Below are 51,535 nucleotides of genomic sequence, written 5' to 3' on the forward strand. Positions count from 1 at the left end.
ATGAATTTTTTCCAAGAACTTCAGTAATTATAAATATTGTAAGTATTACGACATTCATTTCAACATACTCAAATCTAAAAAACAAAATACAAAAAACAACAACAACAACAAAAAAACCCTCATTGGCTTATGGTAAAAAAACTACACCCAAGACACCTGCTTAGTTCTGCTGTGTACAGTATCTGATACCCTTTGCAGTTGATCACTTCATGAAAGCACTAGCCTTAAACATATCACAAACCATCTTTTGAACAGTTCAGAAAATAATTCGTGTTAGAGATTGGTCCTAAATACACAAATCTTTTCTGGCTGAAGTTCTTTAAAACATCCTCAGCTAGACTGCTAAAAACAATATTCCAAGAATGTACTTAAAGATTTACAAGATTTTTACCTGTATTGTAAGTATTTATTTCAAATACATGTTAATTAGTGCACAAGCACACAGAGAAATACTTACTTTCAGAGCATTTTATTTATTGCAAATTCCTCGCATCCTACAGACACAGTGATCAATAAAGAAGAGAAGCATGAATCTTCTTTAAGACAGAAAGTGGACTGCCTTGAAAAAAATGAAAGTACCAAATCCAGGCAATCCTTGACCTGTGACTGTTACAGGTGAAAGTGCAAGTTAATTTAAGTTTGCATTTGTGGCAGCCAAGTATACACCTCCCTTCACAACAGGACAATGTCAGGAAAAAAAAAAGGCAATCCTGCTGAAACAACATGTGCTAGAGCTTTCACTGCATGCTGGTAGACACCCCTACCCAAGGGCTTTCTTCTTGGCCATTGGACTCCCACTGTATGATGGGGAAAAGTAAAAAGTTGCCTGCGCCTGCTTTCTTCTATTGGACAAAGCAGTGAAGTTACAAGCATTGCTAACAATATTTTTCTTAAATAACAGAATACATTGGAGTTTGAAATTAAAGCATGGGGAATGTGAGAGCCTCCAAAGGGAAGCAGAGGAGAAATATAGAAGGATCTGGCTTCCCACAACAATTCTCACACTTCTAAAAATACATAAGGCTGCTTCACTCTGTGAGCCCAACACTTAGCATACACTTCAGACGAGATATGCAGCACCTGCCTGCCTTTTGCACCTTTGTCAGCTCGTCACCAGATATCTAATGCATTTTTATTTCACTTTTGCTGCTGTTAAAATTTAGGCCACTTCCAAGACACCTGTGGTTCCTTTTTTCTTCCAAAACCAGCAAGGAGATCAAGACTCATGCAATTTAAAAAATAAATAAATAAATAAATGGTACTAGCAGAGCTAGAGGGTCTTTACCACCTCCCTAAGTCATTTTAACCAATGTAACTCTCCCTACAGATGCACAGATTTAGACTTTTTTTTTTTTTTTTTTTTTTAATTTAAATCTTAAAATGCTGTGAGTAGCAGCCTGAAGAATATACAAGAAATGTATTTTCAACCGCTTAGAAAATACCAGTTCTTCCTGCAAATGATAATCTGATTCCATCTGCTCCCACCTGGGGACAGTCAGTGAGCAGCTGTGTGGGGCTGAGCTCCTTTTTGGGGTTAAACCACAACAATGGCACTGTCAAAAAAAAATCAGGTTTTTTGTTTGTTTTTTTTTAGTTACTACCACAACATCAGAGAGAGATCTTCATGCTCAGGTCTTTTGCTACAGGTTTATATATTCCATGTTAGATGCACTCCTGCATTCTTCAAAAGAACACATAGATCACCAGGTGTTCTTTACACTTTTCACTCTCTAATCCAATAGCACTCACCATAATTTTCTCTTTAGTATTTCCCCAGTTCTCTTCTCTTAAGCTGACAAGCCAGTTTGCATTTTCCAGATTACAAAAACACCTAATTACTTTATAGATTCCAGAGAAATGTTAAGAATTAAGTGACATTTTGCTAGAGGGCAAAACATTTGTAGCCTTACACGAAAACTTCAGAATGAAACAACAGCTTTAACACACTTGACTCAGGATGTAAGTTGTATGAAATCTAATATATCAAATTGCCAGTACAGATACAGGAACTGTGCTCCTTGGTTTTTTTCCCATCACTTTTCAGAATCATTTCTTTACTTCATTAGAGAGCACAGCTCACTGGAGCCTAATGTGAGCGGGCTGCATATATGCCATGTGCCAAAATGCAACACAAATCACAGCATGCACTGCTTCACAGTTTAATTTCTAAGTATATTGTAAGAGCATATAAAAGGGTTTTTTTTGTTATTATTATTACTATTACTAGAAAGTAATGGTTTCTCTACCTGTAGCAATGAGTTCCTTCACTGACAGTGAAGTGCCTCAGTACCGTGCAAAGCCCAGCAAAGTGCCTAGGTTATGCACACATGTAATACAAACATCACATTCATAGCTCCAATTGCTCCACAATTGTAATGTGAATTAACTTTACAATCTCTTCTCTAATGGTATACTGTGAACACATGGAAACAAGACATGATTACAGACTACCTCCCCTTGTGCTTGTGTTAAATGCTCAACATAAAAGCAGAAGTCTTTTTGTTACCTTGATTCTTTAAAGTTACCATACTCATTCCTTTGAAAAGGTTACTGCTGTTTATGTCATCCGTGCAGTGTTCCAGAAAGAATGAATATGTCTATGGCCTGTTCCATGTTCATGCAAAGTTCCTGACCTGTAAAGCAAAGTACTGCTTGCTGCACTAATTTTGGGATGCACATATTAGAGTGTGAGGAACAGCTTGTCTCAAACTAGAAAGTAACATTTATGGAGGCAGCATTAAACTAGATGCCTATAAAACACCTATAATCACGTAAGGGATGGACTGAGCATGCATGCACTATATAACAATAACGATCCCACGCAAGATTTTCCTTTTTAGCATGGAAGCACTCACCTAACTAGGAAGGCAACAGATAAAAGTGGTATTAGGCCTTTAATTAACAGATTTTGCCTTCAATTAACCTGATTTTGCTTTTACCATATTATTTTATACCATTACAACCAAGAAGCAATCATTAAGCTATCAATTTGTGTTTTCCAAAGCATTGGAATAAATATTTACAAGTAAAAGTTTCATCAAATCAACACAGCCAGTACTTAACAATACAGGGCTGCCTTGCACAGACACATTTATTGCGGTTGTGGATATCTCCAACGCTGGATTTGATATACAAACCATAACCTGCAGTTTTCTGCTGTTCTGTGCTCAGTGTACTTTTGTAAACGATGTTTCCATTTGCAATGCATCCACCCATCCGTAACTGAAATAAACATAGAGATATAGACTTTGAGAAAGTTTTGCCTCCCATTAAGACTTCTCAGTTCTTCACCAGGTCTCCCTGACATTTTAGACCAGCAGAGGCACCCATTCAGCCACTGATACACAAGCACAGTATATGAAGGCTCTCAGTACAGAGCCTACAGAGGAAGTTTTTTGGTTTTTTTTGTTTTTTAAATCACAGTAGACAAAGAAAAGAGTTCCTCCAGATAAGCTTATCTTTCTTCCTGATAACAGAAGCCTAGCAAAGCCAGCCAACAAAACTGGATCCTTAGGTTATATAAGTAGTCCCCCAGTTTCTTTTAGCTCATGTACAAGAAGATCCAGCTCTGAAGTGATGTCTGTAGTTACATGTAAGAAAATACTAATGAGCCTTTTGTAAAAGTGTCTGAGGTGCGCGTGTAACCTATCCTCTCTACACAAAAAATCAGTTTACATTCACTTGCGAGAGAAAGCAACTTTATCACACTACAGAGCAAAGTGATAGCTCTTCTCATCTTTTCCCCCTCCTTCTACATGTGAGTAACAAAGCATTAAAGTTTCATAATTCCCTAAAAGACCAGTGGCTCCAATTTAAACCAAAGAGAAAATAATTGCACTGATGTTGGACTTCTAGATGAAGTTTGTGTGATATGAGAACAGAAATGTTCAAGCAGGCTGTTCCAAATTTAAACAAAGTGGTTTTACCGTGATTTTCAATGTGAGTACTGACTTCTCAATCTAAATTATATATCGTGCATTTTGCTTAATAATATGAAACAGCAGACATTTCCTTCAGCTTCTTTAATTAACTACCTAACAAAAAGCAGTTGTGTTACATCACTATGATAAAAAAATAGCAATAAGAAGCACAAATGTTTGTTACTTTTACAGCTGACAGCTTTGACAAAGAAAGACGTCTTAAATCTGCAGAATGTTTGTACAACTGCTTAAATTTGCAGATGATCTGTTTTAATGGGTTAATCTTTATTATTAAGTAACTTCTATCATATAAGTACAACCATCTGTAGTAGCAGACAAGATACTCTGCTTTTCTAGGCAGTGTTGATCAGAGATATAAAACAGCTTTCAAAATGAACACTTGGCCCCAGTCAGTAAATTGGTTTCACTTTACTGAGCTCTGACAGAACTCTTCCCAGTACCTTCTTTTCCTCAGAACTGACAGCATCAGCTTTTGGTTTGCACCAAGTGAATCACACCTCTCTTTGTTCCACTTTGGTGGCTTATCTGCAGCTATATTATTTTCTCTGATCCTATATCAAATGAAGTGAATGAAACACAGCTCTTGATCAGTCTCCTTACTGAGGACCAAATTTCAGTTGCAGAATAAACAATGATTGCATTACATAATGGGGCCTTCATGCATGACACAGCTAAACCAAAAGTGAATCAAAATAAAATACATAATTATTCACCCATAGCTGGAAACAGAGGAAATATTTCTCAGAAAACAAGAACAATGTATTAATCATCCTGAAATCAATGGAAGTTTAAAAAGATACTCTTCTGACTGAAATATTTTTATCTTTAAAATGATTTCTAGTTGATATATATACATTATACAATTACACCTCCTGTCTTGTGCACAAAGTCAGACTACATGAGAGGATCACAAGGGTCCATTTTAAATGGGTCATCCATGAAATACTAAAGATTATCAAAATATGGTTTTATGCAGCATTTAGAGGCTTTTGAAGCAAGAGAATAACTCTTTTCATCCTGGAAGGCTTTACTAAAAGGTCATCAGCTTGAAAGTCAATGGCCATTTTAACTCCTAGATTTATACATGTTAACATATGGAAAGTTTATGTATGTAGCATTTAATTTCAGAATCAGTAGCTTATACCACCTTCATATTTGTAGGTATTCAGAAATTCATTAATAAACAACTACAGTAATGGGTCACAGTAGTTTGCATGAATTGATATAAACAAATCTGATGCATACATAAGCTATACATAACATGCTAACAATTTTAAAATCACCTGGCAGTTCAGAACCCGAAGTATTAAGATCTAACATCACTTCAGTCCCTCATTCATTTGTTTTGGAGAGTTACGAAAAATATAATGATTTTTGTTCCTACTGGTTTCAGTAATGATATTCCACAACTCAATGTTAATCTTTATTTCATTTATAATAGCTGCCTACCAACCTTCACTTCAGTGACCTAACAATCCTATCACAAACAGCTGCTATTAGAGAAAAAACACTAAAACTGGCAGCAATCACAGACTACTGGGGATAAAGAGTATTCTAAGGAGAAGTTCATACAATTCACAGTTAATACCCTCTATTTTATGTCATTTGTTTTTTTTCAAGATCGTACCTTAAAGCCTCCAATTAGGGTTACACCTCTAAAGCCATAGCATCACAAAGTCTGGCTTTTCTCTGGATTTTCCCATGGAGAACTTCCTGTTCTTCTAGACCTAACCACCCTTCTTAAAGCATTTTTTTCCAATGTTTTATTACTGCTGAATGTGATTCAAAAGGGGCCCATCTGCTCTGGCTATATCATCAAGAGAGTTTTGCACTTTCACACAGCTGCTGAGCTTTTTGTCCCCATGCAGAAGCTGGAATTGCTCCACTCACCCCTCCTTGCACAGAAATGACGTAAAGTAACTGACATCCAAAAAACTTTTCCAAGTCTCTTTCTATACTGATGGCATATCTATGCAGCAAATTCTTCTCCCCACCTCCACCCCCACCCAGCCCCCTTTTCATATGGGCTTTGTGTTCCCTTAATAAAAAGGCACCATAAAACTTGAGAGTGGTTTTCCAATGGAAAGAAGAAATCCTATCAAATACATTCACCTTATTTTAAATTCCATTAAACTGTTCAGAAAGCCTGAAGGGGTGATTAATTCTATTAAAATCTGATGACTGCTGAAGCAGTTTTTTTTAGGACTCAACATTTCATGAAATTTAAAGTGATTTAACCTCCATTTGATTTTGTAAATACTAAAAGGTAATTATCTGCAAGTATGGTTTTGAAGATCCCATGTACCATATAAGTCAAACCAAATATACTTAGAAGCTACATTCAGTGATACGCATGCCACCATTAGTCTGTAACACGCTCTGGAAATGATAATGATAACTGAGATAAACCAGTGTGATCTGAATGCAAGTATACTATGTCCCAAGGAAGCTTTGACCTTACTCCTGCGACTGACTCAAAGCCTTTTTCAGGACACAGAAACTTACCTCTGCTCTGCCAGGAAGTCTTGTTCATAAAGCAGGAAAAACAACATAGTTCTGAGCCATATAAACCATTCCAAGAAGTTTGCTTTGGTTTATGATTTTTTTTTTCTTCTAAATGAGCTTACATAAAATTACACCAATTTGAACTGAGTAAAAAAAAAAAAATAATCAAGAATTTGGATTCTCTTACTAAGATACACAGAATACCAAACTTAAGTTCAAATGGCACAACTTTCTAGCCACGTATAAACACTGACTATAGGAATCAGTTGAACTTGCTAGCATCTCCTAAATTCAATTTCTGGGCAGAAGATAATGAGGTATTTACAGGGGACCATGGAATGTGTTTTAGATTGCAAGGGCAAGTTGCATCTCATCTCTTCATGCAGCATTAAGGACAAGCCTTTTCTTTGCATACAGTGCTTCTTCCAATTATCTGTGAAAGGTAAAAGTGAGTAATTTATTTTTATTGATAAAAGTCTGAAATTTTCACACAGACACAGACATAGAACAGTTGTCAGTGATTATAACTGAACAGCACTCATCAGTTTCCTTATCAAATTTAATGCATGCTTTTCAGTTCATCTGACCTTATTCAACAAAGCTCAGAAAGTAATAATTTGTTATTGTCAATAAATTATAAAAATAAAAATAAAGCTTAAATACAATATCCCCCATTTCATATTTTACCTATAATAATTCACACAAACTAACATAAATTAATGAAAAAATAACTTGAAGTCCAGTTTGGGCCACTTGTTCAGTTAAGAATTAGGTTAATTAAATATGTCAAGAACTGTCATGGACTTGATCTGAAAATATGTCATATAACCTGACAAATCAAACAATATAAACCGTTCATCAACCTTAGAGTGTACAAGCAACAATTTACTAGCTTTTGATTATTAAAAAAATTGCTAATATTCCTATTTTATTTTTTTTTAAGACAGCAGGAAATAGTCAAAAAGTTGACAATCGAAAAGCATTTAACAAAAATAAATAAATAAATAAGCAGTTTGTAAACTTGTTCCTTAACATCAATGCTATAGCACTACCAAAGCAAGGATAGCAGAAAAAAAAATGAACAAGAACGTAGTGAAACATGGCATAATCACCAAGTTACTCCTATGCCATCTCTTCAATTTAGCCAAGGAATCACTGTTAATGCTTTATGCAAGTAAATTTGTGATTTGAAACTATCAAGAAAGCTATGAAAACAGAGATAATTAAGATTTAAAGGTAAACTTTGTTTGGGGAGAGCAAGGGAGTAGTAAGGATGTGTTTCATTGTGATGGTAATTTTACATTCTATTGTTTTAAGTTCGTGAATCGTTATCCAAACCAGAAACCAAAAGCTTGCAAGAAAACAGGTCTTGATTCTACTGTTTTTGATCAGTGATCCGCTGTAAGCTGAGTTTCATGTAGGAATTTTTATTACGTATTTCTATCACTGCATCTCTGACAAGTTCAATGAACATTTGAGGCCAGAGCTTCTGCAAGGACTCATTTTTCATGTGGATGTCAGCAGCTTCTTTCACTAAATTCTTGACATATGTTTGGCAAAATGTTTTTCTTTCCTTGATTTCCTGCAGGGGAGAAATCATTACACATTGCATAAGACAAGGAAGAAAAGGTTAAACAACAACAACAGAAAAATCAAACTCAAAACAAATAAAAACAAGCCCCAAACCACAGAAATTTAATAAGTTTTAAAAGTGATTAACAGGAGAAGAGGCAGAATTTCCTGATTGTTTTAATCTACACAACCTAGTGTCTATTTAAGTTTTCTGGAGTACAGCCACACAGTTATTGTACTTGTAATATTCATAGCACATGAATAAATTAATTTAGCTGAAATCCAGTTAAGTAGTCATATAAGTATCTTTTACCAGCATAACAATTTATTTATTTTTGTCTTCTGAGAGCAGCAGTGCGAAGCCTACAGAATTATGAAGCAGCAGCCATTTCTTTCCTTTCAAGCTTTCCACGACTACAGTACAACAGTTGAAAAGCATACATTTATCTACCCGCACTAAGAACAAAGCATATTCTCACCAGAAAAATAAGCCAGTCTGAACCCTCCTTCATAGTCTTCGTGATGGACTCTGGCAAGTGCATAGCTCGTAATATGTACTATAATAAGTACTGAAGTCACCCAAAATTTTAACAGTAATTTCATGATTAAAATGCTAAAATTAAAATTCATGATTAAAATTAATTTCGTGATTAAAAGCTACGATTAAAATTGATTAAACACGCAAATATGGTAAGTAGTTGATAACTTTAAAACAACCATTCACAACAGCACAGCAGAAACTTGGTAGTAGTCAAAGGTTACATAACAGAGGACAAAAGGTATTTTATAATGATACACTTACTTCAAGCTTTTCCATATGAAAGTCCTTTGTGACATAATTCAATGTTGCTCGAGCAGAGCTTTCTCTCCCAGCTCTTCTACTATCACTACTTTCCTCATTTCCAGTCCCAGATTTCTTCCCCTTTCCCTCCAGAAGATAACTAAATTGCTTCATCCTTCAGAAAAAAATGGAGATTTACAGTTTTGATTGATTTTAGTATTTTCTTTAAGTGCATGTTCCTAACGATCGTGAGATTTTTTTTTTCCTCTACTCCCTTTGAACATGCCATTGTGAGCCTTTAATTTTATTACATCCTCAAGTTACTCACAATACACAGATGATTCTAAATAGTTTGCAGTTACTTTACTCCTATATAACTGACATTTTGACATGTATCCCATTTCATCACCTAAATGGGAAGCCCTGCAACTTAAATTTAAAAGTAACCATCTGTAGAAGACTAAGACTAAATATTTTTAGTCTTCTTCAACGACTTTTTTCTTACAGCACCAACCCTTAAATATGTGAACTGTTACAGTCTTCTATTACGAAATAGCCACAAAAAAAGTCTGCATCTGCACTGTGAAAGCACACAAATCCTCACAATACCAGCACAATTGGAGAATTAAACAAGCAGGGCATTTGTGTTCATGTGCCTCTCATCTTACTCAGCAGACCTCATACAGCCTCTGTGAAAACATCTGTCTTCATCAATCAGGAAGTGTAATACCGCAGTATGCAAAGAACCTATCTTCCGTAAGATGTTACTTGTGACATTTTTATCTCTTTACCTAGAAAGAATTTATCATGAATGACATCGTGGAAAATCAAAACAATACATTCCAGACAAATTCCACTTCAGTTCATTGTATTTTTTTTCTATGTACAGTTTCTCTGAAGTGTCAATGCAATATGGTAATTTCATTGTTCTAACTGCCACAATGATATACCATTAAAGTGACAGTACATTCCATTCAGACAAATCTCATTTCAGTTTTAAGGAATTTATGTTCTAACGTACACAGTTATTCAAGGTTCATTAACAGTACCAATATGTATCTTTTACAAAAAAGGAACTCAAGGATGTTCCATAATAGTAACAGAGAAACAAAACAAGCTAAACAAGAAAACTTCATTCGCTCAGAAACAAGTGTTGCCATTTCAGACAGTGACTGTATTATTTAAAGAACAACACAGCCTCTGCATTCCTTCTTGAATCTTAACAACAAATTTACCTAGATTCTCCAAATGACGAAAGCAAGCGATAACGGGGCAGCTCAGAAGATGCTACGTATGCCAGAATGCCAAAGAGCCTTTCTGCCATTACAATATCATCTTGAGTAACCTGTGAGGAAAAACAAAAAGTGAGAGAGAAGTTTCAAAACTGGCACATTCATAATTAATTCCATACATGGATGGAATGGGCTAACTGACATTTATTACGCAAAACACTGCAGATCTGCTCCAGGCATACCTTCAAAACGTAGATTTGATTTCAATAGCATTTTTAGTATACCCTAAAAGAGACCAAATTAGATACTTGTGCTTGTTTTATTTCCTATAATTCTGGGAAGTTTAATGTATGCATATAGTACTCTATGCTCTTGAAATGAGGAATTTTATAATGATTTATTAAGTACATGAATGTCAGACATTAATTCTGTTCCACACTACACATGCTTAAAGAAGGTCTGCTGGAAATACTGGATCGAGTTACACCAAAGGAACCAGAAGACAATGTCATCCACATGTTAAAAGATAAGTTAAAGTCTCTCTGATTTTGGTAGAATCATATAAAAGTTTTCTCATACATACATATATATACATATATATAATACATACATATACATATATACACACACACGTACACATATGCACATAATTTATTAAGAGAAGTGGCTGCATTTCTGAAGTCAAGAGTATACAGTTTGCTCATTATGTATTTCTGCACATGCAATCTACACTGTCACAATTAATTCAATTAAGATATTCCTAACTTACTTCCAATGGTTAAAAACTTTTCGTGATGATTCTTATACTTCAGTTTACTATAAGGCAGGTAGAATATTTCCATCGTTTGGTTGATTTTTGTTATTTTTGTTTGTCTTAACTAGTAAACTTAGGGCAAAAGAAACTGAGACCATCATTGCCAGAGGACCAAACTATGAACTGATCTGAACTGCCAAAAGTTTGTTGGCACAGCTTCTAGACCCTTGGTTTTCCAAGGAAGGAATCTTTATGACCATTTAAATCTTACCTGCACAACGCAGTACAATGAAACTCAGTCAGCAACTTCTTAACTTCTGGATCAAATTTAATTTCTGTCAAGATTTACATATTTCTGGCAAGCAACCCATTTTTAAATAAACTACGGTTACTTACTTACAGTAATTTTATCAGATACTTTCACATAACTTTTTTCTTCTGTATTGTGCAAGTGTGTGAATGAAATGAAATTTCAGTCAAAATTCATATTTCTATTTGACATTTATAGACTATACAACATGTCCTTGCGTGGCATATACTGCAACAGCATAATGCAGAGAGAAACTCCCCACAGAAAAACAATACAGGAAATTAGAAACATAATTTCTAGTTACATTTCTTAATTAAATTAAACACTGTTTTCATGATGTTTACTTTTTGTTCACTTTCATTTAAAATGAAATAAATCTTTAGTGGTCTAAAAGTAAAGGACCTCACTAAACAGTCTATTAACAGAAGCAAGGTCTGAAACAAAGCGTACAGAAGGCAGCGAAGGAAACAAAGGGCACTGTAGCCAGAAAAGATCTGCCAGAGAAAGAAGGGATTTTAATTAATTTATTTATGTTAAGAGAAGCATAAGGACAAGGTCAACAGAGACACCAGCGCTAAATACACACTATAGTTCATAGAAACTCATGTTCTCCATCTTATGCCAATACATTCTTTGCTCCATTAATCACAAAAGGATTATAACAGTAATACCACATCAATGCAAGTCCATTACACAGCCTTCTTGCCAAGTGCAGTACGTTAGGAAAACAGGCACCAACTCAATAACTGTAGTGCATTTGTTATCCTGTATGCCATACCAGTTGGCATAGAGCATTTTGTCAAGTTTAATAACTTCAAACCTTGACAGCTATTTTAATTAATCTGAGATTCCTATCACTGGGAAATTTTAAATAACATATCTAAAAGAAAAGAATTTGCTTCTTAAACAATAATGATATTGTACATGGCAAACATTAATAAAATAGTCTGTTTGACAGACTGTTCAATCACAGAATTGTTAAGGTTGGGAAAGACCTCTAAGATGATCTAGTCCAAACACCCACCTACCACCAATATTGTCCACTTAATACACTTGAAGGAAAGTCAATATGAGCTATATTATCTAACACTGATGAGCTATATTATCTAACACTGGAATATATCGTATACAGTAAGCTACGAGGCAGTCTGTCAAATGCACATTTCCGCACAAATATCCAGCACTGAGAATTTTGATGCTTTTGAACATACCAGAGTCACGGCCAGAATCAAGAGTAACAGACCTCTACCTTTTTAAAAACATATTCCAGAATTATAACTAAAAGGCTTCCCTTCCGGTATTTTCCTACCTCTCAGGTTTGGACTACCATTTGCAATTCCAAACATCTGCTAATTTATCAAGTAAGATTACTCGTAAGAAAGAAGCAACAACATCTTACCTCAATTCCATTTATCTTCTGTAGATTAAAATGGTTCAATCTAAAGAGAACATAGTATTTCCACAGAGTAAAGTTAACAACTGGATTTCCCTGCGGATCAACTGTTAACTGTTCCATGCGATGCAGCTGGGCTAATGCATTGAACTGCTGCAGCGTCACAAGATTCGTCTCCTTGAACTTCAGGTGCTTAAAAATGAAAACAGTAACAATAAACTGCTCACTTTATTTATAGACTTTAGGGAGAAAAACATCAATGTACAAATTAATTGTGTATATATTCTAAAGAGGTCCACATTACATATATAAGTTCCTAAATAAATTATAAACCCCTTAGTAATAGCATTCTCATTTTCATATCACAAAAGAACTGTGAAACTGCTTGAGGAAGGTTTATTTCAATTCTGCCAACAAAGGCAAGATTCGCACATAAAAATCAGTACAACGTTTTTAAACATTATTGTACCAGACTAGCACTCAAGTAAGACATTTCTTTGAACTCTGTCTTACACTAATGTTCCCATGAGTGCAGTAAATGCAGCTACACAGCAGCACTACAGAAAGGCAGAGGGGGAAAAATGGATGGCTAAGATTGCTGAGATCTTGCCATGCTCAACAAGTTTATCTCACTGAAACAATTAATTTCCCCACAAATTCATTGCTCAATGGAACCATTAAATAGTATTATATCTACAACTGTAGAAAGCAGCAGCAAGCTAAGTAAGCATATAATCTGAGTGACAAGTTCATTTAAGTATGTCATCATTACTTTATTACTTGCTTAAGAACTGTGGAATTATGGGTCCAAGAAAGTACTGAACTGATTTCTCATTATGTTGTTTTGCTTCAACAGGAACTGAAGAATTGCAAGAGCTGCAATGATTAAATCAGCTACTCCCTTTGAATTTTACCTCTCTTTTCTATCCTACCAGATAGATGGTCTTAGAGCTCACAATACAAATGAAGGACTCCTGGTACAGTCGATCTGTAATACTATAGAATAACAATACTGTGTTTCCACAGTTCTGCAACTTAAAGACAATTAGGCAGGTCAAGTGAACTATGGGAAATAACTACTAGAATGAGAAGAAAATAACCATCCTGTTAAAGAATCTGAATTGAATTAAAATCCTGTTTTTTCAGAACTGCCAAAATGAAACGAACATTAAAGGATGAAACCAACACAATTCAAAAATATATCTATTTACATAGAACAATTAACAGTGACTGCCAAACTAAACTTCCATTACAGAATAAATATTCTCAAGCTGCTCACATTTTGAGACATTCTTACCACAGAATTAGGAAATTTTATCTTCAGTTTTGTTAACACTTGCACAATTTCATCATATTCTATGAACACAAAGGAGACTGTGACAACAGTTCCAGCTGTTTGAACACTCCAGTTCCGATCCAAGCACTCCAGTGCTCCAGAACCATACAAGTAAAGAGTGTCTCCTTCCAGTTCCACCAGATGAGACTCAAGGACAGACAAGCCTTGAACTGCACTGTTCAATATTGTATCAAGAGACCTGTGGAGGAAACACAAATTCAGTAATAAAAATTATTTCATAGTAGTAAAATTGTGCTAGTGAATGACAATCCTCTCATTCACCAAAACCTGAATTCAAATATGACTGCAATTCTCAGTTTTCATCTATTTTTACCCAGTGTGGTTCAGAAGTGTTACAAGATGGAAAATTCTCTTTCCATCAAGTAACATTTAAAAAGTTCTACTGCTTTGGCAGGAAGGCTCTGTTAGTTTTAGAGTTGGACAACACAAAAAGCCATCACTTATATTTAATAACCTGCTTAAGAATTTTACATCAGAATGTAAATCAACAGATTTTAGTTACCTAAAAGGAACTTCAACCAACATTCTTATCTGAGCTATGACCCCTTCAGATTCTGTTCTCTGTATGAACTGCAGAAGTTTCGACAGGAGTAAGTGTTGTACAATCCATCCCATTAAAATCAGACAGTTAATACTGTCAGATAATTAATCAGACAGTTAAAATCAGACAATACTAGCCAAGGACAAAGCTATTGACATTGCTGAACAATCAGTTCCACACTTAAAAGCAGTATCACTACTCAACTAAAATCCTTATGTCACATTGTCTGATCAGGATTCATTATTCTACTTAGAGATGAACTAATCTCATTATTGTTCTTTAATTCTTAAGTAATAAGGATTATTAAGCACATTTTTAAAATAGCGTGAACTTCCACACCTGTAATATCAATTTTAAAATTAAACAATAGATCCTGCTATTTTCAACTCTCCTCTCTATGCATCTTACTTACCACACAATATGCAGCTGAGCTGACCTGAAGCACACAAAGAATTCAAGATGAACACAACCCACAGACCCACAGGCTCAGAAAGTTGTGCAACTGTTACTGTTTTGTTCTTTATAACTATCCTAGAATATTTAATGCTTTTGTTTTTCCACTATTAAGATCACTCAGCTGATGTTTTCTTGACAGTATCTATCAAACGTTTACGATTTCACTTTTGACTGGAAATAGTTACCTGAGAGGCCATTACTCGCCCGTGCTGACTTTCACTTGCCATTTTGTTCTTAATTACTCATGTTGAAAACTTCATTATTATATAACACGTTAATAGACTCTTGTCAACTTTAAGCTATCAGGAGTAAAAATGCAACAGGCAGCTACATGATAAAAGATGGCAGTATTATTTAAGGCTTATTTATTCTAGGACACAGCCATATCTCCATTGATTTAAAATAATCTAAATTAGTGATAAACATTATTAGCACACCTTCATTTCTTTACCCATTCCTGAAAAAGTTCCAAACATAAATCTCCAATTCAGACAATAGAATGTAAAGTGAATTACCTAAGAGCATTATAACAACTGCAAAAAAAAACAAACAATGCTGTTTATTAAAACCTTGGGGTTTTTGAATATTTTTATTTTGAAAATAATTCCTTTCATTTCCCCAATGCAGACTCCAGGATTTGTATTTAACACTTCTTCGAACATTAAGTTCTTCGTTTAGCAAAAAATCACAAAAATTTACAATATGCTTTAGCCAACTAGTTGCTGTTATGTTACTTATTAAGCATATATTACTTACAATCAACAGCTAATATTGCTTAACAGTGAAGTAAAACATCTCTTCAGAATAAATTTGGATATATTACATTTGATAACAAAATACAGTGAGATCTCCAAGTTGAGAATAAGAATGTAAGACAAGAATGGGAAGAAATACTCCTGAACGTAATACCTGCTTTCTTCAGGAAATACATATGCAGCACTGCCATTGATCGGACAAGGCTGGTTATCTTTATCTTGGTTTAAAGAAGCCACAAGATCTATTCGATTCTGCTGTATCTCCCACTGGCGAGCAATATGACAAATTGTTAACCGTTTCTTTTCCTGAAACGAAAGTTGGAATAAATTATGACAGTGTAGTATCAACATAATTCCTTGATACAAAATAAATATATTGCTTAATCAAAAAATTGTCACATTTTAAATTGAAGAAACAGAAGCACTGGTTTACAAGCACACAATAAATTCAGTGCATCACTCAAGCACTGTTTTGCACAGCCCCGCAGGTGACAATGGTTTCACAAAACTGATGATAATAGAAACAAGTGACTTAATGTAGACAAGCTGTAGAAAATTAAGTTTAAACTAGCTGATCTGGGTAACCACACAAGTCTGTACCTTGAGCTAACGTTCAGACACAACAGGGAAAATCAACACAAAGCACAACGTTCTGTTAGTCTTTTTTCAAATGGAAAAATGAATACTAATTTCATTTGCCCACAGAGAAAAGCAGAGTTAACCCAGTTTTATGGTTTGAAATTAACACTGTGATATATTAGCTTTAACCTATACTCTCTTCGTGCTTAAGTTTTATCTATAAAAGCAACACAGATCTGTTAATCTTATGCTTTTACATAATTCGTTCACATTGAGCAAATTGCAGACATCACTGTAACAAAGTCCACAAAGAACATTCCTCACAGTGCTCCATGTTGGAGATGTAAGGCATTATACTTCCCAAACGAACACTGTTTTTTTGAAAAATTTCACAAGCTGTCACTATACAGCCTAGGTATTTCCTTAAAGTTAGTATTCAGACTGACAAAGCGTATAAACAATTCACAATAAAACACTTTATAGCACCAGGATAAAGAACTTCACTGTCAAGGCCAAGAAGTATCTGCAAGGAGCAGAGGGAGGCAGCACTGCCAACATCAACTTTTTCAGTGCTGCAGATACAGGAAAGCAGCAGCTACTTGCTATCAAATGAATGCCTATGATTTCCCTTACACAGCATATTTTACAAAGGTTTGTAGGAAAGTGACAACAACAGAATTCCAGAAAATCATTCTCTAAGTATTTTCTTCAAAAGTAACTCTCATTAAAATCTTGTGCTTGGAGATTTTATTTCCCCCACTGGATATTTTATCTACTAGCAAATTTGTTCCATTCAATTCAAACAGAAGCTGGGGAGGGAACAACACAATACACAGAGAATCCAAGCTCACAAGAACCCATTTTTACAAAGGAAAGAGATACAAATCATCTCACTGAATCAAGCAGGATATATTGCCACTTGACATTTATTCCACTTAGCTATTTGAAGATGAGCAAGAAGTCTCAATTAAGTGACAAAACCTTCAACTTAACGTTGAAATCTAAGTGGTGAGGGCATTATATTTAAACATGTTTTTTCCTCTATGGGAAGTTTTCACCGGCAAGATGCATTGAGAAATCTGTGCCACCAAAGCAAACAATCTCTCAACTACAAGAAAACATTACATCAGTGGTTAAGAACATGCACTACAAATAAACACAAACTTCCTTCCAATTAGCTTGTCAACAGCATAAAGCATTATGTATAATTATTATTTCCTAATTTCCCATTTCTTTCTCTTACTGAGACCAGGAATCAAAATGTCAAACTAGAATAGATTTCAGATAAGCCATTATTTCCCAATACAAAGCTCTATTCAAAAAAAAAAATAAACAAAAACCACTGCCTAACAATTACTAACAAAAAAACAACCAACAAAATAACCACTAAGACTACTTTGTTGATCTGGCACAGCTCTAGACGCAATTCTTTTTTTCCCCACTCAGTTTATGCTTAAACATCTTCTAATCTGTTGATAACAATGTTTTTATTTTCAGAGTTATGTAAATTTGCTACACTTCTTACAGACTCATGCAACTCACGTAGTTTAATTCCCTTCATAAGGGACAATTTTAGACAACTTCACAGTATGGATGCATGATTTCCCCACCTTGTCCTCCCACCCCCCTCCCCACTTGCTACATCAGGAGAGCAATTTGTATAACCATTACTAAACAAAGAAGGTTTTAAGGCACCTCTATTAATAGGAAACAATTTGGGAACAAATTAATGCAACGAAAGGAATGCTGACAGTCTTCTACCCTTGAACTTCGGTTTCCTGCTAGCAGTCAGTCATTTAGTCACCAGCCTGCACAAGTGTTCTGGAGTGTGCCCTTGTCTCCCCTGTGGGATCTATCTATTCCATCTCATGTGAACAAGCACTAACCATGTTAGTACGGTACATAAGTGCTCCTCTGAAAAAGACAACTGGAGCCTAGCTGCTGCTCTGCTAACTGCTTAGCTCCCTCTACAAAGAGGAATCACCTCAACAGGAAAGAACAAAGGAAAACCACTATGTGGCATCAGAGCACTCATGACTGTATTCCAGGCACCTGAAATCATCAAAAAGTCCTTCACTCTTGGTTTTACTTTACTTCTGTATTTGGGAAAATGAAGTTTGCTATCTTTTTACATGGAGCACCATCCTCACATATTCAACTGTTTTTTTTGTTTGGTTGGTTGGTTGGTTTGTGTTTTGGTTATTAGGTAATTTGAATAGCTGAATGAAGAACTTCAACTATAGGGTAAAGTGTTTAAGCTGTAAAAAATTTTAATAGAGGTATGCTGGGATAATTAAGAACTAGATTAAAAATATTAGGTAACACTGTAAATAATTTATGGTGGATTTATCTCATTTTAGTTAGAACAGCCACATTAAATACCTTAAGCAAGCTCTGTTTATGACTTTCACGCTTCCTTTCTTCTTCTTTCCTAGCTGCAACAGATGCCATGCGTCTTTCCTCTTCCTAGAAGACAAAAAAAGATAACAATTTTACAAAGCTATGAATTACAGTTTCAGAAATGAATTAATATTATGAATAAGTTTCATTATGTTGGCATTTAAAATTAAAAACTATGTATGTATGTATAAGAATTAAATATTGTAACGGTAAAACAAAAAATGTTTCTACAAATAAATCAAGAAATACAAAAAATTATCTACTAGATGGAACTACTGAAGATGAATCTATTTATAATTGTATTTGTTTGGCTCTTCAAAAAAAAGCATTAAGTATATGATCAGTAAAACACTAACAAACATTCTCAAATAGGACAGTATTTTTTTATGATTAGCATGTTTCTTGGTAAGAAGATGCACAGGATGAGTGGACATTTCTCAATTTATGCCAAAACAATAATTTTATCATTATGTATGTCTTAGAAAGGTTAGTTATTCCTCATTCAACATCAGAACTTCAGAAGAATATTTTCAAAATTAACTGTACTACATGAATATTATTTCTTGTCAGTATTACTGCCTGTTCACATTCAAGAAGAATGTCATTTCCTCCTGAATAATGGAAGTCATATGATTGAAGATATTAAATTCTCCTGGTCCAGGAGATATTTAATTCAATACTGCAATACAACCATATTAGGTTGAATGTTCTCTGTTTACAGAAGTCTAAACATTCTCACAGCACAGTATTTTTAGAACACGCATTTTCCAAGTAACAAAAGAAATGTTCCCTATGAAGTAAAAAGTGTAGAGTTCTTCCAACAAAAATATTTAGTAAGCATACTTAAATTTATTTTCATTTACTTCATATGCCATTTGGGTGTTTCTATTAATGTATCTTCCAAGAACATGAAGTGATTTGGTTTCCATCAAAATAGAGAGCTCCTGTCCTAGGCTTTTCACTTCCACCTTCCAAAAAGTTATAAGTGATACATCAATAAACAGAGATGAACAGGAAGATACTGATATGACAAAGTTCTGATACAACTCAAATGTACTATGGTTACAGCACTATAAGAACCCCTAAGCACATGGATCAATGTCCTACTGGAAGACAAACTAGAGAAGTAACTTGACACTTGACATCATTAATACATGCTTAAGAAAATAATTTCCATTTATTATAACAGTATATACATAAATAAACTAGTAAGCATACCTGGTATGTGAACCTACCTGCACACTAGCCCTGAAGACTAATGACACATCACACATTTTTACATCAGTCTGTAAGGCTGCTGAACTTCAGAACTGTCCTATGACTTCAGCCTATCATACATACATTAACAAGAGGCCTACCTTAATTCAAATTAAGGAAAGGGGCTTTGGGTAAAGTACACTTTTCTTACTCAGCCTCAGGCAACAACCTCCCTAGAACACAAATTGAAAACCCTAATTTATTATTTTCTTTCTATTTATTTTACACTCTTCCACCCTAGAAGGCCTCTGGCTTTCTGAAGGATAGTTCTGTTGGCAGACTCATCTGCTCCTGGACTTTTCAGTTCTTCCTGAATAGGGGATTACTATAAAGTTCAATTAAAAGGGGATTAAAATTTGATTTTTAGCTTTCAGTTTTCTTGATTCTGATCTCATCTTTTCTAACAACTTCTGAACACATCGAACACATTAAGTAACTTTAAGTATGTTTAGAACTCTGAAATGAAAGTTGTTCTTTTTTTCCTCCAACTTTTTTTTATATAAAATGCAGTAAGAAGAAAAATGTAAACCAGTTTTCCCACCAAGGGATTGGGAGCAGGAATCATCCATCCTATTTGGCAGGAAGCAGCTGGCCAGTCACCATATGCTCAGCTTCAAACTACCCGAGTCACTGTTACCTTTAGCACAGAAGAAGGTGAAAGCTGAACAACAAAGTGACACTAATCTGTAAAAAAATGTGCCTTACCATTTCACCTTCTGTCAGAACGAGTTCAGGTTAAGGCAAACATCCACAAACTTTCCTAATGCAATTCTTGCAGCTTCCACAAGTGTCCCTTTCCACCCTATCTTCTACTCCAAAGCCTTCACTTAATTCAGCATCAAATCCACATTTTATGACACCATCTGCCAGCCATGAAGGTCTGCCGCCCACATTCAAGTCTGCCCAGTGCTTTCCCAAGTCTTATTCTTTGTACTGAGATGAACTAATGCAAATGCTGCTCAGATTTTTTTCTTTATCAAAAGTTTATCATAATTTGAGACATTTAAAAAGCACTACATCTTTTGTATAGTTGTACAAAAGAAGTGAGCTCAAAGAAATAAAACAAACAACAACAAATAACACAGAAAAAAAACACAAACCAACCTCCCCAAACAACTAGTTCTTTCTCAGTATTTGAAAAGGTAGAATGATGGAAAAAACATCTGAATGAAGTTCAAAGGCCAAATCTACTTTTTATACAAGTCGAGTCTATATATGTTTCTTGATTAATCTTACAGAACACATGCAATCAATCTTGAAGAAAAAACACACTGAAGAACAAACAAAACTCAGGCAGCTATAAAACAAAGCCTTTAATAAGCCTGCTACAATTCAGTTTCATTATCACCCACTCTTCCCTTTTAGCTCCACATCTTTGGAAATTCTTTCCTTCTCCACTTCCCTTTGTTTCCCCTCATTATTCAGCTGCTTTCATCCACAACTTTGTGTCTTTTTGATAGTTGCCAGATGAACTAAAGCTATTTTAAATCCTATCTTCTCCATCTTCTCTTTTTATGTGTTCAAAATAAATTGTTAGGCTAACAATAATGAATCTTTAAGTAGTTAACGAGCTGCTGACAGCTGTCATCCTCCAAAACTTGCCAAGTATCCTTTTGCACTCTTTCCTAAATTCTAATTCCAGACTGTCAGGACCCACTACTGATAAAGGATTTCCGAAGGATTTTCTAAGGTACACCTTAGAAAAACTTAAAAGCCTGCTGAAGGGTTCAGACAAGCATGCTGGGTATCTGTGGAAGAAGTCAAGGTTCCTACCGCAGTAGCCTGCCAGGAAAGAAAGTGTCATCACACTAAGAAGCCTGTTAATCCTATGACCACAGAAGAAACCAAATCTCTAAGCTCCATGCTGGGGGGGATGTTCTTCTAGAAGGTGAAGGTGCCAGATCATTACAGAGTTGGATGTTCCTTTTTCCAGCGCAATCACCTCCATTTATTAGTTCTCCACTTACTAAATGGCTAGGGAGTCATCTTCAAGCACCCACCCAGCACAAGTCTTGCTTCCTGCAATCCATAAGCCATTAATGAGATTTTGAGGACACAGATTTACGTTTTCAGCATGAAGTTGCAGCAGTGACAGAATGCCAAAAAAATAAAACATATTAAAACTATTACCCTGCAACGCAATTGCCTGCAGCTTGGTCATGGCGATAGCTCCCCCTGCCGCCCATCAGCTCTACCCTAACAATAACACTGACTCGGGCCAAACTTCTCATTACCAGCCAGCATCCATTCAAGGGATAACTCACAGCAAATGCTGTCAAGGATCCTGAACACAGTACACTTCAAATGCACATGTTCTTCTTCACTGCTGCACTATTACTACTCACACAAGTTCGTTCCACTGAGACTTGCAGAAGGAAGACTATTGTGTTGCTGTTATTACATCTTCCACACAGCAAAATATTCCCATAAGTTGGTACTTTAGATGCATAATATGAAGTGGATAGGTTTATCAAGCTGGGATTTATCTTCTAGTGTAGACAACAAATAAATGTATACATACATACATATATACATATATATACACGCACACATACACACTTTTTTTTTTCAGATATGCAAAGCCCTGACTCGTCAGTGGAGCTTAGCTACCTGTGCAATGATTTCTTCAGTCGGTGCCTTACTGGTTTAAGAGCTTAAAATTTGTTTTCAAAACTGCTTAGTAATGAGATAGCTCAAGCAAACACCAGTTTCCTCATGGGAAAATGATTCATAAATTGTAACAGTATGACAGAATTCCCTGAATTAAAGAAATTCTCCAATTTAAGAAATACTAGAACAATTAGCTGCAATTCCAGAGTATCTGATACTTGCAGCAGCTGTGTTTCCCAACAGTCTCCCAAGGCTGTTGCCCCCAGAATTCTTCCTCAGATGTCCACTTTTAGCAGAGGATTCTATGGAAAATGCCTGGCACTAAAGAGAATGTTCTCTTAAAAGCCAGCTCCAAAGCCTCCTAACAAGCTTTTGAAAATATCATTTATGTTTTATTCTTTCTTAGAATTATTTTCTTGTCCCAGTGAAGCCAGCAAGCAAAAGGAAAGATAAAAGAATAAGAATTGTGTAATTCCCATTTGTCGAGTAGAAGAACTTCTGAAACAGTTAGGGAAGAATACTTTGACAGAACACCCAGCTCTCAGTTCTGTGCAAGACAAAGCAATATTTAAGTCCAAAACAGTCTGGATGCACTTCAGGCAAATGAATGAAAGATCCTACGAATGTATTACCTTAGGTATACTAACCAAGTGAGAAAAACCATGCACCCAATACTGCATGCCCACTACCCACCAGCTTCCATTTAATGTAGTGCATAGCAACAGCATGCTGCATTACTAGGCAGAATAACTGGGTTCAGCATTGTCAATTGCCTAATTTAATCACAAACCTCATGCTACTTGTTATTTTTCTTTAAAAATAGTAATAACAGAAAGATTCCTAAGTCCTATGATTATCTGGGCAACACAGTTTTTATGGGAAAAAGCTTACAACACCATCTATATTGATAAAAGATTTAAAAACATTTTCTTCAGGCTCAAAAACCAGAAGGCAAATAAAAAGGATGCAAACCACACTTTTTTTACAAGTAGTTTTATGAGCAGCACAACTGCTGAAGCCTGGTTTTCTATGGCTTTTTTGTCTTATGGGTTGATCCTCTTATGTTTAACAAGGTGTGAACTCAGATTAAGTTTTTCCCAAGGTTGTGCATTTCTAATAGCCTTTTCCCACATGGATCCTATAGAGTCTACAAAGGGATTAGAGCTTTTCCTACAGGTTTGCCATCACCGACTTCTACAGGATCTGTCTCTTCTCAAGTAGGAGAAGAAGAAAAAAGGCATTTTCTTTATTTGACTCATGTTTCTGAAATAATACTGAGAAAGCATTCTTTTGAAAAGCAAAGCAATTAGCTAATATACAGCATAAAAAAGAAACCTACTTCATGAATTCCTGGGGGGGAAGTAGTAGTTTAGATACTGTTGGTGAAACTCAAATGTCCAAAGCAGTTCATTTTTAGAATTCATGTTTTCCACGTACTTGTATTACCTTACATCATAATCAGCTCTATTTCATATTTGCAGTGTATTGGCTACAAGTCAAGTGGATATATGGTAAAACAATAGCCACATTTTTTAATGCAGCCGTACAAAGCAAATGAGCATTTAAAATAAGGCATATGTATCAGCACCTGGTCAGAAAAGGTAATGCCAATACCACTGCTTGTTAAGCAGGTTACATTTGTTACAGAATTATAAACTCATTTGGGTTGGAAAAGACCAGCAAGATCATCATGTCCAACCATCAACCTGACATCCCAAGGTCAGTGAATTAAATCATGTCCCTTAGTGCCACTGTCTTGCTGTTGGGTTTATGTTATAAAAAGGTTGTGATTGCATTTCTCTTCTAAGCAGACAAAGAAGAATTAGCATGAGTATTCTTACACTAGGAAAGAAAATGGATGTCTTAATGGTGAGCCCCCTGCAGTGTTTGCCCTTCACCCTCTACCTCACTGTGTATTTTCAAGAAGTCTGAAGGAACCTAGATGTCTTCATGTCCTCTCTTTCTTTATCAAGGTTAGTTGAACTTTACCAATAGATTCAAAAATGAAAGGGGAGAGAAGGTTAGGCACGGAAAGGAGAAAAGCAGGTACAGTGTGATCACCAGGTTTCCTTGCAATGGCAGACAAAGTAGAATTTTTTGATGAAAGAATATAGGTAATGCCAGTTTCAGTGTAAATGGAATACTGTTTTCATTGGAAGGAATATTTTTCAGGTATACATCAAACCAGTAAAGATGACACAGAGTTCTAACAAAATGCTTTGCAGTTTCTCATGTTACTTGGCAATTGGTCACACAGTATCTACTAATGACAAGTTTAAATGTTTATTTTAAACATGTTATAAATGAAATAAAGAAGCAGACCCTTACATAGTACTGCACAAAATGAAAGAAGTTTTAAATATCAGAATGTCTACGGACCATTCAATTAAATTGAACAGTGAATTAGTGAAACCACTAAGTTACTGTTTTTTCCCTATATATACACACACAAAGCCCTACATTTCACTCCTAAATTTAAGAAACTAGTAAATTTGATGAAAACATAAATTTCTTACTGTGATTCTCTTCATATCTAGCTGTCGGAGCTGCATCATATGATGGAGAACAGTGTGTTTGTACCATGTCTCCTGAGCTATTGGATTGCCATCAAGGGTGATATCTGACAAAGATGAGGAATCAGCAAGGCACAGAATATCCTCAAAACTGTAACCAAAAAAGTTTAAAGTTTTAATGCCACAGAATATGAATAATTAAGAGATGGAAGATTTTATTTCTTAAGGATAGAATCAATATTAATGTTTACCTTTACTCAGAAAGAAAAAAGCACCAGTAAAATAAGATGCCTATGAAAAGTAACACATATATTAGCCATTAAAACCAGCATGAAGACAACACGAAACGCCAGAAAAAAAGACAAGTACAAAAACCCCAAGAATGATCCTGGGTGTTTGCAACGTCATTAAACGCTGAAAGAAAAGCTGTGAAAGCATCATATCTTTAAAATATTGTTCAGAGTTCTACCGAACTCTACAGTCCACAGACACCAGCAAGTTGGCTTTTTAAGACACTAGACAGTTTCCTGGCAAAAATAACTGGCCTATGTAAAATGTATTTAGACACGTATAGCCGCTATCTTGTTCCTTTTACTAAAGATGAAAGGTGCAAAGAGAGCAGCTGACCCAAATAAACAGTGATACTAAGCAGAGAATTACTTAAATTTGAAAAGAAAGTTGGAAGTTTGTTATTGTTTTTTAAACCTTCCACTCAAAAACCTGCTGTGCTTTGAATTTCTCAGCACATCAGAACATTCATTCAACAGCTAAGGCGTGCCTGCTACATCATGCTTTTAACTCCCTTAATTAGCAGCTTGATTTTAGTGCAAAACAGTTGTGCAAAAGATCTACCTTTTTATATATTTGCAAGCACACATAACAAAACTAGAGCTTCAGGAATTCAACTTCAAAAACTTGATATGCTATACTTATTGCACTGGAAGCCCAATCCAAAAGCATATGAAGCTTTAATTCCAAGTGAGTTACTCACTTCACTACTGAACATCTGCCTGCTTCCCAGCATGCAGACAGTGTGAAGTGGTGACCACTCTGTGGGAATGAGAGGCTGCTGGCAGTGCTCTCTCCAGCCTCTGTTCACAGTAAAGGAGTCTGTGACCTGCTCAAGTAACACAAAACAACTGTGGATGATGCCATTTCAGACCGACTTGGTCAACCATCTCCCTGAGTAGAATGTCTGCTCCTTTTCCCAAAAGTCCTCCTCCTCAAGTCCCTTCCAACCAGCACTTCTGTTTCCTTCTTTCTTCCCAGATGAATTTATCTCTGCTAAAATAGCAGTTTCAGTGCCACCAAAAATAAAAAAAGTGAATTTGGGCTAACTTACCAAAAAATATTTCCTCACAATGTTTTCAGATTCACCAAGTTATCAGTTTGAGTGTGCACAAAAGTTATGAGCACTACATTCAATTCTTCCCTGTCAGAGCTGATACAAATCCACTTTTTCTGCCTTATATAAGAACGTGGCTCAGACTAAGCAGCACAGTATTCTGGAGGTGTATGCTCAATCTGCCCCCAATGGACGCATTCATATTTATACATTTAGTAGGTGCAAACAGGACAAAGCAGCACTGGTCTTCTAATAGAGCCTGCTTATTGGGGAAGACAGCTGCTCCTTCCCTGTATGTTTCCATCAGTAATGCATCAATGATCAAGCACATTCTGCAAAGAGCTCTGGAGAAGGCAGACTTGCTACCCCACACACCTGCTATAGTCTGGCAGAACACCTAAAGATGGAATTGCACATTCAAAAAACATTCAAAATAGAAAACCCGGTTTTTCCACGTTCCTAATCACTACGCTACTGATGAAAACAGAGGTTACCACAGCCAGCCTTTCATTCTTGTTGTATTGCTTTCATTCAAATATTTAACAATGTATTTATAATGTTTTCATTCAACATTCCTCATTTCACTGAGGAAAGTAATTTCTTTCCTGCTTTGGTTAGGTTAAGAACATCCCTTCCCTCAGGTTTCCAACTCAGTAATCAATTGAAGAAAAACAATTATAAGCTCTTTGAGCTGGGATCCTGTTTTCCCATGTGGCCATATAACATACTTCACTAAATTTAAGAACCAACCTGGCACTGACCTGGAGAACACTTTAATGGTGAAAATACATATTTTGTTCCTACAGTTAAAGAATGGTTTCCACCTGGAGGTTCTCCACACATTGGATAAATCAATTAGAATATCTGTGTAACTGATTGTCTACACCAAGAATCAGTTGTATAAGCACAGCTGTTCCTAGAAAATACAATTTTAGAATTACCATATGGCACCTAATAAGCCCAGGTAAATAAGAGAAAAAATACTCAAGCATTTAGAAGGGTTGTAGTAAGGTTCAGAGGCAGCACAGCAATTCACTGCTATTATGGTTGCGTTTACTTCCAATCAATTTAACAGTATTAAGTCAAGTACTATATACACAGATGGGTCATTAATATAATCTTATATTTAACCCTTTTTCCTGTGGGGAGATATATCTACTACATATTTAAAAATGAAGAATTGAAGAGGTTTTTTAGCTTCCAGAACTGCTGAATCCAATGGAATGTCTTTTCTACAAGAAAAAAACCACCCAAAAACAAAAGCTACAAGCAATATATCTAGATCTACACACATAAATATATTTAAGTATTTTGTTAAGACTGTTTAAGAGTTAACCAGATTCATTCAATTCACATAGCTGCCCACAAACATAGATAGATATTACAGTAGTCTGACAGTAAGATTTTTTTTTTTTTATATCTAATGTAACTAAAAGTTAAACCTAAATAGATATTTGCACAAGTATTTGAATTATCTCCAGCTTTCATGAAAGCCAACACTAGATTTATCAACAGTTCAGCTGAAACCCCAATGAATAAGTGAGAAAGTATTAATAAGTAAGCTACCAATTATGTGCAGTTCAAGAAATGTAGTCAAAGAATGCACACAAACAGCAACGTAGGAAAGCTGTGTGAAATGTACCAAGTACATAAAGCATACAGAAATTCCACTGACTGCAGTGATGCTCCCTCGTGGCACAGGAGCCAGCTACTGCAGTCCCCTCATTGTTCTTGCCAGGCTAAGACATTTTTCAGAAAACAGAAACAAAAGGCACGTTCCAAGGCCAGAAATTATATAAGCAAAGCAAAATGCTAACTCCTTATTATGTCAAGCTAAAAAAAAAAAAAAAAAAAAAAAAAAAAAAAAAAAAAAAAAAAAAAAAAAAAAAAAAAAAAAGCAAAAACCGAAACAAGGGGGTCGGTTAAGGGAAGAACATACTAACTGCTCCTGCAAGCTCATCTCTAATTCTGTTTAAATACTTAAACCCCGGGAGTATTTAGGGATATCCACTGCATTGGTACCTTAAAAGCCTAAAGAACACATACAAGTAGGTTGGAACTGTCTACAGAAAACATAATGCGGGTCAAATTAAAATATTCAAGTAGCTCTTATAATAAAAGCTCATATTAAGTATAACATTTTACAGAGAAAACGGGTACCACAAGAATAGCATGCTATTTTCAGTAATTAGAACATGAGGCATCTTTCCCAGTCTAAAATTAAATTATTTGCTTCTAAGCAGCAAAGAAGGCTGGTAATGATTAAAGGGTAAAAGTAAGCACATACCTGACTGGAGATAAAATCAAAACAAGTGTGCCTGTACTGCTATCATTGCTTATTTTAATATTGGCACCAGTACAAAAACACATAAATACAAAATACGTTGTAGACTAACTTTTCTTTATACCAAAATGCACTTAGTTACTTGAAACAATAGACTCTGCTTTGAAAGTTCAGTGATTCTGTTTCTGCCCCCTGATTTGAAATAGAAAGCACCAGGAATATACCCTTCAAACCTGATTCACATGTGAACAAGAAAAATAAAAGCATGATCTTACCTAATCCTCATGAGCAGAATCTGACTCAGCAGTTTGTATAACTCTATAAATACAGTGATGTTGCTTTACCAGATATGTAGTTTAACAGTAAAACAATATAATTACAGAACTACTTCTAATTTTCAGCATCATCAGAAAGAAAATGGTCATATTTAAGTTCAAAATCTAAGTTTTGAAGGAGGATCCCCACTCAAATGCAGATGGTTAAAATAAGTTTAAATATGTTTAAAGTAGAAAATGCACAATGGCTTAATTATACTCATACATAGGAAAAATAAAAACCACAACCTGCATTCATCGAGTTTAAATTTTAATGAAATACAGCTCCAAGAGGATGCTTCAAATTACTTATAGGAAACCAAGTATTAATTCCCCTTACCTAGATATATTGTTGAAGCTGAGGAACAGACGCTGGAGACAGGGCAAAGTATCCACATCTTTCTAGAAGGAAAGACAGAGGCATAAATTCAGTAGCTGAAGGATAACATCTTTTGAACCTTTCTACTTTGCCTGGTGCAATACTTGCATTTCTATATACTATAAACTTGCTGCAACATTGATTTCTGTCGAACGTGCAGATCCATTTCTCCCTAATGCAGACTGCAAGGGAGTGTTTCAGTGCAGATATCTACTCTGCAGAACAAGCTGCATCACTTGCAAAGCAAATGATATTAAAGGAAAGAGGATGAGGCTGCTGCTGGTTCCTGAACAAGCTTTTGGGAAAGAAGCCAAGGTGCTGTCTCAGCATTTAAGCAGGAGGATAAATACGGTGTTTAAAAAAAAATAGACCATGCAGCAATAAGGTTGTTGAAGTGCAATGCTGCAGTGCAATCAGCACTACCTAGCAGCAGTAGCTGCTCTAAACAAGAATAATCTGAAGGACTCTGTCACCTTTACAATTTTATAAAAAGGAACATGTTTTCATGATTACTCATTCTGAATTCAATGTATAATAGAACTTTGTAGAAAACCTTAAAATAGCTCAAAATTTTGCTAAGAGGAAACACATCAAGCACGACTGAAGTTTATTTATGTAATAAAAATCCATAATGGCCAGACAGCACAGTTTGCAGTGATTCATTTACCACTCAGACTGTAGACCAAAAACCATCAGTTAACTATGTGTCTCCTTATCCTACAAAGGAAAATACTCCAGCTTGTGATCAGTGGACATCAAACCATTACCCACAGCACACTGAAGTGGCACAGAGCTCATCACCTTGATTCCAGCTACAAATCAAATCTTCTGCTCTCCCTCCCCCCACCTGATCTGATACATTGCTATATATCATTCCATCCAATTAAAAAGAAAGCAAAAAAACAAAGGAGAGGGAAAAAAAAAAAAAAAAAAAGCCCACAAACCACCACCAAAACTAGAATTAAATCATTTATATTTTACATTATAACCCAAATAAATTACATTCTTAAATAGAACATCATCTTCTGAAACACTGCTTAGCTGAGCCACAGAAATTACAATCTGTTTCAAGAAACAAACCTGTATGGAAGAAGAGTCCTTGAATTTGAATGTTAGAACCAAAAAAGGTCAGAATATTTTTGTCCAGGAGAACCATCAAGATCTACCAAGACTTATCACCACAACTGATCACATTTGCACAAAACTGCAGTAAAAACCAAACTGTTATTTCCTCCTTCAAGTTGTAAAATCAAGCATTGCAAGAAAATACCACAAGCAGAAGAGTATGGGATAATCTAAGCTTTGACAAACTTGAAACGCTGATATACTTTCAATAAGTAATAGTAATAGTGTACTCCTGGAAGAAAGGAAGGAAAGAACGAAGGAAAGGTGAGAGGGGGAGGAAAAGAGAAAGATGCTTTGTTTCTTACTATAGCAGAGACTTGATTATGACGAAGGTTGAGCTCCGTGAGTGAATCCAGTCCGTTGAGATTTTCCACAATGGACAGAAGGTTTCTGGCAAGGTTTAACACTCTCAGTTCACTCAAATGGTTGATGTTTTCTATTTTAGAGATCTATGAAAGAGGTATAAACACACACACCGTGTTTTATCTAAATACACGTAGTTTATACTTTTTTTTTTTTAAATACATACAGCAACTTAATAGCATGCTTATGTACGTTACTAACCACAAATAGTTGAACATGAGCTAATGTCTGCTGGAAATTGAGTACTAGTATTCACATCAGTAACATCTTTCTAGTCAGGCAGCAGTAAGATCAGTCAACACTCCCTTCTTACCATCTGAAGTTAGGTTATTTCAGCTGCATTGTTTTAAGGCAGCAATCTTTAAGACATGCAGTTGAGACACCACTGTTAGGATCATACAATGCCAAAACGGGGAGATCATGTGCACAGCTGATCCTTAATTTAAGGCACTCAAGACACACATCTGAATCTGGTAGCACTTTTACTGCAAGACTTACATGGCATTGTACCTCCATATTATCACAAATCTGTACTAATTTTGCTCCACGACTTAAAAAGCCAGCAGCAGCCACACAGCTATGCACAAGCTCTACAGGCAGGCTTTCCAGCAGGTCATGAGGACAAGAACATGCTGCGAGTCGGGAGCAAGTAACTCCTGGACAACAACCCTCTGGAGAAGAACAAAGTTATCCTCACACTGGAACTTGTAAGGCAGTTTTGCAAGCAAATAGTTGTTGGACTTGGGGAAATTACTCAAAGAAAAAAATCAGAAAATAGCAGCATCACTCATTTGGATACATGGCACACTTGCTCAAAAGCCCCCAGCAATTCCTTGCCAACTCACAGCTACCTGTGATCAGAAAATGGAAGGTTCAAACATGACTAAACTATGGAGAGAAGTCAGCTGCTCTACATCTCTATGTTTAAAATAAGGCATTAGGAATTAAAACACGTGATATTGAAAGAATAATAATAAGAGAGTAACAAAAGCTACTGCCTCTTAAGTTTAATTGTTACTTCTGGAGATGCAATATCTTTTTAAAAGATATTAATTATTGCTCTTCTGACATAATCTGGCTTTTTTTATTTCCTGCTGTCCATATTTCTCAGTGATGTACTCCATGACCTATCCAGGTACTCATTTCTCAGAATGGTCTGAAAACTGTTCTCCAGAACTTACGCAGACATTTATGTAGGATCAGCATACAGTAAAGTATGTAAAAGTATCACAGAGATGATAAACAGCTGCCATTGCACACAGGGACACTTGTATCACATTCTTACTCTAACCCATGATCTACAGCAGAAAGAAAGCAGTCCTGTGGAAAAGACTGGCTTTCCACACCACATCGCTGTGCATCCAACACTTGGTAGCTTCAAGGACTTTACAACTATGACAAATTCCCTTTCCATACCAACGATGGCCTGTTCTACCTGCAGGACCACTGGAGCCCCCTGCAACACCCATACCCAGCCATGCTGCCCCTCCTCAAAACTGCCAACAGCAATTAGATGGAAGTGAGCAACATAGAGACTGGTGTCATACAGCTCCCCAGTGATACCAAGCTTTCTGTTCATATAGATCAGTACAAATGTGGCTGTGCCAATTTCCAGAAATTGCAACTCTTAGAATGGGAGAAAATGCAAGGCAGCTGGCACTGAACAGTCTGAGAGCACAATGTCATGGATAACAGTCACACAAACAAACCACATGTACATAGGCATCTAACTGTATGATATGACCTGAATATATTGCTGTAAAAAGTATCGCGGCAACTTTTCCCCATAAAAAGTACAGAAAAGTAGATAGCAAGAACAGCAACTAAATGACATTGAGTCCCTTTTTGATTCAACTGCTATTTAAACAAATAGGCTCTGTTTATGCGTATGACATGGCAGAAAAAAAGGGAACAGGACACAAAATATTAAAGCTAAGGAACAGAGACACCATTGTCTGTAACAATATATTTAGACTGAAATATTTGTACAAGCACAGCCAAGAGCAGATGGTGAGCATGAAGAGCACAGACCCCTGCAGATGTCTTTGGAGCCAGGATTACAGCATTTTACAATGCAGAATATCAATCCTGGCATTTTATTGCTATCTCTAGGACTATGATTTCATCAACAGTTACAGAGATGCTGTCTGTTGCTTTGCTCAGCTCTGAGTCTTGACTCTACTGGCCTTTCTCTATTCTCAGTCACACACGCATCCATAAGTCCATCAGTTTTTGTTATGCCCTGTGCAGTAGCTAACAAGCAGTACCAACTCTTTTTAGAAGATCGCAACATTTCTTTCAGCAAAAAAAGAAGTTGCCTTCCACTCCTCACTTCCATGCCCCTCCCCCCCTGCTTAACCTGCATCCTCAAGGTTTAGGCCAGCAAAGTACAAGGCCTGCTCCAAAAGTAACACCTCCTGTTTTGTTATGTTGGCCCGCCATGTCGAAGGCAGACATTGGCATATGGCAGTAGAAGCTGAACTTTCCCACCTGTATTCCATTACATGTTCTTGCCTTGCAATGGATGGCAGCAGAGGGGCAGTCTGACAAAATGACATCTGACATGGAAGTGTATGTCAAGCAGAGGTGGGACTGAATTCCTCCATGAGGAAAAAATGCACTCACTGATGTTAACTGATGCTTCCTGAAGGTTCATGGAGACCAAGCAGTGGATGGGAGCACAGTGAGTGCTGCATTTCAGCAGCACTGACAGTAGGTCACCTCCACAGGTGCAGATATTTACAAGCACAGCGTGCTGGCTCTAATTCATTACTGGCAAAAATGCACAGCTAATGGTGATGCCTATGTTGAAAAAGTGTGCTTTGTAACTAAGAATTTTCTTTACCAAATGGTGTTATTGTGCTCTTTGTATCAGTTGCAGTTTTCATAGAAATAAATAGGAGGCCCTATTTGCCAAGCAACATACATAACTCACAAAATTTAAAACGACAAAAAAAAAAAAAAAAAAAAAAAAAAAAATGTTTTAAAAAGTATTTAGAGAAATAAATTTCATTTTAAATACAGTTAGCCAAGTTCTGCCTTCATTAGAACCTTGTGAAATTCAATCAAGCTACTTCACTGAAGACAGAATAAAGTTCATGTCAACTCTAACCTAAAATAAAGCTGGAAGAAAGGTTTTAAAAGGCATTTATACAGAACATACAACATTTATGCTGTTTATCTTGACAGAAAAGATGGTCATCAAGCACCATTCTTTCCTTTCCAAAGACCATGCAGATTGAGTTTGAAAGTACAGCATTTAGAAAGCAAATGTTTGTTTAAAAATCAAATAGAAATTGCAGTGTGTTAAGTATAAACTGCACACAATGGCACACAGAGTCCCTGAATCACAAAGCTCATGGTGTTCACATCAGTGTGATAGCTGTCGTACAGCTGCAGATTCTACACAGAAATTAAAGCAGATGGCATGAAGTTGCTGTGTCTGCTTACAAGTTTTTACTGTGCAGTCTTAAGAGCCTTGCGAAATCACGAAGGAAAACAAGCAAAGAAAATGACACAGCAGAGGAAATGGCATTTTGTCCCCTTTGTGAAGAGGCGTTATATGAGGTATTACACTGCTTTTTATTTTTTATTTTTTTAAGAACCTCATTTTGGACCTTTATTATAGGAAAGCATTTTCTGCATTTATAGTCTTGAAAGGTTCATCATTAACCACTGAAGAATACTACATTTCAGGGCCTTAAAGCACATCCAGTTCCCATTGAATTTCTCGCTTGGCAGCAGCGAAGTCTCTAAGATCAGACCGAACCATATTAGCCAAAATATTCTGCACCCAAATAAATCAAAGTATTTTCCAAGAAATTTTCCTCTGTTTCTCCTCACCTCCAGTCTCTTGAAAACATTACAGTCTTAGAAGTTTCACAATCTGCATTCCATCTATGGGACTGACTTATACCCAAAAAATGAAGGAAAGAGAGACTAAGAATAAATCAGGAATGCAGCTTTGCTCTTAACTGTTACTACTCCATCAACAAGAAGAAACTGCGTCTATCAATATTAATCATCTGTGTTATGCCTCAAAAAATTAACCAAAAATACTCTTAAAGAAAGAAACCAGCAAAACAAAACACTGAAATGCTGTGAACAAACTTTACTTCCAGATAGTTTCAGAACAGACGAACAGAAGCAATCAGAGCACACTGCCAAGGAAACACCCCAAAAATCAACAGACTCTTGCTGTCTAGTGCCATCAAATGTATGGGATTTATATACATCAAAACCACAGAAACACTTTTATTCTAATCCCAAACACTGAGTGCCTTTCAGTGAGTGCAGTAATAGGATGTTGATACAGTGCTCTGCAGCTTAATCCCACAGCATTTTCCACTCATTCAACAGGGAGGCTTTTTGTGGCTTTACCAGGGACATTTTAGCCATGTATTTGTAACTCCTCTTTACTTTTTTTGCAGTTATTATTATTATTATATATTTTTAATATCAGCTGAGCTCCAAAGGATCTCTGGAGATCCTCTGGTCCAGCCCCTGCCTACAGCCTGCTCAGCCCCATGTGCTGCCAGCTTCTCCTCTTCAACACACCTGTGGCTCTTTGCTAGAGCCACTCTATCTTCCTCCTCTCCCTCCAAGCTATGAGAAAAGATGCCAGCAGTGATCCACTGTAGAAGTGTCATCAGATCTACCTGGAATGAAAACCTTTCTGACAAAGGAGAACTGCTATCCATAACTGGTTTTGATTGTAAAACTGACCATACTTACAATAGATTTACTTTTAACCCTCCTGTGAGAACTGGGCAGAGCGTAACACCACAAGCCATCCAAGGAAACAGATGCATAAATGCCTAGTTAACATAATGCAAATCATACTTCCTATTATTTTCATATAGACAGTAAGCAAGACAGGCTTTTTGCACTGTTGGTTCTCATTACTCTCAACTGAATCCAAGAAAAAAAATCTTGTATGTTGGAGGGAGAACACCGTGTCAACAGAACACTGATCTGAGTCCATTGTTTCAAGCTATGCGTTATACAGCAGATCAGTAGAATCAAAAGTGAAGTTGCTATGTTCTGGAATACATCTTTCCATGTTCTCAAATCCAATTCTGTAGATTAAGTGGGTTCTTCAGAAATCTGATATGGAGAAGTGTAAGAAGCGCCCAAAATCTTAATGAAATAACAAGAGAGACCACCTACTCATTAATAAACAAGCAAACAACAACCAGACTCAAAATCAAGACACTACTACTGTACAGTGTTATGAAATATCAGCTGTACGTATTCATTATACCTTCAAAAATAACTAATAAATCTGTATGGCAGAGTGGTGTCTGAAATTATGATTTCCTCAACCAGAGGAGAAAAGAGTATTGATATCAAAACTTGCCTAACTACAAGCTAGAAAGGAACAGAAAATAATTCATTAATGGAAGCCTTCATTTGGTCTGTTGCTGAAGCCTTCATTTGGTCTGCTGACGAAGAATGCACTAACACTACACTGCGCCTCCAGCACACTGCTTGCACATTATTGGGTTAGTGGTGCAACTCACAGAAGCCACAGTTACTGCATCACACATAACAGTGACTCGTTAAAGTGCTCTTTTTTTTTTTTCCTACAGCATTTTAATTCCTCACTGTGAAGCAATGATATAATAAAGAACACACACAGAAAACATCAGAAGTCAAAACTGTCAGAAGAAGAATCCAGAAAAAAAAAAAATAATGCATAGGTCTTATATAGTCACAATAACCACGTGTTGTTAAACAGCTCAATTATAGAACATTTTGTATCACATGTGTTTCAGATTTATTTTACAGAAGAATACTCTATCTGGCTTGCCCTTACATGCACCCTGTGCTGTTTCTGACAGAATCATTAGTAACCTTTCTCTCATACATTGCAGAGCTGAAGCTTCGAGCATCACAAACAGAAGCAGCTGCACAGTCTCACACTGAATAATCTGAAAGGACACCAAGTCCATTCAGAAGCCTAAACAAGAAGTTTGGACTCCTTCTGCTTTTCTCTCACACAGACTCAAGTCCTCTACAGGTACATATGTGATCTTGATTCGTGAGATCAACAGAAGAAACAATGCAACGACCAATAAGAACTTAAATGCTTTTACGACTTTATGACTGTTTTACTTCTAACCACTCACACGAGATGACTGCTCCATGGGCACAAGTGCTGCCAGGCTTAGCTTACTCAGCATTAGAGCCTGCAACTTTCCAAACGCACAATGCTCCAAGTTTCAGAAAGCTGACACTGCGAATCAAGCTGATATCATTACCTGATTTCCAGGAAGTTGCAAGACTTGCCACCAATTCTCTTTCAAAAAGCAATGGTTTGAAGGACACCAGAAATGCATGATCTATGTAAGATAACTTCTTAATCAAGTTATTGTACTGTACCTGATTTCCATGAAGATCCAAAACATCGAGATTTTTTAGGTTCTCCAGATTTGAGATCTTCTTTATTCTGAAATGTTTCAATAATGACAGAAATTGTTTTTATTAGATTAAAAGTACCTTACATTTTCAAGCTAATACAAAACTTAGCTGTTTGCTCCTGCCTACTGATAGGAACAGAAAAGCAGAGTTCTCAACTCTCTAAAATGAATAAATAAGCCTTAGATTGCCACTTTCCTCTCTGGTCATCCTAGTGGCAATCTGCACTATCGCTCTCTTCCTGGAAGATTCTTTCCAGGGAAAGAATCCTTGCACTACTAGAAAACAAAGTCAACACACAACCTATGCAAAAGATAAGAAATACTATTACTGGCAAAAGGCTCTTCCCAAACCTGTTTAAAGCAAAACTGTAGTGACAGTTTTAAGATTTTGTCACAAGAATTGAGAATAAAACACATTTAACAGCTCTGCTGGCACTTCCTAGACATTACAGGTCTCTACATTTGGCCTAATTTCTTCTCCACCTGTACAGCTTCACCATCTCACCATGACGATGCCCTTCTGTCCTGTCCCATTTTCTCAGACGCCAAGCCCAGGTTACTGAAGCATCAGCAGCACCATCTGCTGGTTGGTTACATTAAACATCACACACATTTTGCATTTGCTTCAAAAATTAAAAACCATGCACAGAAGCAGTAGAAAAGTCTCTTGTAGCAACTGCTTTATGTGACTTACGGCAAGTATATCTCCTCCTGTCTGTCTCCAAACTATACCTCAATGTAAGCAAACTATACAGAACTACTGTAGCTAATTTTGGAAAATAACTCCTTATAGCAACTTAGTTATTGCTCCAACAACCCAAAAATTTGCAATAACCAAAATGAATATCCACAGGTTAGATTTCAGCTATAAAAGCCAAAAACTACAGTAAAATACTGTACTACTAGAAGTTACCAAAATTCTCCAAGTAGCATTTTACTGATAAGGAAAAAGATCACTCTCCATTGGTTTATGTTTTGAAGTGAATGATGCATACACAGCTGAAAGATGAAGGCCAAGAAGTGCTGGTGACAGATTGGCTGCAACTCTCCTACAGCCAATGACCAGGGAGACGCCCAGCACAGCAGCTGCAAATGAACTGGCAAGGCAATGAACTGCAGGTGCTAGCAAGTCTAATTACTACCTTCTTCCTTGCACAGTGAAGTTACAATGTACACAGAGCTAGATGGCTCTTGGAAATGCCCATCTTAATCTATATTTTTTCTTGAGCTTTTTTTTTTTTTTTTTTTTAAACTAGCAAGCTTGCTGTTATTAGACACCATTTAACAGGAGTGCACCCATTGGTCTCACAACCAACATCAAAAGCTGAAAACCCTGTAACAGATGCAATGATAGATTACAGACACTATGCCGTAACAAAGTAGGCTGCTTAAAGCCAGTCATTTTTATTATACCTGTTCTTTCCCAAAAGAAGAACTCTCAGGGATCTCAGGGTTGAAAGCCCGCCTATTTCCTCGATCTGGTTATCATACAAATCTAAGAAAACAAGATGCTGCAGGTTGGAAATATTCTGGATCCGGGTTATAAAGTTGTGCTGGAAATTCAAAAGGCGAAGGTGATCTTCCCCATCGATAACTGGGCACACTGTCAGCTTCTGCCTGGAACAACAACAGAAAGCATCTTATGAAAGTAACTAATTTGTAATCGACCTTTTACTAACCCACGCCAATTGAACTGAGAAAAAGGTATTATCTTGATTAAGAGGCTTGCTCACTAAACAACTATGGAATAGGAAAGTAACTCCTTAATGTAGAAAAATATAAACATATAGCAGAAGTGCTTTCAACATTTTCTTAAAGCCTCTCCTTCAAATTAGAATTTCTTTGTCACATGGAAGTTACTTGAAGAATTCACACTGTGACCACACTACAAATTCAGCAGATACAATTGTGCCAATGTGCCATTCAGACCCCATGTAAGGAGCCTGTTGAGGTCAAATTTCAAAGCACACCAAGTTTATGTGCTTCTTTACGTTACAGAACTTCACATTTGAAGTATAAATGCATGAAATGTTAAGAGTTATTTTGAAAGCTAAAAGATACCGGAAATGATGCTGATAACAGCCATTCTCACAGCAGGATTATCTCCAAAAGACATCCTACTGACCTCACAGAACTTTTTCTGACTACATAAACATCAACAATAAACAAAACTAACTAAATAAAAATGTGCACACGCATTCACACAATTATTTACAATTGAATGTGGTTTTCACATTTAGCTTTTTTTTGTTGTCCTGGTTAAGGAAACAAAGACACCCTACAGTTAACGCATCAGAGTACAATTAATGGAGACACAGGCCTCAACTTTCTATTGATTTCTTGCATGACTTTGAATCCAGCTTTTAGTTTAAAATAAAATCCCTACCTGCCTTAGATGATTATACCTGCCTATATATCCATACCTGCTGTATGGATATATGTGCCATCACTGAATTTTTACCACAAGGAAACTCATACAGAACATCTCAGTGGAACACAGGTCCTCTCTAGAAGAAGAAACAAAGAACAAGAAAAGCAGCCCACCCACCTCACACCTACCAGCACTGCTCAACACTCATCCCCTGAGACCAGCAGACACAAGAGCAGCAAGCCGCTGAGCCCAGACTCCACTCCCTGCTCACCTTTCCAGGGTGAGTCTATCCGAGTTCAGTATTTTTTCCTCAGCAGTACGTTGCAAGACAGGAAATGTTATTGATGAACTGCTCCCCAAATTTGCGCTATCTATCAGAAAATCATCAAAAGAATGCATGAACAACCACAAATTAATTTCATTAACACCACTAATAGTTACTTCTTACTAAAAGAATTACACGGTACATGAAATGCATTTTGCCTGCACTCAGGACTCTGGCCCACCAGTTTTCTGCCATTTTTAGTTTACAGATACATCCCTCTTGCAAACCTACATCCACTGAGCTCACATGTGACAGGGGTTTGGGGTTGTTTTTTTTTGTTTTTTTTTTTTTGTTTTTTTTTGTTTGTTTGTTTGTTTTTGTTTTTTTTAAATAATTTGTGGTAAGCAGACAGTTTGTAGATGCTTTTGTTTTGATCAGAATTACCCAATGCTGTCCTAAGACTGCATACTGGTTTCACAACTCCAATATCTGAACTTAACAAGGATACTATCTGTATTAAGAACAATCATAATGACACAGATCAAATAGATGTTGATCCAATTAAAATCGAAAGCACTGAAACACAGGAGCAGTCCCACTGAGCCAGAAGCAAACGTGGATTCTTTCACACGTGAGTGCATCTGTCACCCAGTTGTAACTGCTTCATGCTTCACACCGTTACCAAGAAAAAAACAGAGAACCTTTTTAAACATGCTTACAAAATAACCAACTCCATTTTGTTAATAGAAGGAGAAAGAGGGAAAATGACCAAAAATACCCAAAAAACAAATAAGCAACCTATATGGCAAGCTTTAGCTTATTTAGAGAACAATCCACTGAAAGATACTGGTCAGAAACAGATCACTGTGCATGTATGCTATCACAAGAACACACAGTCATCATCCATGTTTGCACTTTTTTTAAAGACGTTAATGGGAAAAAAACACAAATTCTTCACTAAGTAATAATTAATTTCTTTACTTCTACAGAGAGCAACTTCCTTCTTATGTAGAACACATGATTAGTAAAAATAGCTAAATAAGTACAAAGGTTTGTTCATGCTTAATTTGATTTAGAAGCTTTTCAGTGCTACCTTCCAATTTTCCTTAGTGGCTGCTCTAACAAACCACTGTATAACAACCAATATTCTCTACATATCTTTCAAAGTGAAATGAATTGCTAAAGAATAAAAAAAAAAAAAATTGAAACTTACAAACAATCAGCATTGTTGCTAAAGTTAAAGACGTGCCTCAGGTTTTAAAGCCAATAAACACAAGGAATTAAAGATGACATTACTTTTTACTTTGTATGTCGTAACAGATCCCTACATTGTCCTTTTGTTACAGAAAGGTATATAAAAAGCCTATGTTTAAATGTCTTCATTAAAACTTGGAAGATATCACTAGCAGTTGCCTGACAACGACCTCTTAATACACCATGGGAACAGGAGACAACGCATGCTATGCAATTATACAGTCCATCAGCCAGTAGAGTCATCTTACAGGCTGTGACTGTTCAAATTAAATGCCTTGTACAAATAATAAGTAAATAAATACAAGGCTGGTGAGAACTTTACACTCTTACCTGAAGCATGTGAACTAATACTGTGACTGCTTTGTCGGGATCTGGGTTTTGTATGTATAGAAGACTCCCCAAATCCAGATAAAGAACCCGTGCTTTGCTTGAACTCCAAACCAGAAAGCTCTGTCAGGGTGGATGGCACTGGAAGATACAGCTGCTTATTGCGCACCAAAGGGCTCAACACTCTTGGCTCTCCTGTGGGGCAAACAAAACAAAACTTCACAATAGAATAAACTGCGTAACAGCCCTAAAAATCAACCCACTCTGAACAGCTGTTGGTCTTTATTATCTACTGGGATGAATAAAGAACTCCCCTACACAGATATTTCATTGCCAACAGAGCCAAACTGCCTCCAATCCCAGCCCACCACTGTTTTTATGACAGGCAAGCAGCAGCAGTGCAGGTACGTGTCAGAGCTTTTCCAGGTTTCACCAGTTAACAGTGATGCCACCAAATACTTCACTTTTCAAAGCCAGAAGCGCTCAAGAGGAAAACCATCTTTTCACAACTTGGAATCGGATTTTGTCTATACACATACACTAGACATCCGACAAGAGGTGATGGTTGAGAACCACATGGCTTCAGGGGGCAGAGGAGTTGAGCGAGGCACTCACAAATATTGTGGCTCTGTAAGTGAGAGAAGGAACGCTCCTCCATGGGCAGAAAGAGCAAAACGAAAAACAACAAGCAAAGCCACCCGCACTAGGGAGAAGAGATAGGAGTTCCAGGATATAATGCGCTCAATTAGGAAAAGCAGTTATATACGAAAGCCAGTAACATTTTTCTACTCATAATAAAGCCTTTCTTTACTGTTTAGCTCCTAAGAAGAAATTTAAAAGCCTCTCCCTCCCACCAAAAAAAAAAAAAGAAAAGAAAAAAGAAGAAAACAAACCAAAAGCCTCCTGAGCATCACCTTGCCTTCCTGAATAGCTTTTTTCCAGGTCGTGCTGCAAAAGTCTGCTGTGGAGAGACGAGGGTTCTTTACTTATCTTGAAGTCAAACTACAACAAAATGCATGAGAGAAACACTGAGGTCTTCAAAGGCAAACAGTGTCCTCAAACAGACAAACACAGCCTCATAAACTAATACAGTTCTCACGAAACAAAGGGGGAAAAAAACCCACACACACACTGCCCTAAAAGACCACTGCAACCATTGAAGGAGGAGGAGGGGTACAGAAGGAAGCATAACAGGTCACACACTGAATTTACGGCAGGTACAGGATAGCCCAGCAGCTTCACTCCACACATCCTCACTAAATACATCACGAGAAGGCTATCAGCTACACGAGGCAGTGAGTCAAAAACCAACACGCCACTGCCGAAAAGGCGATCCCCATCCGAAATCACAGACACGTGGCACAGAAACGTGACACACAACTGCACGAATCCACCTATCTACTGAAGAAAGAAAACAGCAATTACTGGCTTGGTTTTACTGGGTATCGCGGATGTCTGGATCAGCAGCTGGAGCCCGCAGCTACCGGCCTGAGCACGGGAAGAGAAAAAAGACAGCATTACGCTTTCCCAAAAGGTGCATCGATACAGCGGGCTCATTGAACTTCCGAGGACGGCACCTCCAGCCCGGCAGCAGGAGCCCCACCCGGCACCGCGCTGAGGAGCGCCTTTGTGCCACAGCGGGAAACAAACCCGACTCACGCTCACGGGTCCGCGACAGGCGGAGCTCTTCGCTCACGCACTGAGGAGAAACCGCCGCCACCGCGCGCCACCCGCCCCGCGCTGCCGCCGCCGCCGCCCTCACGGTGGCACCTACCGGGCCGGGCGCGGCCCGCGAGCCCCTGCCGGGCCGGCACTTGCTGGGCACCATCGCCACCCGCCTCCCTGGGGCCGGCCGCCGCCCCTGTCGGAAATCGCTCCGCCGTTACCGCGGCAACGGCCGCTTCCGGAGAGGCGGGCTGAGGGAGCCAGCACCCGGCCCTCCGCCCCGCCCGCCCTCAGCTCGGGGCGTTACCGGCTGCCCCGCAGCGCCCTCGGAGCATCACTTAACCGCTGCCGGCCGTCGAGCCTTAGGGGTCTTCGCGGTGTTGTTCTCTTAAAACACGGTAGTCCCAGCGGCGGTCAGATCAGCTCTGTGTGTGCAGCGCTGTCACCTTTCATCTGCGCTAATGGCAGAACCGCAGGAGCAGGCAGGGATCTCCGGGGAACCGCCGCACAGCGTGCGGGCGGCTTGGAGCATCTCCAGAGGAGAGCCAGCGCGTCCCTGCGCAGCCTGCTCGGTGCGAGGAGGCCGCTCCTCCCGTCCGTCGTTACCCCAGCATCAGCACGCCAGGACGATGGCGGCGGGGCTGCGCAGCCATAGCGCCGATCTTTGCCCAGACGTGGCGGCACGCGGAGCCGGTCCGCAGCCCAGCGGAGCGCAGAGCGGAGCTGAGCGCCGCGGACATGGCGGTGATGCCCCACGGAGGGGCTGGGCGCCGTGACGGCAGTGAAAGCCAAATGCTGACAGGGAGATTTGCAGTTTGAGTCCGACCGTGAAAACGCAGCTGTCACTTTAATAGCAGAACCAGCCCTCCGAAATGCAGCGTTGCGCACCGAGCTAACGGAGTTAAGGCGGCTCGGTATCTCCATCACGTCTTGTCGGGGATGCCTTTACTCCATTTGAATTTCACGCGGAACCGCTTTGCAAAGCCGAACGCTGCTCGGTCACACGCGCCTTAGCTTCGTCACTGCCCGCCTCGCTCCCTGCGGCCGCGCTCACCGCGCCGAAGCCCCGCCGCGGCTCAGCGCCGGGCCGTACGTCCCGGGTCGCGCCCCGCCGGGCGGCGCCGATCCGCCCGCCGCCAGCAGAAGGAGGAGCGGCGGGCGGGCGGCGGCTCTACCCGGAGCCGGGGGCAGCGCGGCGGGGAGGGAGCGCCGCGGGCCGGGCCGTGCCCGAGGGGAGCGCCAACGCGGGACGAGCGGAGCGCCATGGCGCAGCGGCAGCGCGGGGCGGAGGAGCGCGGGGCCGCCGGCACGGAGCTCGCGGCGAGCGGCGGCCCGGTGCAGATCTGCGTGGCCGCGGAGGAGGAGGACGAGGAGGAGGAAGGCGCGCAGTGCCCGGCGGCGCGGGGAGGCGGCAGCTGCAGCGAGGAGGACTCGGGGCGGTGCGGGCGCTCCAGGTGAGCCGAGCCGGGCCGCCTGTCCCTGCGGGGCCGCGGCTGACGCAACGGCGGCGGTGCGGGGCGCGGCCCGGAGCGGAGCGGGACTGGATGTGACGCTTCGCAGCGGCCGGTCGTTTCGCTGCCCCGAACCGAAAGGGCCAGAGTGGCTCGGTTTGGGGGTTGTGATGGTTGTTGTTCTCACTGTGCTTGGCAGAGCACCGTACGGATTTTCTGCAGTAGAGTAGATATGATATGCCCCAGCAGATATTTCTGGGGCTTTGGACCCGAGTTGCACAGAGGTGAAATAATGACCGCCTTATAACCTACTCTATGCCTCACTGTTTGATAACGCCAATAGTGCTCTCTGTGCTGAAGCGCTAAAATCAGCACAGCACGACCTGTGGCAACGCACCGTGTGAGCAACCTTCCTTAGCAAGGTCTTCAGAACACACGCCTTGAGTTTGAACGGTAGGAAATTCAGAGCTTGCCCTCAGAAAAGCAGTGCGTGTATAGATGCTCTTGGGTACAACACTGAGGCCAATTTGTGCAAACTCATTAATAGAAGGATTTTTGTTATTTTTAATGATGCATAAGTTGACAAAATGAGGAGAAGTAAGGCTGCTCCTGAAGGAGGCCTGGTTCCACTTCAAAGCTTTCTCAGTTACCCGGTTTTGGAGTGCACACTCTGCTCTGCACTTACTAGGTGGTGTGAGTCCTGCTGGAAGTGGCGCAGAGCACTGTGAGCTGAGCTGGTGTATAGATCACGTGTTTATTATGTTGCCACATAGTGCAATATCATCTTTCTTCTCTAGATTCAGCAAAAGCGTGTCAAAATGGTTCCATTTACATTAATATATTGTTTGTGAGTTTTGTTATTTTAGATCCCAAATTTATGCAGATATGTAACTACTTTTTTTCACAGTGTTGACTGACATTGATTCATAACCTAATTAACCTTCAGAGTCATACCCTCTAGAGGTGGTACCACTTGGTCATTACTAGGAGTTAATGTGCAGCTAATTACAAATTTCTGCATTTGCAGGAAGGGGAACTCCCAATACAATACTTAGTGACAGCTACTATAAGAGCTGTAAAGATTTTGTGAAAGCTGAGCTGTCTGCCAAATACAGAAATGGTTTACAGCTCAAAGTGTGAGCGATGTTTAATGTTTTAGATAGGTGAAATGAGATGTATCACCCTGACTCCATGTGTTAACACCTCAGTAAGAACAGAACTGATGCAGTCCATTTTTTTTTCCAAGCATGATGCTGCATTTTCTTTCCATCTGAAGCTTCAAAATACCTGCAAATTTCTGTACTAGTAAAATCTGTAAAAGTTGTAAGCTCCATCCTGAATTCAAGGTAAGCTCTACTTAGCAAAGTGTGGATATGTTAAAGTGCTGACATACATGATTTCTTCTGCACATACTACTCACAACAGGTAGTGAATGGAAAACGAGAGGCTGTGGGTTGAGACAATGAAAAACAATCACTTTATCTTGTTTTCCTTCCTTCTCAAATCAGCAACAACTGTAGGCCACTGAAGTTTTTTTACTTTCTTAATAACAACTTCATCTGCAATCCTCCACTTCCAACACCTTCTGATGACTGAAATTCGGGTTCTTTTGCTCTCACTCTTCTCACGGAGATTTCTAGGAGTGTGTGACAGACTGCCTGTGCGTAGCTGTTGCGCAGGGGAAGAGCCATAAATAAATAGCTAGCTTCCAAAAGCCTGCAGTAACCGGTCACATCTGGGAGCGCAGTGTGTTCCCTGTGCAGAACCCGCTGACCAGAACAGTGTGGGCTCTGCTGCCAACCCAAAGGCGTGGGCAGCCCAGCAGCACACAGCACATCAGCCTGCAGTAGGACCAAGCTCTCCAGTTTGTGCCCACAAGAAATGGCTGCACGGTGAGGTGAGTCAGTAGCCTCCACCTGCCTACAGAGTTGCCCTCTGGGCACCCTCGTGTGAAGCCTGCTCCCTCTTGTTCAGTGATCTCACAAGCTCTGCAAAAATCACTTTAAGAAAATTTTGAGAAAATGGCTCCTCTTTTTTATCACTGAGGTATATGGGAGATGGTATGAACAATAGCAATTATGTGATTTTTAAGGACTGGGGAACATAGTGGGTTTTTTTGTTTTTTTTGTTTTTTTGTAGGAACTTTTGTGACAGCCCCACAGCAAAACTAGACAGCTAATAGCTTTGGAAAAAAAAACAAATGGCTCTAAGACCGCCACTATAATTCTTATAACAACATCTGTGGCTGCAGCATGTGGGTGAGCTGCTTGCATCAGTGCTGGACGACAGCTTAAAAGGTTGTTTGTATTCCAGCAACAAACACGTGGCTGTAATGGGATGTGGCAACAAGCTGGTGTCAGTTCCACGGCTCCAACATCTTTTTTCAGGACAAAATCCTCGGTAGTGCTCTACTTTGCAGATATGTAGATAGCAGCATGGAAGGGGGAGACAGGAAATTTGTGTGATCTCTTAAGCAGCCTGCCTGTATGTCTACAGCATACAGCTATTCCTGAGGGATACCACGTGAGCTGCTACCACAGCACAGTCCTTAATCTGACACCTACAGAGAGCTCCAATCCCTCAGTAAACTGCCAGTGAAGTTAGCCGTCACTGTACAACTGACCTGTAAAAAGTTCAGCAGTCCTGAGTCTGCATTTCTCTCTGGATACTGGCTGCTGAAGTGCATTCATAAAGTGAAAATGCTTGAGAAAAATATGGTTCCATCAGTTTAGAATATGAATTCCCTGTTATACTCACGAAGCACAGAAATGTTGACACCTTCATGCTAAAAAACCAAGTCCTGCCACAATGAAGACTAAGCTCCTGTGCACTTGTATTTCTTGTTTTGGTGTAAGATTTGAGCTGGCAGTGTTTTCAAGACACTAGTAAACACGTGTCATTGTTCCACACTGAGATCAGCTTTTGGCATGAGCTCAGGAATTTGATTCGTTACGCTAACTGGAAAGCATCATCTGAGCCAGCCTCAGATGGACAGGGCTCTACCTATTTAGTTCCTACGTATAAAAGAAGCTGGAATAGACACTATGGGTATTCATTTTCACTTCTTTTTTTTTTTTTTTTTTTTGTTGTTGTTGTTGTTTTTTGTTGTTGTTGTTTTGTTTGTTTGTTTCATTCTTTTACTCTATTAATAGGAGATGGAATCCTGTTAATCAAATTATCTGACTGTTTTTCAGTGGTGGGGAAAATGATGATGACTCAGACCAGAACTGGAAACCACCAGAAAATGACCTGATCCAGAAGTTGGTAGCACAAATTGAATATTATTTCTCAGATGAGAACCTTGAGAAAGATGCCTTCCTTCTGAAGCACGTGAGAAGAAATAAGATGGGTTACGTCAGTGTTAAACTCCTCACTTCTTTTAAGAAAGTAAGTTAACTTTTTAAAAGTTAAAAGTAATTTGCTTTAAAAAAATATATAGCAGGGATGAAAAGAACTTCTATAGGCAGTTCTACAGTCTTCCTCTTTACCTGCCTCTCTGAGGCCTTGACTCAGTTTTGATGCGATGGCGAGGTTTGTTCTCATCTACGACATCAACTTCTAACTCTTTCATGGTTGCCTGGGAAATCATAGGCATTTACAGGACTACACTGTAGAATTCTCTTTCTGGGGGGAGTAGGGCATCGTGAGTGGAACAATGGATAAGATTCATTTCCAGATCAGCTACACATGAGTAACTGAGTTATCCTAGTAAAGTTACTTTGTCGTCTCTGAGAAAGGCCTCGGCAAAAGCATGGAGATCCCCAAAACAAACAGAAGTATTAGAGGTTATTAAGCCTTTAATTAATAAGAGGTTATTAATTAAAGTAACTTTAAGTTGAGGTGGTTTTTATTCATAATTCTTTGGTTGCTTTGTTGTTTTTGTTTCACATAAGGAACTCCCTTGTATGCCCATGTAACAGTTTTTAAATTGCATTTTAAATACTTTGTCAGGATTGTAAATCTTTGCAAAGCTATTCCTTACAGAAGTTAAGGCAATCTGAGCTTCCTCAGACCACTTCAAACAGATTTCAGTGGTAACAGTTAAACTCTCAAAAAACTCTCTTTGGAAAGGGAGAACTTTTGTGAGAATTCCCCCCCCTCCCCTTTTTAACAAAGATTTTTGAGGGATGAAAAGTGAGTTCCGTAAAAGTGGTATGCAGACCAAACCACCAAACAATATGCATTTTGGCCCTGTTTAGACCTGGATGTGGAATCACTTCAGCAGGCTTTAAATTATTATGAAGCGATGTTTTCCAATCAGGTTTAGTATCAGTTCCTATTTAACCTATTTTAATAGGAAGCTTTCTAGAAGCTTGCTCATGCCCATTGCAGTGGGAAATCTACTTTCTTTTTTGCTCAAGTCTGCTATGTGTAACTTAAATCTAGGTTTGGCTGTAGACTGGAGCCTGAATCTGCCTTGGATATTCACTGAGTTGTTTGTGTGGGTTTGATCAGATTTGCTGCCTAAACTGTGTCTGTCTTCAAGGTGAAACACCTTACCCGTGACTGGAGAACCACAGCCCATGCACTGAAGTACTCAGACATGCTTGAGCTCAACGACGATAACAGAAAGGTTAGAAGAAATACACCAGTTCCAGTGTTTCCAAGTGAAAACCTCCCTACCAGGATGTTACTCGTGTATGATATCCACATGATTTCTGAACTGCAGGGTCTTAATAAACAAGAAAATGGATGTATACAAGAAAAAGTAATGGAGTATCTCCTCAAAGCTTTTGTAACTTTTGGTGTAATTTCATCAGTTCGTATTCTCAAGCCTGGTAGGGATCTGCCACCTGATATCAGGAGGTTCAGCAGTCGGTATACACAAATGGGAACACAAGAATGTGCAATTATAGAGTTTGAAGAAGTAGATGCTGCTGTACAGGCTCATGAATTCATGTGTGCTGAAAAGAAAGAGACTGGCATGAAAGTTGTCCTAATTGGCATGAAACCTCCAAAGAAAAAGGTTCCTAAAGACAAGAACCGTGATGAAGATAGCAAGAGTCTTAAAAAGGTTAGATCCCTCAATAAGAGAGTTGAGGAACTTCAGTTTACTGGTGATGAATCATCAGCAAATAGCTCTTCTGAGCCAGAGAGTAATCCTACATCACCTCTGTCAGGACGCAGAAGCACTGCAACAAGTACTACAAATAAGTTGAGTCCCATCATTCACCCAAACAACCACCTGAGCCCTAACGTATCACCCAGATCAAGTCCTTGGAACAGTCCATCCTCTCTAAGAAAAGTGACCAAGAAGTCTCCACTGGCTGAAGATGGCAAACTTAACCCAAGTACTAGTCCTGAAATTCCAAGAAAATGTACAGATTATTCTTCAGATAGCAGTATTACACCTTCTGGTAGTCCCTGGGTACAGAGAAGAAAAGCTCAAACTATAACACAAGAGAAGAGTCCGGTCAGTAGCCCCATGTTAGTTCGGAAAATACAAAATGCAGATGGTCTACCTGTAGGGGTGCTGCGGCTGCCTAGAGGTCCTGATGGCACTAAAGGATTCCACAGTGGCTGTGAAAGAAGGAAAGCTATGAAGAATGAATATATCCAGCTTTAAAAAATAACTTCACAAGTCAGTCAAGTTCTTTTGTTCAAGCCTGGTGAAAGACTGTCACTTAAGCGACTGAGCGGAGTCAGTATTTAATTTTTAAACATTTTATATTCATATGGAGACTTTATCATTTGTATATTTGTATTTTCACTTCGTAGAATCACAGAATAGTTAAGATTGGAAGGCATGGCTGGAGATGGTCCAGCGCACCTCTTCTGTTCAAACAGGGTCAGCTGCACCAGGTCACTGAGCACCATGGTTGGGTTATGAGCATCTGCAAGCTCTCTGGGTAACCCATTCCAGTGTTCAAACACCCACACAATAAAATAGAAATTGTTTCCTTATGTTCATAAAGAATTTCCTGCGTTCAGTTTGTGCCCCTTTTCTTTTTACTAGATAATACTGGGGAGAGCCTGGCTACATCTTCATTCCTTCCCCTTGGATACTTAAATGCATTGATGAGATCTGCCTGAGCCTTTTCCAGTCTAAACAGCTTCATCTCTTTCATCCTCTCATGTGAGAGATGCTCCAGTACTTTAACCATTTACGCACTTACCTTCTGCAGTACTCTTCTCTGCATTGGTTCTGTGTTCATTTGAAATGCCTGAATATTGAAGCAGACAAGTAAGATCATTAACACAATTACGTTATTTGCAAACCTGAAAAGCAGTGTCAATGTTTACTGTTTAGCAGTTGTATTACAATAAGCTTGGTATGAATTCCTCCTAAATCCTAACAAACATAAGTTTTGAAGACTTTCTGGGTTTGTCTCTAACTCTGAGAAATGCGCTACAGTCAGCAGTTGCTCTCTGCACATGTCTCCCAAGTCACTTGTTTAATAGGACCAAAGTGCTTGTTTTCTTGTGATGTGAAGACTGAGCATTAAAGACTGTTTTATAAGTTTTATCTCATGTAATCAGATGGAAATAAACTAAATATTAACTCAGTCTAAATCTATTTCTTTCACTTCAAAAGTGAGAAATTCTAGGAATATTTACTCAGAATTTACAGTGCATTCAGTAAAGTGCCCTCTCCCCCCTACTATCATTTCAGTGGTAACACTTCACACTGTAAATAATTGCAGTAACACACTGCCAGAGACTGATTTACAGAAATCCATTAGCTCTGTGTATCACTGTTCAGCCACTCAAATGTATTTTCCTAATATTTTCCTTTGACTTCACACAAATGGAGTCCTCCAAGTTGACTCCTGACTTTGCTTACTGGAAGAAGCATTGTAAAATACACATTATTTGTTATAAAAATATAATATATATATATATAATTAAAAGTTATGTTTTCTTGTTGTTGTTTTTGTTTTCCTTCTGTTTGTTAAATCAACAGCATATCTGCAAGCATCTAAGAGACAGGTGAGTACACAGTCCTCAGATGAGTGATTCTCTAATTCTAGATTAAGTACAGCTGCATCATCTCACTGTGTATCCAGAACAGCC

General features: G+C 38.3%; 2 protein-coding genes across 4 annotated transcripts; one reads left to right on the top strand and one right to left on the bottom strand.

Moving 5' to 3' along the window:
• Positions 1–7,821: 7,821 nt before the first annotated feature.
• On the bottom strand, positions 7,822–43,233 carry LRRC49 (leucine rich repeat containing 49; the record flags this gene model as incomplete). 3 transcript variants are annotated; one of them, XM_079540691.1, is made up of 17 exons in its annotated part: positions 7,822–8,028; positions 8,821–8,974; positions 10,035–10,144; positions 12,495–12,680; positions 13,786–14,023; positions 15,752–15,903; positions 18,559–18,642; positions 24,960–25,107; positions 29,240–29,301; positions 30,709–30,852; positions 37,151–37,217; positions 38,602–38,805; positions 39,831–39,926; positions 41,474–41,600; positions 42,320–42,407; positions 42,831–42,893; positions 43,180–43,233. In XM_079540691.1, the coding sequence occupies 17 exons, from the start codon at positions 43,231–43,233 to the stop codon at positions 7,822–7,824; spliced, it is 2,184 nt and encodes a 727-aa protein (XP_079396817.1). The 3 variants fall into 3 exon arrangements, with proteins under 3 accessions (XP_079396817.1, XP_079396816.1, XP_079396818.1); XM_079540690.1 differs by having other exon boundaries at positions 39,831–39,930; positions 41,409–41,600; XM_079540692.1 differs by lacking the exon at positions 41,474–41,600 and having other exon boundaries at positions 39,831–39,930.
• A 1,100-nt stretch (positions 43,234–44,333) lies between these two features.
• LARP6 (La ribonucleoprotein 6, translational regulator) lies at positions 44,334–50,087 on the top strand (the record flags this gene model as incomplete). Its single annotated transcript, XM_079541121.1, has 3 exons — positions 44,334–44,524; positions 47,716–47,908; positions 49,008–50,087. 3 exons carry the CDS (start codon positions 44,334–44,336, stop codon positions 50,085–50,087), a joined length of 1,464 nt encoding a protein of 487 aa, XP_079397247.1.
• Between the last annotated feature and the right edge of the window lie 1,448 nt (positions 50,088–51,535).

Source organism: Tetrao urogallus (assembly GCF_951394365.1).
Source record: "Tetrao urogallus genome assembly, chromosome: 11".
Taxonomy (NCBI): Eukaryota; Metazoa; Chordata; class Aves; order Galliformes; family Phasianidae; genus Tetrao; species Tetrao urogallus.